Source organism: Cercospora kikuchii (genome assembly GCF_019650295.1).
Source record: "Cercospora kikuchii DNA, contig_00009, whole genome shotgun sequence".
Lineage (NCBI taxonomy): Eukaryota > Fungi > Ascomycota > Dothideomycetes > Mycosphaerellales > Mycosphaerellaceae > Cercospora > Cercospora kikuchii.
In genome coordinates, this window is record NW_025408590.1 from 2,097,918 (window position 1) to 2,166,366 (window position 68,449).

A 68,449-nucleotide genomic window follows, 5' to 3' on the forward strand; every position below is an offset into this window, starting at 1 on the left:
GCGACAGGCTCTTGCTTGATCGTGGGCAGACTGTATCTCTGCACTGCTGGACTGGAGTTTGTGAAAGCCGCTGTCGTCGAAGATCCTCGTTCTACGGTCAGACAGTTGTGCATGCGCAAATGCTCCTGGTATATGGCAAGGTGAAGGAACAACCAATGTCGCACACGAGCGCATGCGAAAAACGATCACTATGTCTAATTGGACCTTCGGCTTCGCGTGGACTATACGCATGAGCTTCCGTCAGACGCAGCAGACAGCACACCAGAACAGGCCACTGACGAAATGTCCTCAACGCCGACTTGATGAAACCTCGCCATGCTCGCGCATCCGTGTTTCCGAGATAACCACGTCTGGAGTCAGTGGTGACGGCGTTCACCATGATGCTCTCGCGACATTTTGGCCTTGCACGACGACGGGAGATTTGACTTGCGACTTCGCTGCGATCGACAGCATGCTGCACAAAGCTGGATGCAGTCTGATGACTTGTGGAGTTGATTGATGGAGACCATGTTGCGCAAGATGATCACGAAGCCACTGCGAGAGGATCTCGCTGCTGCAAACCTGACCTGCCTGCTCGACTGCCACCGACGATGACGAATGGCAGGCAGCCTTCTGCAGCGCACGACGAGCCTCATCTCGATCAGACCGCAATTGTTCTTTTGCCTGTTCAGAACAGGCCATCCATCGTCGGAGCTTCTTCGCGCCAGCTGCGCGGAAACGTATGTGCATGGAGATGAAGGTAGGAAATACTGAAAAATGAAAGTTTGGGACGGCAGCTTTCGACATAGCTGGTATCGGGTGAATCTGATTCCGCTGATATGGATGTACGTACGTGGTATGCGAGCCCTGCAGAACTCTTGCGCGAAGTACTTGCAGATGGGAAGGAAATGGAAGGCGCGGCTGCACTCGGTGACGAAGCACAAAGTCTACCCACCTGCAGTGGCAACTCACCTGGCCTCGACGAGGTGGCCGCTGGAGACATCGCGCGAAGGCGGGCTCGGTGCTCTGAACCTGTCTCGAAACATCGAAGTTAGCATGCGCTCGGTACATCAGGATCCAAAAAAACAATTCAAGACAGAGACTGATCAGATCTTCCCAACCCGCATCATCGAAAACCACGAAACTCGGGTTAACGATCACCTTTGCTCCCATTGCACTACCGCCAACAGCCCTTCGAAGCTCCGTCTTTCACCACTCCTCAAGAGCGAGCGGCTATCCCATGTTACCCTTGGGAGAGGGCTGAAAAGAACTTTTTATCCACCCCAAAGAGCTAGGTGTTGACCCACAACAGGCCAATGTGTAATCTTGATAAGGAGCTTCGATACGAGCAACGTTGGGTGCGCGTCGAGGGTGGTTGCGGGGGTTGTATCATCATTTGAATGGTGGTGTTGGAGGCGGAGAATATGCTTACCGAAGTGATGGTCATCACTGTGGTGATGCGGCCGAGATACTTCTGGAGTGCTGAAGGCTGGTTCCTTGCTTCCGGGTCCGCTGCTCAACCGGAGAACTGGGTAATTTTCCTGCATGATTGTCAGTCTCTGCTCTTCGTCGATTCTTTGGGGTGGAATTCAGATCCAAGCAAACCCGATCTGTGAGAATGCTTGCAATGAGCCGGCTGTGAGCACGCGACCAAAGCTTGCTCTGCAGCCGACATCCGCGATTTGAGTCTGCTTGAGGACTCTGTCGAAGCATAGGACCTCCGGGCCGAGAGAAGCCACGCTTTGGCTCGAAAGACCTGCAACTCAACGTTAACACCCGGTCCGGAAAGAAGTCTCGTGAGAACGCCAGTGTGATAAAGCACCATCTTCAGTCTTGACAGTTGCAGCGAGTACGACTCGTTGGCCGCCAATACTCGCTCCTACTCTTGCGGCCAGCCCTTCGAAGCCTGCGCCTTTGGGTTCATCCTCAAAAATTGAGCCCTCTACCATGCTGCGGTCGACTTGGCATTCCTCTCCTGCTTGACTCCTTCCCTCCACTAGAACATCGCTCGATGCGGCAGACTGCGCAACGGGCGATGGCTTGATATCGCATCAGGCCGTTCAAGAATATGTTCGCCGGATCAAAGCGAACTCTTGTTTGGGGTTTCATCAATGGTGCTGAGAGGGGACAGAAAGCAAAACACTTACCAATGTCTTCATGCTGGAGGAAGCTGCGAGCTTGCTGACCTGTCTAAAGATATCGTCAGCGTGCTTCCAAACATCGCCTCAAGGAGCGTCGTTGTGGTGAGTTTTCGTCATCCGATGGGAAGAGAATCATCCTTCTGCCACCAGCCCTTCGAAGCCCACGAGCCGTGTCACCTAGCAGTCGGATGTACAGTTGCTGTGTACAACAAAGTTTCTGCGGTGCTTCAGTTCTGGATAATGTGCGGGGAAAGGGCCCAACTTACGTGCTGCGGATGCGGGAGGAGCCTCTTTCAGGTCTCGTGGTACAAGATCTGGTGTCGGAGAATCAGCTGCTGCGCTCAGTCATACTTTTCCGATCAAGGCATTGTACATTTGAGCTTCAGAATCGACCCGCCGGCATTCAACTCTCGGTTGGATGCCCAGCCTGCAAGCGATCCGGCGTCCCCATGCCATGCGGTCCTTGCGACCAGGTCTTTTACAGTTGATTCGTTTTCGGGACCTGGTCTTCTGCCACAGCCGCGGTGGACGTTGTTCGTGCTTCGAACGGTGATGGCGGGAGCCTTCTCATCATGTGCTTGCGAGGAGAGAGGAGATCTGCGAAACACTTACCCAAGAGAGGAACAATAGGAGAATGCGAGAGTGTCGTCCTCGGCTCACCAAACGACTCCTGGGAGTCGAAAGTTCGAAGAAGGTGGCTTAAAGGCAGTGGCGGAGAAGTCGCAGAACCTAGCAATGGACCTGGATGCGTGAAGTCAGCATCTGCTCGCGATAAGCCTGCTGCATCTCACGGTCCTCCTCTGCTCCTGACCGTGGATCACAGTGCGACCTTGCAGTCGTGGTAGGCTGAAAAGCTTACCAGTTGGATTTGTGCCAATCCTCGACATGTGTTCAGTATCTGTGTCTCGCACAAGTCAGCAGCTGCTCGGACACAAGTACATCAAAGATGTGGCGAGAAAATTGAACGCTCATAGCTGCGCAACGGCAGACCTCCTCCTTTTGACGAATGTCGACTCCACTGCCATAGATGCCCACACAACCTGCAGAGCCCGCAACCGATCCGAAGGCATCTCCCCTTGCCAACGTGTTTCCCATCGCCCTTCAGATCGTCGCTGCCCACTGCCCAACCTCTGATGAAGACGATGGACTCATGGCTGCTGCTCTGCTACGGCATGTGTGTGCGGTCGAGGTAGGTACGGATGGTGGTTACAATCATAACGTTGTAAGACCACGGGCAGGGCGTGGTCTTACCTTGAAATACTGGGCTTCAGAGCCTCATTTGCGAGTTCGAAGTAGAAGTTCTGGAGTTGGTCATGTCAGCACCCGTCTCCATCTCCAGTATGCAGGACTGCTTCTGCGACATGAAAGGACCTGATAATCGGACCTCACTGGTGCAGTGCAAGGAAAGGTGTGGCTTACCTCTGCTGGCTCATTGCGGATCAAGCGCCGGCTGCGCTGGTCGTTGGCCGGGGGCTCGGTGACTGCCACAGATGCATCACGGTGTGCTTAAGCGACAACGAGTTACTGTACAGCAACAGGTCAGCGCATGCTCAAGACAAAGCTGATGGAGCACTGTTCGTATGAGAAGACACGTCAGGCGGTGGCTCTCCGTGGAGACCGGATGCCACTGAGCTGCCATGGAGACCATCACCCGTCCTCAGCAGTGCAAGCACAGCCCTTCGGACCTCGAGTCCATGGTATGTGCTGTCGTTCTCCCTCTCTTTCTCCAGGTCTCCGCTATACTTGCCGACTCCTGGTCCGCGGCGGGCAATATGCTTGCAAGGTGGGCGTGGCAGCTTGGGATCATCATTGTGCGCGGGTGGGGAGGGAAGGAGTAACGCCTACCTTCATGTCATCTTCGAAGTCGGTTGGAGAGAATATAAGGCGTTGAGGCGCTGAACAACGCAAAAGTTCTTACATCTGAAGGGAGATCGTGACTGTCGGCAGTTCTTCGTTTCGCTCTGGGCCGGTGCCCTAGCATTTTGAGCTCTGCTGTGTAAGAGATGGTCAGCATCCGCTCGGCCTTGATCGACATCGCGTAGATCATTTGCAAAGGTCCCCTCTCTCCAATGGGCAGAGAGGGCAGGGTCCCATCGAAATGAACAGCCTTTTGTCGTGGTCGTTGCTAGTCGCTACACTCGATCTTCTTGCCAGCTGGGAGTGCTCCGCGACGGGCATGCCATGAGCCACATCACCGGCTCAGTGGACTCATCATACTACACCGGCGGAGGCGTGCTCGAGGGGTCTTCTTACCATCAGACCTTCTCGCGCTCAGCGTGCTTGGCGATGAAAGCTTCGTCGACCGAGAAGTATTCGGCGCTTGTGATGTCCTGCGCTCGTTATTCGTCAGCATTGATCGCGTGAACTTTGATCTCTCGAGACTGTTGAGAAGGTGTTGTGCAATCAGATCATTGTCGCCGCCGGTACTCATTGGAGGACGGACGCCGAACGAAGAACTCGTGCGAACAGCCCTTCGCAGCCCTCGCTTCACCGATGCCCGCTCACGCTTGCATGGTCATGTCGTATCGTTCGAGTATCGCTTTCTGCCTCTTGACCAGTTCCCTTTGCCTTTGCGGGACTGCGCAACGGGCATGCCATGAGTCGCATCTCGTGTTCGGGAAAGAATCATCACCAGGCGGTGCAGGATGTGTGAGAGGTGAAACATACCGAGTGCAATGGTCATTCAAAATGACGCGGTGTTGAACGTCGATGGCGGCGCCCGCCGGCTGAGGGTGTGTCTGGGGCATCAAGCACCGGCTCCTTCAGCTGGCGAATGTTGCATCTGGTTCCACGAAGTCAGTGACTGATCGCGGTACGACTTCGGTCACAATATGACTCTGTAGCGCCGCCTTCGCAGCGCTGCCAAAGGGCTTGAACGGCCAGGGGCAGAAAACTGCTGCTGTCCTGCGCCGCCACCGAAAGTATCAACAGAATCTGAGTCTTACCTTGACAATGAGCACAGTCTAAACCGGCACTGGACAAAGACGCCTGTTGTGGTGTTGCTGATGGATGAATGAACTTGTGTCGTGGACGAACAGCCGACGAAATACCAAAACACTCCAGCTCCGTGAACCCCACGTGACCTTACCTGAAGTTTCCCGTCTCGACGTAGAGGTCACCATTGAGGCGGTCAGCGATCGCAGTGGCATCAAGACTGCTCAAACGCACATCGAGGGGGGAGCGCAGCTCATCGCAGCTGATTTGCGGCGGTCCGATCAGTCGTTTGGGCTCGAGATCGGGACTCAGGTGAGGACGGCGGCTTCGTTGACGGCGGGGTTTCAGGTGCACTCATCCACCTCTTCTCTTCCAAGCTATTGCAATGATTGAGACGATTCTCTTCGTCCTCTGCCGTCACCCATTGACGCAGATGTCCCTCTCCAACCTGCAGTTGTGTATGTGCATGCCGGCGGAGCTTTGCTTGCGGCGAGCAGCAGGATGGGGCCGAAGCACGCGTCAAACCTGCCTCTGAGAACCTCCTCCAATCGAGCGAGTATGTTGTGATTGTCCACTGCCCTGTCATGACCCTGATGTCCATTGACGAGGGGTCAACTCCTCCTCTTCTTCTTGCGCTCGACCAGGCGAGCCTTTGATCCATCTCTGCAGCAAAGCTGCTCCAAGCTCTTTTCCGGGGTGGCGATGACGATGGGCGAGCACAGCTCGATGCGGGTAGTGAGGGTCACGGGTGTGGTTCGCTTTGTTCGTTAATCGATGGGTGTGGGTCGAGGAAGGAGGAAACAAAGGACTGCTTTGTTGTCAGGGGTCTGGATCGCTCGAAGGCCGTGTTCTCGGGCTGCATCTCCGCTTACCGCAGACTCCTCTTCTTGTGCTGGACGCATCTGAGATGCTGAGGCCGAAATGTTGATGACAGTGGGCGGAGGACAGGACGGGAAGCAAGCCGAATCACACGGCGTCGGTGACGGGAAGCCATTCACGGTCTTGGCATATCACAACACAACAAGAGCGAGCGCAATGGGAACATGACATCCGCGAAGACGAGCTGTACACAGGTCGCAGTGGAACTGACCATGGGAACTCGCTGCTCGTAAAGCCTGGCTGGCGTTCTCGTCCTCCTGCTCGCATTACCTTGTGGCAGTACGGCAAGTGGACAGGCAGGAGAGGCAGCAGCTTGCAATGAGAGCAGGAGACAGATGGGAAGAACAGGAATAGAAACATGAGCAACAAGCTTCGAGTGGCTATCTGAGCTCCCAGCAATGCGCGCCAGCAACATCCTCCAGTGGCATGTGTCTCGACGTCTGCGACCACCAACATCTTCCACACAGTAATTGACCACTTCTTGCTCCATCATAATCGAACTCCACCACCAGCAAAGGCAGCAACACCATCAGACTCAGCGGCTCTCGACGTTGCGGGACAACGTGACTGTTTGCAGGTCAGCGATCGAAGGACGTTGTAGTGGGCAAGGGAGTACTCACTCTGAAGCTGGATCTTCGGCGGCGGTCAGCGAACGGCGAGTGCTCAGCGTGCTGTCAGATGGCGTCAAGGTGGAGACGTCCTGGCGGGATCCGCAGTCCTGATGTTGTCGAGAGTACGCATGCCACGGCCATGTGACTTCGAGGCGGCGGACGACGACCGGTTGGTGCTGAGTGCGACGGCCAATCCTCGGTGCGGTGGAGATGCAGCGCAGGTAGCGGTGTGTCGTTGGTGAGTCGCAGCAGTTGGAGGTGGAAGACCAGAGCCAGCTGAGCCAGGACGAAGCAGTAAGCAACGACCAGCACACACAAGGCTGCGACAGCAAGGCCCGGATAGGCCACTAGATGCACGGCAACCACTGCGGCAGAGGTCTGGAATGATGTCAGTAGAGAACATAGAGGTGTCGTTGATGGTGAATGAACTGACTGGCGGGTTGCTTGCCCCTGCCCGGCGGAGGGTCAGCCACGGCGGCGCGGTCGTGAGCATCGTGGATGCCGCCGCCGCCTCCGTCCTGCTTCTTGTGGATGTTGCGGACGAACATCTTTGGTGACGGAGGCGGCGCCGGAAGATAGAATCGACGGACGCTTCGCAAGCAGGGGCGCCATGAGCCTGTCAGACGATGTCAGTGAGCGCGAGAGCAGTGAGTGAAGGGGATGTGATGCGTACTTTGGTCCCACAGCGCCCCTGCACCGGAGGGGAGCGCCAGAGACTCCTCGATGCAACGCCGAAGGTATTGTCTTGATGGTGGTGGTGGAGAAGAGGAAGAAGTCGAGAGAGGAGGAAGCGGGGGTTTAAGTAGCAGTTTGGCGAGGCACTGCTGCCTGATGGCTGGGCAGGCAAACATGAGCCAAGTGCGGCAAGCTCCATCAAGCTGAACGTTAGCTGCATACGCCCTGTCCTCCTTTCTCTACGTCTTTCTTGGGCCTGCAGAGATACAGTGCATTGTTGAAGGTGACTCCTGCCCATTGACAATCCTCTGGCCAGAATGACATGCGCAAGGTGAAGAAGGGAGGCCCGATTCTGCCCATGTCCTCTCCTGCAGCCCGACCTTTGGATCAGAGCCTCCTTCAGTACTGATGGCGGCTTGCTTACAACACTTCTCCCCCCATCACTACAGAGGCGGGCATGTTCTTACCACGACGGTGACCATGACTCAATAGACTTCCTCTATCGGTGCAAGGCCCTGTCCAGTTCTGCCAAGGGGAACAACCACGTCCAAGAAGACACTCGTCTCGCCCTCCTCCGCTGTACTCGATCTCGCTGCCATCGAATGATATTCAGACCTTATCCAGCATCATGCAACATGCGTCTCACGAACTCCGTGACAGTCGGACATTCCGCCCTTCCAATCGAGATCCGGCAACCTTATATCCTTCCACCATCCCTGCCAACAACCCAGTCTTCATTTCGGTAAAACCGGTCGGGTCACAACTCTGCTCGCACTTCATGTCCTTCTGCCCAGCAACAATACACTCTTTTGAGCACTTTTGAGATACTTTTCGCCTCTTTCGCAGTCGCTCGTTGGATCATCCTTTTGTACTGGAGTTCCATTTGGGTAATTCGGCTCGGCAGTCATCAGCATGGGATCCCGGCTGCTCGTGTTTGCGGCTCTGCTGGGTTCGCTGATAGGGCAGACGTGTTCTGCACTGGAGCATGGGCATTTGCATGGTGATGGCATACAGTAAGTGTCTCCGTGCTGAATGGGATGGCCCGTCGCATCTAGGTAGCGCGATACGGCGTCGAGGACATCGGCATATATTCATAGCATCACTCTATGTGGGCTAACTTACTCCCAGCCATCGCGCAGACATCTCTGACTCTCTCGACAAACGACAACTTCCAGACTTTGCACAGCGTAACTTGAACACTATCCGCGAGATCTATGGCCTCACAGTCTACCCCAACAACGTGCCAATCCTTAAACAGGGATGTGACAAAGCACTTCGACCTGGACTCTTCAGCCCATATGCTACTGGACGTGTCTCCCCCGTGGGCGATTTCACCGGCTTCAACGACTCATGCGAGTATTTCTTTGCCCTGGCGCCAAACCCTGAAGACCAGGAATTCCAAGGCCTGGGCATCTATCAGGCGGATGTAGTAGAGTTCACATCAGGGTGTCCAAATATTGCGGCGAGTGTAGTGTAAGTCTTTGCAGTTGAGAACTGTTGCCGCACCCTGATGCTCGCGATGTAGTGGTCTCTGGCCACCCATTGGCTTGGCGATAACATCGCAATGTCGTCTCCCAACTCTGACGTGTTGCATAGATACCTCCGCACTGCAAAGTACGACCAAAACACCCGCCAAATCGATCCTAGTCATCCAGTCTCGACACTCGCACAGGTAAGCAGGAAATACCTCTGGGATTGACTTACCTGTATCCCGTCTACTGACCACCTGTGCCTGCAGGTCGCTTTCTGGCAATTCGACGCCTATGGCCAAGTCGAACGCTACCACGCCTGGATCACCAACCTCGAAGCATGGATCAAAGCCGGCACAGGCGTAGACTTCAACGCCCTCCTCTACCAAAAGTTCGTCCCCGTCGTGCTCTGTCCCGGAATCCAACAACGCTGCACAGGTCAATACCAACAATACCTCGACGTCACAACTTGCATCTTGGAACTCGAACTCAAGCCTTTCGGATCCTTCGATGAAGTCTGGGGCGATAATGTCGCTTGTCGATTGATTCATTTAATTTTGACGCAGGTGAGACCGGATATTCATTGTCCGCATGTGGGACCTACGGGAGGTGGGAAGTGTGTGGATATTAATTATAGTATTGATTATTTTTCGGATCTGGAATTGTTTGGGTTGCCGGAGGGGAGTGTCTTTACTTGTGGTGGGCCGTTGACTGATCCGATGAACCCGGCTGCGGTGGGACCTTTTAGTGGGAGTGATGGGAACCCTCTGCCTGGAGAAGCGCAGCCGCCGATTCCGGATATCAAGCCAGCATTGGGGCCGTTGGGAGGTTTGTTGGATGGGATTTTGAAGAGGATGCCAGAGTGGTTGTGATGGTGCGGACCATGTCCTTTGGTTCATGTCGTCTTCGTATCGAGGGCACAGTCAGCTCAAAATAACTTGTCCTTCACGTTCAAGTCTGCAGTGCAAGTGTCAGAGTAAGAGTTCCATCATTGTGCTGGACGTGCAGCGATCTGTCAGAGATGTACTCATAATTGTCTTCGCCTGTGCAAGACCCCCATACGATTCCAGTCTGCGGAACATCATGTGCTGACTCTGCAGTTCTTTAGTCAATAACCTCACCTGCGTTGTCTTACGACAGGGACGATGGTGATCTGCGTCTTAGAGCTTGTCAATGGGTCTGGAGACCTTCGTCTTGTTGTTCGAGGTAAGCTGCTTGTATTGTCAGTGCCTGTGGAAGGGAACCGCGGCGCAGACTACCAGATTCGGACAGTGCTTAGATGCTGGACCAGTGCTATTACTTGGCTTCATGGTTACGATAATGACAATGCATAGACTTAGTCAAGAAATGATTAGGCTGCAGAGCTCTTGGTTTGGCGCCGGGATGCCTGTTGTTCACTCGTATTCGAGTGTTGTCGAACCCTATATTATGCGGACAAGAGTTTCCTGCTCTGTGCCGAGACGTACTTCGTACCGAGGGTCGCAACATGCTTCGTACTTTGCGTCTATCCGGAGATTCCGATGCTGGGACATTGAAGCACGAGAACGGACACACATTCCATCGAGGCTCCAGCGAACATTGAATACCAGAACGCGTGGACATTTTAACTTCGAGTCCTCTTCGGCCCAAAACGACGAAATGGGTTCCATGCGAAGATACTTTTACACGACAGCTCGACGAACAATCAAAGGTGCTTACAGCGTCAGAAACATCTGCAAGAATAGACTGGAGAGCTTTGTGAGTCGTGATCGATCCTTGGCTGGTAGAACGTCCACTCGGTAATCGACAAAAGCAGGTTGTGCACGAATAAAATGGACCGGGTACTAGGGATCTTTCCGTACTTCTGTTCTGCCCGCACTGGCAGATCTATGAAGAGCCAAGGCGTGGATGGAAGCAGACTTCCATTGTGTCACATTGATGAGCTTGGTCAATTCGGATTGATCATACTTGACACCGTGACTCCACGTTCTCCATCAGTTGAGAAGTAACACGTACATCAAGTCGAAAAAGTCTTGCCGATGTCAGTCTCCAGCACACAATCGAGAGATTGTGACCTCAAATCTTCTCTGAGTGGATCTAAGATCTTACTGTTGTTGGTACTTCAGAAACTTTTCTTGGTCCGGCTGACATGCAGTTCTGCAACAAGGCTGTCCCAAGCTGCCGTTCTCTCTAGAAAGACTGCACGGAATGCCAGACATCTGCCTCGTTCCGCTTTGCTTTGTGCATGAAAGTTCGCCGTCTGCATGAGACAGGTTGCCAGCCTGACTGTTGTTGGGTCAATTCACCTTAACACGAGGCCAGCACTTTGATACTGGCCTCTTCTTTCCTGCGACCCCGCCTGATCATCCCCTACGACTTGAGTGGGTACGGCGGACAAGCTCTGTTCCACTCCTGAAAGTATTCCCTTCCACTCACCTACGGCATTGAGACAGGTTTGAATAATGCCCAGCGATGTTCCAACACTCGTCTCTCGTAGCAGTTCTCTGCACAGCCGCCACGAGGCTTGATGCCGAAGGCTCGCTGCTGATCAATGGACCCAGAGTCAGTATAGACCCAGGACCGACGCATGTCAGCAATCATCTTGGTCGGAAGTCTATCATCGTCCACATAACAGGTTTCGCTGCTCTTGAAGGGAAGTAGGCTGTTTGCAACATCACCAACAGCTAGTCCTGCTCCTTGTAGAGTCGAACCAACACAACCTCCTGGAGGAATACGAGTCCTCGCTGGGCGAACAGATGCAATATCCACTTTCGACGCGGCATGCGGAAGTCCGCTGCGATTGTCGACGCTGCGCACATGGTGCATCGTCCTGGGCTTCGGATGATCAGGTATATAAGATTCCACGTCGGTGGTCTTTGAGATTTCAAATCAGCACCAGCAGATCAAAACTTTCTCGTTCCAAACCACATTCAAGGCCGACCCCAAAGCTCAAAGCATCACCAAAATGGCTCGCTTCTCCTGGTTGATCACTCTTTTCGTCGCCGCTCTCGGTGTCTCCGCCTGCAGTCCAGAGGACAACTGCTCGGATTGCCCCAGGAGTTTCGACCTCTGCACGTGCATCGGTGTAAGTAACAAATACCAGTGAATCTTGAGGAGGGTCTAGCGGGCATGGCTGACGCGATGTCTCTTGCGATCGAACAACAGTGGGAGAATTGCCAGACAGCAAAACTCAAGTTCGCCAAAATGGTCAAGAAGGACGTCATGGATGACATTGTTGTTGCTGGTTCAAAGCAGGGGTGATGGAAGTGGTGGAGAACCGAGGCGGCCAACAGCCATTCGCTTGTATCTGGACATGGCGGAGAAAGAAATAAGATGAGCACTCTTTACGGAAGCGGTTGGGATGCGTCAGAATAAGATCACGCTCCTTGATCAAGTAGATGGGAGCCGTGTGCTCACACTACACCAAAAACACGTTCGGCCGCTTTCGTGTCTGTTTCCAATACTCTGCGCTGTGTGTGTCAGAACTTCGAGGCCAAGAGTATCTGCTTGTTGGAGGCCTGAGCGTAGTAGGTTCTTCGATCTTGGCGGAATGTTGGTATGGCACGTGGCGAAAGGAGTCTGGCAACGGTCGATAATTCTCAACGCCAAGACTCAGTCGATGGAGAATTTGACGATCCTGCGATGGCTTCACGCTAGCCATAGTGCGATTGAAGGCTTGACCAGTGTAAGGAGCATAATAGTATGTGCTCGATACATGAGGTCTCTGATCGAGCGGGATGCAGCAACCGTCTCGCTGGTGCCAAGCCGTGCGGTGGAAGAGGTGCCATGGACCATTGCCCGGTGACTGCGTTCATCGAGAACAAGTTGTCGTACCACACCCGTTAGCTCTGCTCTACTTTCTTAGGGGCTTGCAATCCGTTCTTAGGCGGTCGCACTTGTCCAGAACCTGGCTCGAAGGCCCCCTACTGTAGACCAGCACATCCTGCTCCAGCCTCTTCTTCCACCTTCGAGCAAGACCGGCCACTGGCTCACCTTACAAAACCTCTGATGGCGTGGAAACCGAAGTTATTCCTTAACAGCGACAAACATAGCTGACAATTGTGGTCAGGCCACCTCGGAGCGCGTCTTCTCTCCTCCACCTGCGTCTTCGCAATCGTCCACTTCCACCACTCCGCGGCGTACACACATCCTCGTGTTCACCGCCGACGTTGCCTTCATCCACAGCTCTTGCTCCGACTTTCTTCTCTTGCCGGCCGGCTCTTCAATTGGCCGGATACGGGTTGTTCTGGTCCTGGCTCGAAGGAGGAGCGTTGATGCAGCCTTGGACAACGAACCCAAGTCGAAGATCGCGGCGCAAAGCGCGAAGGAGCGGGATGTAAGATGAGCGGTTTTGTAAAGATCGTCGTCCTCCCAAAAGAGGAGCCAGTGAATGGCACGTGTGGCAGGCAGGGGCAGCAAAGTTCTGCACGAAGTTCTCGCGGTACCCACAGAAGACAGCTTCAAATTTGGTTCCTCATCGACGTCCACCCCACAAGCCGACAGAGACTTGAAGTATTTCTCAGCGGGAGCAGGGTGGCAGCCAGCAGAGCCAGGATGGCGAAGATGCGCAGTAACGAGCTGAAACAGATACGATTTTCAGAGCATGACAGCGCAGATGAATTGAAACGATCGTAACATTGAAGTTCTGTGAAGTATGTACAAGTAATTGTCCAACATCGCCCTCTGCACAAGCTCCTTCCTCCGATGGCAGCCATGCTCCTAAAGGCAGCTGTGACAGGACAGCGATCAGACTCGTTTAAAAGCCAGCCACATACGACACACTGGAATCCATGTCCATCTCTTGCTCTCAACACTCTGCATGGCCCAATACAACTGCTGTCCACTGGAACGGAGGGAGTCGTGGTGATGGAGCAGCATCTGTCCCCGCGCGCCGGCGCAGTCTGGGAATGGTTGAGATTGACTTGAGTCAGCGGGTTGGCGGCTCGCGAGGCTCTCATTGCTCGTGGGTGCGTGACCGATGAAACCGCCAAGAATTCTGGCACCTGGATGTGGATTATCCGCGGCAACGCAACTGTCGTCCAGGGCACGTGGAGCCTGCCGCAAATTGCTCGCTCAGAGTCAGCGTCCAGGGCTTGATGCGGTGAGCGGGTTGCCTGCATAGGCAGTACCGAAGGCCTGTGGTGGTGGCGGGTGTGGCCAGCCTTGAGGCGCCGGCGGCAGCATGTACTGGCCGCCAAACTGCCTCTGCTGTGGATGATGATACGGCTGTGGGTTGTAGACGCATGGGCCTGGACCATTGGTTGGCATGTATTACATGAATGCTGGGTACTGTGCCGCTGGCATTGGTGGCTGGATGTACTGCTGGCTCGGAGCGGCAGTGTAATTGTCGTAGCCGTATGCTGGAGCCGAGCAGCACGACTTCTCCTTCTTCATCTGGCGTCGAGGATTGCGGTCGAAGCTCAAGGGCGGAGGACGATGGGGTATACCACAGCTTTGGGCGCTAGTCGGGGAACTCCGACATGATTGAACTGTTGCGGAACTTGTCGATGATGCAGTCGATACCCTGCACGGCGCTGCGTGGTCGTGCCAACGCTGGTTCTTGGTAACGTTGATAGCTGGGAAAGATCCTGCGCGCAAGTGTCAGTCAGGCTGCCGCCTCCATCACAGAGGACAAAGAAGGGAGACACTCACCATCCAGCGGCCCACCCGCACCGCACTGAACACCGTCTCCCGCTGTCGCGAGCGCGACGACGCCTGGCCAGTGAGCAGCAGCCTGTGAAATACGAGTTAGTCCATTCTGCGTTGAGGGCGTGAGAGAGAGCGGAGGAGAATATGTGCTTGAAGTGAAGATTGGGACCTGCTCTGTCGCCGTGGATGGGTCTGCTGCTCCTTCACATGCACTTGTTGATGTAGATATGCATTTTGAAATTGCCTTCACTTCGAAGCGGCGTTCATGGTGAAATGGTATGATCTGTAAGTGCTTGGGATGTCTTTGACTTACCCGGGCCCAGACGCCGCCGCGCTCCACTTCTCTTCCCAAGTCACAAGACTCGGAAGAAAAGAAAGGAACCCCGCACCCAGGAACTGTTTGCGTCGCTTTTGCCTTTTTGCATCGTTTTGTTAGTGGAATCTCTCTGAAATTTGATCGTCAGGAGTGGTGCTGGGGGTCTAGATGGCTCCGTGTTTGAGATGATGGACTGATGGAGTGACGGGGATGTGAAGTCTGCTGCTGACGGCATCTCAGGAAGGACGAGGCAGACAGAGCCAGCGAGGGTAAAGAAGAGCCAGAGTCGAGTGCACGATGCGGTGAGAAGCGAAGATGGGAGGAGCTCGCTGTCTCACCGCCAGAGAATCCAAGGGAGCCGCTGAAGGTGGAGATGGGTGACGGTGATGATGAGTGATGGCGGTTGAGAACAAGGGAGAATGATGCTTACCGCGACGCCCTCTAGGAGCAGGTTCTGTGGTTTGATATCTCGGTGGCAGATGCTTTGCCATGGTGGTGCGGAAGCAGATGGGCCGCGGTGATGCTGTTGATGGAAGCGGAGGAAGAGAAAGAGAAGTTCGAAGTTTGGGGGAAGAACTTTGGCATTTGAGCACGGCCTTCACGCTAGTGGACGTGCCGCGGCGTGCCTGCTTCCGTTTTGCTGCCTGAATGGCCTGCCAACGAGCTTGATGAAGAGAATCTTTGCTCAAGGGAGGGCGAAGAGGGGAACGATGGAGGAATAGGTTGCGGACGCACTTGTCTGCTTCGTCTGCTTCATTCCATGGCAGCTTGTCGAGTTAAGCGCGGTCCAGTGATCAACTAGTCTCATCGAAGAGCTTCAGAGTCAACCACGCCTCCACCATACAAGATCAAACGGCACCAGCGCGGCTGTCATCTCTCGAGCGCTTCCGAGGCACGAATATGACAGCTTGAAGTGATACAATACGGCGGCCCCTTCTCTCCGTTTTCCATTGGCAATATGAACCTTGCCTCCGGTCTGAGTCAGTCCTGTCGAGGCTTCTTGCCCATATTCATGACACCGCGATGACCGTCAGCCACCCTTTCCGCCCCTCCATCTTGTCGTCCGCCTCGCGAAAAACAGCTGAATGCAGGACGGCAATCTCTACTGAAGGCGCAGAATATCCATTGCTCCTCTCCTGACCCATGGGTCTTCAACCTATTGCTCGTCGATGTCAAGATCCCGCTGCACCCGCCGCCGGTTCTCCTTTTCTTCAGTTACGCCTGGCCGCACAAGCGCGAGGGACTGCGAGACGACGAGCACTCCGTGGTTCGAAGAGCGCGCTCGCTTCAGTACTACGCGCTTCGCAATTGAGAGACCAGTCCACGACTTGGGTACCACACTTCGTTCCATCCGCACTGCGTACGGCTATTGAGAACTCGAAAGCGCCCGCCAGCTCCGCGCATTGGGGTGGCTTCGCCCGGAACGAAAAGAGGAGGAGCCATACGTTGGATGTAAATACAATCTAGGCCAACTAGAGAAGCCTTACACAGCGTTCGAGGCGAGCTCCACGCAGCAGGTACCTGGGTCTCATCATCCTCATGGACATACTTCCGTTTTGCTGGTTACGATGGCTGGCGCCCTTCTCGATGACGACAAGATACAGCTCTTCTGAAGGAACAGCTTGAGCAGCCGCGAAGGTGAAACGTAATAGGAAACGGGGCTGTGAGAAGGTATGGTTGCCAGCTGCGAGCGGGTATGACCCAGGACGGATCGAGGTCGGCATGGCTGGCACATGATGAGGCACTTGTACTGAGAGTGCAACGAGACAGTCATATCTGCACGGCTTCGTATTCGTCAATTCATACCTTAGATGCTGTTGTATTTATCCATAAGTGTAGTCATTCTACGCTGAGCCCGGGAGACCCATCGTTTCTTCTCGTATAGACTATGGCCGCCTACAATTGCAGCATCACACATTGACTCGCACTCTCGTCGTTCGCGATTCTCATTGCTCAAGTTCATGTCTCCAATGCATTTGTTCTTGCTCACATGAACTTTGCGCGTGGTCGAGAAGCCCGTGCAGTCATGCCCAATCCAGAAGAGGGCAAGTCATACTGTTGTGTAGAATACCATGCTCTCTGTCGACCTAGAGTCACTCCGAGGAGTTCGCAACGCACTGCAATAAAGATTCTTCATGTAGTCATAGAGGTGTATGGACACAACGCAAGGTATCATGCCGTAAGCTCGTGGCCAAATCCAGACAGCCGAACCACGGTATCGCCCTTGGCGATCCTGGGCTCAGACGAGCTAAATCTTACCTCGTTGCCTGCTTCCCTCGTTGATTGTCTCAGCAACGCCGCATGCGGCTTTTCAATAGATGTTGAGTCCTTTGTCTTGACATTCAGTTGTCGAGGAACGGAGGGTGTTCTTTGTGCTCTGCAGCATGGCGGACCCGAGATGCGCCAGTGGGCTCATACGCCACGGGGGAATTGTCCGACAAGTTCTTCGACATTGACGAGCGCTGTCAGCTGCAGGTATATGACCGCGTATCATGGAGGAGTGCCTGCCGTACCGATAGCATTTTCGTCATGCAGCGCTCGTCAGTGTCGATCCGCGATGGGGCTCCGCTGCTCTGATCGGATCAGGAGGTTTCACAGCAACGCTGCCAACCCAAGAGCAGACCCTGTACGATGCAGAACACGAAGCAAAAAGAGGTGTGTATCGCATGGAGTCGAGGGAAGGGTTTCGTACGCGCACTATTTGAATCTGGAGGTCCTGTCTTGCATCTCGGCTCCGTTCTACCTCATCACCATACCGACCGATGGTGCGCCCGCCGTTTACTTGTTGTTCTGGGCTTCCAGAGCTGGTCCATCAGCCCAGCATCATAAGTCCTCCTCTTGTTGCTCCTGTAGTCGATCGAAGGTGCGCGTTTGACCGCTGGGCGGGATCGGGAGGAAATCGCGTAGTGTGTCTTCGGCGGGGATCTCTGCGAGGAGTGGGCGCATACCGGCGGACACGAGGAGGTTGCGATATGGAAATAGAGTCTTCGAGCCCGACGTGGTGAGTTGTTGTTAATTGGGGGCGCTGCGGTGGACAGCGGCTTTCGAAGGCAGTCATCGCAAGCTGCGGTTTTGTTGTCCAGCGCTCGGCGAATGTGTTTTAATGGATGAAAGGCTGTTGCGGGCGGTTGAAATGCTTTCTCAGCAGGCGACTGTTGCTTGCGAGTGGTAGATGGTCGATCTGCTGGACAGTCGGTGCCGTCAACGTGGTGGCTGTCACGCGCGGGTGCGGTACAATGAGGCGGAGGCCTTCTGATGCTGCAGGCGCCTGTGATATCAGTGCGAGGTACTTTTGCTGGATGAGATGGTTCTGTTGAGCTGCTGTAGCGTGAAGCAGTGACTGAGGGGCGACCGTCACTGACACAGCGGCTCGAAACGACTAAGTCCATCCAGCTGGCAAAACACTTTACGGCGCCAACAACACCGCGCACGACACAATGGCGCGGTCAAAAGGAGTGGAGCATCAAAAGCGATGGATCAAGCAATTTTTCGTGTCACTATGGATACTATTGAGGTGGTCGTTGGCCTGTACTGCTGAAAAAGCAAAAAAGAAGTCGATATCGCGGCGCACACCCCCAGCTTAGACGCAACACCAACACAGAATCGAACGGCGACACCAAACAAAACAGCAAAAAACCAGCTCCTTGCGGAGCTGGGGAAACTCATCTGCTGCATGTTTGCCAGACACAACAGTCATTGATTGGTTTCATTGCCAATTGCCCAATCCTCCGAACAAGCCTGAAATGAGGACTTACCTGATACGAGTGTTCCATAACACCAATGAGATCTCCGAGATGATCTCGAAAGTACTGGCTGAACCCGGGGTATATGAATGTCAAATTTGTGGCGGGGGTCTTGGTGGCTGCGTGGCTGAGCAGAGTGAACGGGAGGACTCGAGGAGGGGCTGCGCTTGGGCGATGAGGACGTTTTGGACAGTGTTTCTACACAACAACACATGAGAGGCTACTGAATGCATCCTCCCTGGGCCATAGAACACTTTGGTGCACACGATTTTGCACCTGCTTGGGTCAAAGAGTTCATGCCGTGGCCGGAGAAACGTGGCTGAGGAGGAGGGCAATAAGCCATTGACTTCCTCCAGCCAGTCGAGTGCCCAGAGAACAACATGACGGTCACGCTCAACAACTTCTTCACTGTGGACTGCAGCAGATCTCAAGGCTTAACGATGCCTAGGTGCACCATGCACGAAGACGTCGCTTTGGGTGGAGAGTCGCGACGATGAGAAGACCAGCGAGCCGTCAACCTGTCACTCCACCAACGCAAATGGCTTTGCAGAAGCGCAGTAAGAGAACAGGCAGCGGCGACGACAATGACTGCCTTTTTTCTGGATCGTAGCACACTTCGGGGTGCACGACTACTGATCTGTTTCATGCACGAATTTGCTGCGCTGGTTGGAGAAGCCGAGAGAACAGCTTGACAACGAGGCCGGGCAACTCTTCGTCCTTCAGGTCGGTCGACCGAGCTATCAAAGCCACTTTTGCTCCAATGCCCACGCTCAACTTCCCCAGGACAGGTCCTTGCTGAACCGCGAGCCATCTGCTTTGCCCCTGCTCCCTGATCACATCTCGTCTTCGCAGCAAAGCTTAACTTCCGACCTGCACCTTTTCACGAGGAGCGGTCTAATTTCAAGCGATCGGTAAGGGTGTACTCCGCGTCTGGACTGAGCGCCGCACCGCCTGCTCTTCCTAACTACACAACCCAACATGATCATTGAGTCGACTGCTCCCACAAAATCCTCCAGCAGCGGCCACGGACAACCCCATGCACGTCTCAGACGCGAAGCGGCACGTCGATCATGTCACGACGCGGATCTTGTCCGAGCATGACATCGAGCGAAGCAATACCTACGACGAGCCTCAAAGCCTCAGCATTCCGCTCCACCGAGAAAGCGAGGAAGTCTTGCGGCAACACCTGGAACAACATCTGTACCACGCCTCAACGCATCGTCAATAGCCATACCTCGATGCGCAGAAACAGAGGCAGCGGTCCAGAACTTCCGAGCGTTTTGCACTGATTTTTGAGAGAAGGCTTGATTCGCAATCCTCTAGTGACAACATCGAAGGCTTTCCTTCGGCGCGCTTGACGCAGACATGCGAACACCTTTACATCTTGCACGACTGAGTCAATACTGTCAGTGATGGACGCCTGGCCGAGACACACAATAAGACCTTCGAAAGCTTCATGATGGGGATCCGCGCACGCAGACTGACACGTCAGGAAGAAGCCCATGTCTCTGATCACCATGGGTCACACGCATATGTGATTCAGCATTCATTGTTACATAGCTGCACTCGAGCTCAAACAATCCTTTCAGCTTAGGAGGTAGTCGCATCTTATACCCAAATCCGCGGAGGCTCGATCGGTCGCGGTCTCTAATACAAATTGCGGGTGCATTCCAACTACCGCCTTCCATAGTTGCTTCATCTGAAGAACGAACAAGGATTCAGGTCAGCGAAGCGCGGCGGCACGAGCAGCGATTGCACGAGATACTCGTACTTGCACGATACTGGTCATCCTCATGGCACAGGGAACGCAGTAAGCGGAGAAGCTTTTACTTGTGCTCTGTCGAATGCTATGTATGTCCCGCATTTGATGTATGTAAGTGGACCCAAGACTGCAGAAATAAAAACAGTCGATCTTTTGCTTTTGCTTTTATCTGCGAGCAATACAAGCTGTATCAATTCGCATCTCCAAGATCACGGTGGTAGCGAGATCGCAATTCCAAAACCAGCCCACCCCGTGCATAGTTCTCCCCGAGTAGCTGTCCTTCTTTGCCTAGATCTGTTCATCATCCTCCTCGTCATCCACCTCAACGTCATCGCCATATCCCTCACCATCAATCTCATCATGCCAATCAACCTCCTCGAGGCCCGCCTCCTCAAACTCATAAATTTCGTCATCCTCGTCACCCGCATCTCCCAGCTCGGCGTTACGCTCCTTCAGATCCTCCAGCAGTTCAAACTCCTCTTCTTCATCCTCCTCCTCACCTGTTCCCTCTTCGTCAATCACATCGCGCTCCCCAAGGTCTCTCAACTCCTGCTCCTCCTCCTCCTCCTCTTGTCCATTAGCCTTCCACCCAACCCTCCTCTCTCCCCACGCCGCCCTAACTCTACACTCAAACCAATCCCTCCCCTCCTTCGCCCTCTCAGTCATATCCCGCTCACACTTCTCCACAACATACAAATCCGATTCGCCCGTAGCGCCACCAAGTCCAGGAGTCCCATGGTAGAAAGTTGAATCACCGCAAACGTAACCTGGCATCGCGCGTGCTCGAGGGTTGGCTTGAAGATCGGCGTGAAGTTGGTTGACGCAGGAGAGGAGAGCTGTGGAGTTGGATGTTGTGGTTGGGGAGGTGTAAGTGCGGATTTGGACGCGAGCTGTTGTCGGGTGGAGGGAGGAGAGGAAGAGGAGGATGGTGGTGAGAGTGGAGGTTGAGGGCTGCATTTTGTTGGTTGTGTTGTGTTGAGTTGTTGGTAGATGGTTGTTGACAGACAATTGTCGGTAGTCGGTTCTGGTTGTGTGTTGCGAATCGAGCGTGAGCAGTTGTGAGATGTTCGATGGCAGGCAGAGCAAGGGACTGTAGTAGTATTTATGGCTGCACGACTCTAAGGACGGTTCTGGATTTGTTGGTACAGCGAGAAGTCAGAACCTTGAGGACGTCCCCAAGGGGGTGGCATTTTTCTTTGACTTAAAACTTGGTGAGCTCAAGTGGCCTCAAAGGCAATACGCGGTGGACCAGCTCAGAACAAGATCTGTTGACCTGTCGCGGAGTGTCCGCGTGCGGGTCGCCGGGTAAGGGACATCATGAGCAAGAGCATCGGCCTATCAGAGGCACATGCAGCGTTTCTCAAGAGCGCGCCATAAGCCTGTACGCTTGAGTTCGAGCCCAAAAACACTTCGGTGACTTCGCCCCATGGCGATAAGGAATTCGTACGGCCTACGCCGTAGGCATAAGCGCGCGGCAAGAGCCTCGATCGGTCCTTGAGCGTTGTCTCAGAGGAGCTCGTATGTGCGCAGCGCAGGACCGAGAGGGTGATCCGACCTCGATCGCCGAGTAGTGTTCAAATGCTGTCTGCCATGTCCTGTGCTTGAGCACCTTACGCGGCACATACCTCTCCATCAAGTCCCGTAGACGTTGGCGATCCATTCGTAGTGGGCGACGCAGTGATACGCTCGTCTTCATCCTGCCCTTCAAGTGCCCACAAAAGCCTTCTCCTTCACCATCGTCCCACCAATAAACTCCCTCAAAGCCTTCCATCTCTGCTGAATATGCTCTTGTCCTCCACTTCCAGCATCACGCTCTCCCGATCCCGTAGCCACAACCTGCTGGCTCTCCGCCTTCGCCAGCTCCGCCAAATTTCGCTTGAACCGCTCCATCTCCCTCTCCTCGAGCACTTTCTTCCGCTTCATACTGCCCGGTCTGTGTTTCAGACTCTTCATGACCATCTTCCCTCCGTCTGCTGCAGGAACTTTCCGCCTTCGTCTTCGAAGCTTGCTGCCATTTGCTGTGCCGCTGAGTGCCATGCTGTCGTCTTCTTGTCCTTCCCCATTGTTCTGCGATGTGTCGGATACGCCTTCCCATTCCCATTCATCCTCAGCATATGGACCACTCTTCTCCGCTCCATTGTCGCCGCTGCTGTTCTCGACTTCCATCTCGACGTCTTCGAGGGCGGATTTCATCTCGTCGAGATCGGTTTTGAGTTTCTTGTTCGGTCTTCGGGTTTTGCTGACTCCATTACCGCTTGATCTGTCGCCTTTGCTGATTCCTGAGCCTTCTCGTACACGGGTAAGAAGCGCATCATGCTTGATGTCTCGTTTCGACTTTTTGGTCAAGCGCGAATTTCCTTGCTGGGAGAGAAGATATTCGGATTTGAGGTTGGCAAGGGCGGGAGTTGTAGAGGTCGCGGAGGTCGCACGAGAGGCACGCGCCCGAGCGGTGGGACGCTTGGCCATGGCGGAGCAGGGTCGACGGTGAGGTGGTGGGGTGAAGTGTGTCTATACTTTGAAGATCTGAGATTCGAGATTCGGGAAAGATGAGATTGGTGCCTGAGGCAAGAAAGTCATGGGTGAAGGTTTGAACTCCCCACTTCTCTTTCAACGACATCTCACATCTATACATCATCTGGGACGGGAGTCTCCTACGCCTCGCAAGACCGTCTCGAACTTTTCTACTCTGGTACACAGAAAGAATGAGTTTGCACAACGTACACTGCATGCCATGCAAGAAGATATGTGTCGCTGGAATTCATGACCATGCGAACAGGATACTTCCACTGAGCTGAAGAAACGCATTGGCAAATGCGCTTGTGCCCGGACTGGACTGCCGAATCCTTCCGCTGCAGCTACCTCCTCGACAACACAGTCCCTCCGAGATATCCGACGCCAGCAAAGCGATCAATCACAATTGGCATACTTCAAGAATTGTCTGTACGACGACTGACCTCGCTCCCATAACGACCATCTGCAGATTTTGACTGGAGTTCCGAGTACGCCGCAGATGTTCGCTTTGGAATTACGGCCTTGTGCACCTCGCGCATGTGCTCCACCATCTTGTCTTTTCTCCCGAATCCATAACTGCCCTTCCGATGGCATTCTTGCCACTGGCAGTCATACCAGACGGGCGATCCTGGAGCCGGATGCATAGCACGATAGTGACGCTCGAGATCCGCCTTTCGTCCTGCAGCATAGGTACAGTTGGGCATTAGGCAGCAGTGATCGATGCTGGGAGTCTGCTGTCAGCCATATTTTCGTGCTGGTGGCGAACACGCTGAGGCATGCTTACGGAGCTGGAAACGGCAGTTGTGACGATGTACTCTGTTTTGGTGGGGCATCGTCATGAATGTACGACGCATATGATGTAGGCTGGCCCGTGGCCGATGTGTATGGGTAATACGCTCGTGGGATCGGTGAGTAGCTCCCGGACCAACAATTCGTTGTCCGTTGGCGTCAGGCTCCGTGGCATATTGCGGATTTGAAGGACCGGTGTGGGGTTTCCAGGACATGTCGCCAACTGCTGTGCCCAAAGCACCTCTGCACGGTAGCGAATGGGTTGCAGATGAAATGAGGGAGGAAGCGCAGGTCATATCCAGCTCGGGGGGGGGCTGATGGACAGCTGTGCTGGTGGCGCACATGAGCTTGAGAAAAATCTTTGCAACGAAGGATCGGTGCGAACAAACTCGCAAGCGCGCAAGCGGTGCTGCCCAGCGCAGATGGAGAGCTTGCAAGTTTGGACCAGCAGGAACCCGCCGTCGGACACCATCGCCTATGCACGCGCCTGAAGATGGAGTGCTGACTTCGAACGAATGGACCACGCGTGCTGCATGTCGCAGACACACCGGAGTTTTCGCCTTTGACGTGGTCGGGGTGTGCTGAGCAACACGACATGGGCCATGATTCGCTCCATCGACGCACCGCTCGCGAAAGCGAAACGCGGAGATGAAGACGTCGCTCGGGTTGGAGATGTGCAGCGGCGCCGATTCTCCTACTTGGGCAGATCACCTGGTCGCTTGCAACTGCTCGCGGGAGCGTTTCCGTACTGGCCTGACATGACCGCCTTGCTGCTTGAAAGTGCAATTCAAACTTCGAACCTGGCAGCAAAGGCCACTCAGTCGGCGTCTCACTGGGTACACTTTCCTCCGCGACGTGCACAAGCTTATCCAACACCGTCTCCAAAGATACCAACACCTCCGCCGATCCGTGCACGCCCAAGATCGCCAGAGACAAATACCACCAAGACAGCTGCATACGCTGCTGTTGCTGCAAAGATATTCTCCCTTGTTGCACTCGTGCTTATACGGATGCCGATCGCGAACAGCAGAATGAAGAGAATCAACAGCCCAAGCCGAGCGTCAGGATTGTGCACAAAATAAAGTGTTACTATTGAGCCCGCAAGAAGCAGAGCTGCGATGCTGACACTAATGCTCGACACCACCAGCTGGACGCGGCGCTCTTGAAAATGCTCGGCCTTGTCGTCTTTCGACCCAGCTAGTCTCTGTCTGGAGTCAGCGCATCAGTCTTCGCAGCTGATCAGGTATCTGGTTTGCCTACAGTGGTCTGGAATGGCCAATGCTCTCGAACGAGGGACGACAGTGGATCGGCCTCTGGGGGCGTTTTGAGTGCGATCAGATCGGCTTCGTCATCCAGCATACTTGCAGCCGGCCCTCGAATGTTTATCTGGTCAAATGCATGCCGGTATGCTTCGATCACTCTAGCAGATGGCGCCTTCAGTCGTGCCATTTCGCTCGCTCGAAGAACGGCTTGCTCTGTATGCCTGTTCAGTGTGCAACAACAGTTGTTCGACGCTTCTGCATTGCTCACGATATCTATCCAGCGATTCTTCGATTTTCTTCAGCAGCTCCACAAGCTTTCTCTCGTCTCCATCGCGCTCGGCGGCAAGCTTGTTCAACAGCCGCGGGTTCTGCATGCATACTATCAGCTCGCCACTTGCGTTCGTGCTGCTTGCATAGCGGTCGAAGTCTGATAGCTGTTGACGAAGATCGAGCAAATCACTTTGCAAATGAGCAAGCGTTCGAGCGGTCAAGTCGTTAAATCTGCGAAAAATGTGCGTTTCCTGGTCTGGGTCTCTCGCTATGAAGGACGCCAAGCCCGGAAGTCCTTCAAAAGCCGTCTCCAAACCTTTCTCGGGACTGGTGTCCATGACAGTGTGTTTTTCGCAATCTTCAGAACTATCAAGCTGTCATGATGCTGCACAATCTCTAGAGACGGTGACCCAGATCCTGCGTCAGCGGCGCGGGGCTGTGGTGGGCGGGCTGAGCTCGCTGTGGCTTGCACAGCCTCATCGAAACAGCGGTCAGGCGAATGCAAAGCCGCCACGATGTTATACTCGACAACTCCAACTCTGCTTCAAACACTAATCCAACGAGTCGAGGCGGTGGGCATGGCATCAGTGAGAGTGAGTTGTACGAGATATCACGACGTGGTTCTGAGTAGCTAACGACAAATTCCAGCGTCTACCCAAATGAGTTTGCTCGGACTTGACTGACGACGATTTCCCACCCGCGATGGCTGAAGACTATCTGCCTCGTACACGCGCGGACTTATATATATATTCAGCGATGCCTCCGTCACCGGCGCGGTCGCCCTCTCAGAATTTCGGGAAGAATCGGCAAATCGCCGCGCACCACGATGGCCGCAAGCAAATATTGCCTGCTTACTCCTCCTACGCTACCTATAGTCCTATTCCTCAAGTGTATGCAACTAGCTACACCGCTGAGGCTCTTGGGCGGCTGTCTTTTGAACACCGCCGGAGCGCGTCTCGCGAGTATCTTGCTAGCCAGCGTGGGCGTCCACTATACGCGGAGTGTCGACCCCTAGTGTCAAAACGATCCGCCAGTCGAGAGCTAGCCAAGCCTGGAGGACGTCAGTCACCACGATTAGAGGCAAGCCCGAAGCAGCTTCAGTATGCCACAGCATGGACGGCTGCCAGATGCAGGGCGCAGGCGCAACGGCGAGCACTGCCAAAGCGCGTCAGTTCATACGAATTGGATCATCCCAGCACCTTCACCCGCTACAAACCGCACTCTCTCAACACCTGCAGCGCAGTTGCGGATGAATGGGATGCTGACGAGCTGCCCGAGATGATGAGCGAGAATGACATCGAGCACGCTTGTTTCGCGCAGCGTTCCTCGCCTACTATTGACGAGGTGAGCGGGATCGGCGACGGCTTCGTTGCGCAATGCTCGTTACCCACTCTGGGCGAGCTGCTCCAGGATGTCGTTGAGACAGGTAAAGACGTTCAAACAACCAGCGAGATGGCCGAAAATCTTGCAGTCGCAACGGCCAGCCACAACATGCGGGAATGGTCAGCGACGCCGGAACCCGACCATGTTCCACTGCCAATGGCGCGGAGCGCCAAAGTGCTGCGGGATTGCATCGCCACCGGCTCGCTGAAAGGCACACGTGTGGAGGCGCTGGCCGACAGCTGTGCTGACAATTTCATAAGCGACGCCTACCTTCAGATGCAGGGCCTACCCTACAAGACAGGCAAAAGACGAGACATTCGCGTCGGCAATGGACGAACGGCGTTCAGCACCCTTGGCACGATCCGCTTGCCCTGGAAATTTCAAAACGAAGCGCACGTGGAGTACCATATCGACTTTGATGTCATTCCAGCACGCTTCTGTAGCTACGCCATTACCTTGGGTGGCACGTTTTCGTTAGCTACGAGGACGCTGGCCGAACGCTTCGAGGACCGCATCTTTCGGAAGCCAAGGCGGTCGGTCCTTCCACGCCTGTTCTATTCTGGGGCGTCTCACGTCCGCGTTAAGGGATACTGTGAGGGCATCAGAGTGGCCGCTTTGGCGGACACTTGCTCTGATCTGGACCTTCTGTCCCCGGAGATGCTCGCGGAACTGGGCTACGAGCAACACGATATCTTGACGGACGACGAGCATTGTGTCTTTGTCGAGCTACCAGGAGGACTGATTGTAAGGACCTCGGGCATGGTCCGGGATGTTGAATTCCGCCTTGGAAATGGTTGTGCCGATGATAGCTACATCCGCGACTTCTACATTCTGCCAGGGCTGCCTGCCGGTGTTCTCATCGGCGAAGACTTCTTGTGGGAGAGTGATGCGTTTTCCAAATACTGCGACGACTTCATTGAGCTCGACGACGAAGACTTTGCAGAAGACATACAAGAAGGCATGTTTCTGAATATCAAACTGGTCCAGCAGGCGAGATCTATTTTCGCTAGATTCAACAAGCGAGGTACCTTTGTGACAAGACAATCTTCTTGATAACGGCTAATGTATCACGCAGCTTTCGACAAACCTGACTCTGAAGCACACATCAAGTGGCAAGCACAGTGCAAAGACATACTCGACAAAATTGACGCCGTGCACAATCAGCATATGGAAGAAGAGCAAAAGAGAGACGCAATACTACGCTTGGAACAGACCTTCCGACAAGTGAGACAGAAGAAACCGACTGCACCGACTCGTGTGAACCGCAGTCATCGGCCACCATAGACTCGCCCAACATGAAGATCGGCCGCGCCAACCTCATCAAGTCCTGAGCTGCATCCCTTACTCAAACAAGCGAGATCAGGCGCCGCAGAGTATGATCTTCAGCCGTCAACGCATGCCTCTATTCCCTCACAAATGATGGCTTCCACGTCGTTTTCTTTCGACTGGACAGTAGGTTAGTACTTGTGGATCTGGCATAGAATCCATGGAAATTGACTAGAATTCAGGTAACGAAATCAACAAACCGGAACTTTCAGACGAACTCGATCTTGCTCATACATCTGCTTGCGCCTTTGGGTTTCACTGAACAGTCCGGAAATCATGCTTGCTAACGCGTTACGATATTTTCTCGCTCGCTGGTAAATCCATTTTACTATTTTTGCCTGTTTGCGAATGCTGCGTTTGAGTTGGGAACATGGACGGAAAATCAATCTTTTTGGTACACGATCGAGCACATTTATTTTACTTCTTGACATCAGCTACCGACTTCTTCAAACATTGGCTTAGTGGAACAGCTGGTAGAACTCTTCGGCTACGCCTGACCGATGCCACTCAGTCTCCCTCAGCTGCTGACGACGATCCGCGCGGTGTCTCCGCTCCCGCATCGCTTCACGACGGACTCTGTCAGATCGCAAGACCTCAGCTGCACGGTGCCGCCGGGTATCTGCAGCCTCCCGAGAATCCCTGATTATTGGGCCCGATTTTCGCTTCTTCAGTTTGTTTGCTGCTTTTGTGTTACCTCGCTTACCTCTGACAGTATCATCGGGCTCGGGAACCTGCGTGGAGCCTTTTGATGATTGCACTATCACACCGCCGATGATCTCAGGCACGATCTGAGCTTCGAGAGAGGTGCCCCAAACCCAGCCGCTGGTCACGAAGGCGAAGCATTCTTGCTGCTCATCGACGGGCATGGAAGCCCAGTTCTGCGAGATGTTAGCTTGATACTCCGACTCAATTTCATGAACTACGTCAAATGGTCCTTCGTTTGCACGTGGTCCGTAGTGGCTTTCGTTCATGATACGCAGGGAGCTCATTTTCGATATTGTTTCGATGCGGCCAGCCGCGTGCGAGCTCTTGATTTGGAAATGAGCTTGCTCGAACAGGTTCAATCTGGCTTACGAAGAGTCGGTCTGCCAGGATCCCAGCAATGTTTTATTTGCTTCTGATCGCACAATCCGTCGGCAGCGGACGTCTTGTTCTCAAGGCGGCTTTATGCTCCGCTTTGTCGTTTGAACGACGATCCGGACAACGGCATTGTGCAGACATGGCAAGGGTCTGATCAAGAAATCTTGCAGTTCTTCTTTGTCCTCAGTGGGTCTGATCGCTGACGTTGTTTACAGATCGTCACATCCACAAACATGATGCTGCCACGCCGAGCAAAGTGGTGATGAGGCCCGCGGCTAGATGCTTCACCCAATACATCAAGGTGGGGATGAGGAAGACAGTCTGTCGTTCTCGTTTTGCATCGCTCGATGACACGGGTTGAGCAGGATTCAAAAGTGCAACACTGCCTCCAGTCAAGCCCGAACACAAACCCACATTCTCTTTCATCCTCATCTTGCCTCTTTTCCTTTTCAACATATCCACTGAGCTCCATCTATATACGCAATTCGCAAGATCACTATACACACTCGTCTCAACAGACCACCCATGCAATACGCCTCTTGCGTCTTGGACACCCACTGACTGCCTCGCGTCCGCTGGACATCCGGATACCCTCGAGCGATGGCTTTTCTAGAGTACGACCGCCGTCATTGCCTGGCTCTGGCTTGCTTTGGACATGTTCGCGCTGTCCACGAAAAGTCGAAGCCCTTCAAGTGCGCCTTCGACGGCTGGAGCAGACATTTCGCGTATGCTTGTTGAGATACCTTTCAACAGATGGCCCATTCCACTCGTCCGCTAGTTACGATCCAAAGACAACTGCCCGCCTCAAACACCTCCTGTCCCGACAGCCAGTCTTTCTCAGCGCGGCAGAAGCGAACGCAAAGCCAAGATCAAAGGCACATCGGTCGCACTCCATTCACAGTTTGATTCTCTCGCCTTGGCACGCCTTGGCTTGCCCCGCTGGAACGCTCCGCTTCATTACTTCAATGCTTTCACATTTCCTACTGTATACGCCTATACTCAACAACACAACACTTTATAACAACCTCCCGAACCAGTTCCTGGAGCTTCGCCACCTCGTCCAGCCATACTGCTGGCGTCTTTGTTCGCCGACCGCGCTGGACATCATTGCACAGCGGGTGAATGTTCTGCAGGTGTTCGGCGTCGGCCAGGCATGGGGACTACAGCATAGTCTTCGCTCGTGCCTGGCCCCCATGTCTATCCCAACTACCGTCCCTAGTAACGACACATCTCTTGTCGTCTCCAACGACATTCGGAACCAGCACGACGCCTGCACGCCTGTACCGCCAGCCGACGACTGCCACGCCTCCAACGTCATGTCCCACCGGCTCCTCGCGCCAAAGCATCGACTCCTCCATCAACTTCTGTTTGTCCGGACCCACCAACTCCTCGCTCCCAAGCACCGAATCCTCCGCCAAGTAGCCGAAGCGCAGAAGTTCTGGAGATCCTCCGCAGAGAATTGAGCGAGATTCGTGGTGACGTTCATACTTCCAACGGCGGCACCTACCAAGCCTAGTAACGAATTTCGGTCACGCTGATTGCCGCACGGCGACTGTCGCCACTCGAGGAAGAGAGCAATTCTTCATTCGCTTCACTCGCGGGACTATACATCTTATTCAGACCACCTATACGCAACTTCGATCTTAACAATACGCAACTTCGATCTCAACAATACGCAACTTCGATTCCGACTATACGCATTTGTCACATCATCACTGCGCGATACGCCAATTACGCAGCACATCCATACTACGACTGTACACACTTGGACGCTCTCACGCGGAAGTGCCAGCACGTCTCGGTTGCAGATTGTACTCGCTGGACTACTTTTTCGCTCCGTGCGGATCCAACACCCAAGCTACCATTGCTGTTGGGTGCCCACTGTACAGCAGCAGGAGGAAACAATCACGGAAGAGTTCAGCACAATCGACTTACACGCACAGGACATCGACCCTTTCGAAGACGAGGAAGAGCCGATGCCACACGTGAACAAATCCGCCGCACCGGCTCCAGCCAACTGTCCACCCCCATTTAAACCACCGGCTACGCGTCGCAACGCAGCTACACCGTCCCCTGTGGCACCACCGAGGCACGACGAGTGCAGTCTCTGAGGCGAACAAGCTAGCCCTCGACCGTTTGAAGGCAGAACGAGAACGCGAGCAGAATCTGAAAGATGCGTGCTTGACCATCGATGGATAGAAAATCATGCGCGAAATTCCCGGAGCGGGCAATATGTCTTCTAGCGATACATTGCTGGGCAACTTGACCGCGCTCGATGCCGCCACGACGACTTCAGCGGCCTCGTCTCTGCTGGATGCTATTCCTGTGCAGCTTCCTACATCCGCTGCTCGTCCGTTTCCATCGAAGCAGAGTCAATGCCATCCGCATTCGCAACAACTGGCGCATCGCGAGCCTTTGCCGGGGAGAAGCGCAAGCGCAGCAATTCTTTTGATGTGCCATTCTCTGATCGGCACACTGCTCGTGAATGCCCTGCTGCAGACGAAGGATTCCGGACGACCAGAGGCGCTTCGTGGTGTCCTGTCGTCTCCGGAACGCATTCCACCCCGCCTGTTCATTTGGAGGTGCCTTTACTGTTGAAGCTCAACCTGTTCCAGATCCGATGAAGTTGGAACTCCGGAAAGAACGAGGGTCGTCTGAGCGAGTTCACCAGCTTTGCCTTCCAAGATTTCCTTGAAGGAGACAAACGTTCCCACTCGCTTGAGAAAGTTGTGATTCGAGTGATCAACGCTGCCCCCGTTGGACTGTGAGGCGAGTAGGAAACGGCCGTGCAGAAAGAGCGAGACACTCATGCGGTGCGGTACAACGCTCAGTGATGGATGCGGTTCTTTCGCCTACTGGACGAGCACGATGACTCTCTCAGGTCGTGCAGGAACAGCAAGAAGCCGCCACCAAAGTTGGCCAATCCTCGTCGGCGAAGACAAACGTTCCCACTCGAGCTAGGGGCGCCAGCTTGCCCGCCCGACTGTGTGAAGTCACGCCCAGCATTGTGCTCAGACGCACAAAGTCCGTGGCTTCCACGACGCGCATGTCTGCAGAGACGCCCTTCGACAAATCTCCGATCGTCATCTACATCAAGCAGGATCCTGAAGGCGACCACACGCCTGAGGCGGTCCTCTTCGCCGGCCATGGCACCGAACTTGATCCGCGCTCTACAGCTTTCGTTGCAGCTCATCTCGTAGACTGGGATCGAAATTGCATCGCAACCGTCTTCAGCCTTCGTCCTACAGTTCTGCAACTGTTGTGAGCCCAACCCTGACCCCAAATCGCTCGGCTGAGGCCACGCCGGATGCAACAATCCAGATGATCGGCCGCTGCTCTCGGCTGGAGAAGAAAGAAGAGGACGGTCAGGAAGATGGGTGCGAGACAGAAGAAAAGTCGAAGGAAGGAGGCGATCCCTTCCAGTAAAGAAGGTCGCAAAGAAGACGAACCATACGGAGAAGCAGAAGCAGGCAGACATGGATCAGTCTAGATTTGAGATATAATATACCTTGTCGTGCTCTCCTTTCGTCTTGATTATTGCCGATTTCGTGCTCCTGGATCTCATTTGATATCGCCGCAGATATAATTCGCAATCTGATCAGATGAACTTCAACTGTGTTGACTTGGAACGAGGGCCATCCAGCCAAAGAACGCGCTTGCAATGGCTCCTGTTGGAGTATCAGCTTCGATGTAGTGCGAAGACTTGCAGCTTAGCATCCAGTCGCATCGCATAGCGGACTGCAGACAGAGGATATGGTGACCATTAATCATTCTTGTTGTGCGCGACTGAATCGTTCACTTGTCTTTGATTTTTGCAGACCATCCGCCTGGAGCTTGGCCTACTTGGCGGAGCGATCTGCAGGATGATGGTGTGGCTTGAGGTCACGGCACATGAGACGAGGCTGAGGCGGGGTTGTGCCAGCAACAGATTGTGTTGGCTGGTGATACTGTCGCAGAAGCACGCAGATCACCCCCCCAGGACATAGTGAACTACGCAACATCATCTATGCATCACGGCCTCCTCTTCGCAACGACTGAAAGCCTACGAGCCCTGGTTCAAAATGTGGCTAATCGACGTGGAGACAAGAGAGCTCGAATACTTCGCGAGCTGCGAGAAGGTCAGATATGCTATCCTCAGCCACACGTGGGAGGAGGAGGAAGTCACTTTTCAGGAGTTCCGCGACGGCACAGCAAAAGATCGTATGGGCTATGCCAAGATCATGAAGACCTGCAATCAAGCACAGAAAGATGGTCTAAGATACGCCTGGGTGGATACTTGCTGTATCAACAAGGAGTCTAGTGCCGAGCTTTCAGAAGCCATCAATTCCATGTGGCGATACTATTGGAACGCGAGGATTTGTTACGCTCTCTTGTCGGATGTTCGGTCATTTGGCATGGAAATGACAGACGATATGCTGATACCCAACCGCGAGTCGTTCCCCGTCAATGAGAAAGCTCAAGCGTTGTGGAATGGGCATGTTGTAAAAAGCCGCTGGTTCACTCGAGGGTGGACGCTCCAAGAGCTGATTGCTCCACAAAATCTGCTCCTGTTTAACTCTGCTTGGACTCTACTTGGCGAGAGGTACAACTTGTGCATATCTCTTTCTGAGCTCACTGGTATCGATGCCGAGCTATTGGCCTACCCTGGTACAACATCGCTGACCGACTATACGATTGCGAAGAAAATGTCATGGGCCGCTAGACGTGAGACGAGTCGCATTGAAGACCGAGCATATTCTTTACTGGGACTTTTCGATATCAACATGCCCTTGCTCTACGGAGAAGGCAGGAAGGCTTTCATTCGTCTCCAAGAAGAGATTATCAAGAGCTCGTCAGATATGTCTTTCCTCGCTTTTGGACCACAAGTGGGTAACAGAAATATAGACGGCATATTTGCGGACTCGCCCGATCGGTTTGCCCCCTACGCGAATGTCGTGCCGTGGAAGGGACGTCTGGAGAGTGCGGAATTTCGCCTCACCAACCGAGGGCTTCAGTTTCACGGGCTTTGCACTGTTCGAGGTTTTGGGGAGGTGTTAGGCCTGCTGAATTGTCGCTTAAAAGATGACTTTCGTGGCCCTCTAGCGCTACGATTGTGTCCTCGCGACGAACTCGACCAGCGGCATGTCCCCTCGGCTCAAAACTCAACTCAGGACTATGTGCCGGAACCTTGTCGACCTGCCAGATTGTTGAGACTCATCACGCGATTAGAGACGACTCATGTCAATGATCGAATCGCGGTCGTTCCGAATATTGAGAATGTAGAGATCCACGAGGGGCCCGCAACGATATTGCGAAGTCCACGACTCGCTACCAATGGCTACGACAGGCCTTATTCTGCAAAGGGACTCTGGGTTCGTTCTACCAAGAATTCCAAGTTGACAATCAAAATCGTCAACGCAGTCCCTCAAGGAGCCTGGAATCACGAAACAGGCTTCATGTTGATGAAATACCGTCTGTTGAGGAGTACCACGGAGGGTTCCAAGCAATACGTAGCTGGAGTCACAGTGAAACTGGCAGGTGAGACTTCGCATCTGATAGATATTGGCTTCCGGTTTGGGGACAGTTCCATCCTCAGAGAGCATGAGTTCAAGGTCGCCCGCCATGTGCCGAATCGAGACATGTGCGACTGGGCGGAGCAAGACAGCGATTATCTGAGAGACTGGAAAAAGAACACAGACAGTGATACTGAGGATCACCAGGAGTGTCTGTCGCATTGCCAGCGCCTCTGCGAAGGATTGGAGCTCGTCGTGAAATTGAGGTACAAGCGTGTCCATGGAGAGATGATATGGGTGCTAGCGGTAGGTGCGTATGACCAGAACAACAAAACAGATGCCTCAGACTCTCGGAAGGACCTATATCCTTCTCAGACTGTTAGCTGCGGCTGCCCGATTTGCGACAGGGTTCGAGATTAGTAGCACTAGCAGATGTGAGGCGTGCTCAGGCCTTCAAGTGCCTCTACGCCCCGCCAATGGATTCCAGAGAAGGCTGTCGTCACGCAGTTCGCAGTTTCGATGTAAATTGAATTGGAAGGAAGCGCCTGGGAAGGAGGTAGGGACACAAGGGGGGTCTTGAATTTGCGTTCCCCAATCCGGAACATATATACAGTGAACCCGATAGGAAAAGGACCGGGCAAGGTTCTCGCGAAATCTCATGCTGCTGTGCCATTGGCCAAATGAAGGATGCGTAGTGTGGCTTACCAATGGCGCTTGGCCTTTCGTGCATTTGATGATCGCGGAGGGTGGATTGCGAGATCGGTCGTGCGCATGTGTCCGCGTGTGCGAAGACAATCGTGTAACCTGCGAAGTGGATTTATAAGAAGTGTTGAGTCAGATGTGCATGTGCAAAACTTGCAGCATTTGTCAGATAATGGAATGTTGATCGTCTCTTGCTATCGCATACGCACACGCTTTGAGTTCTACTGCTCACTCGCCGTAATCTCCGTCTCCTTAACATTATCCCCCATCTTGAAAACAATCTTATGCACCTTTCTCTGTTCAAAATCCTGCAGAAACACTCGTCAGCTACTTCGCATCCTCCCCAACTCCCAAACAACTGCGAAAAAGATTCACTCACCTTATAAGCCTGCGGCGCATCCTCCAAACTCATCGTCTTCCCACACAAGAAAGCCACCTTCTTCTGCTCCTGCACCAATAACTCCAACGCCTCCTCAAAAATACTCCTCACCGGACACCTTCCAAACGCCATCTGCACATTCTTCCCATACAACATCAACCCATTAACCTCCCACTTCTCCGTATGAACTCCAATACTACTGATCGCGCCCCAAGGCCTGATCATATCAAATGCCATATTCCATGCATCGGCATGTCCCACCACTTCCATCACGACGTCTGCTCCACGACCTTGCGTGGCGTCTTTGATCTTTTGAACGGGATTATCGCCGAGGTTGATGGGGATTGCGCCGAGGGCGGCGGCTTGTTCGAGGCGTTCGGGGACGGAGTCGATGGCGTAGACGGTGTTGACCATGGTGAGGGCGCAGGTTATGGCGCAGATTCCGACGGGGCCGCAGCCGACGCAGACGACAGTGTATTCTTTGCGGTCGCGCTCGGGGAGGTTCTTGAGGTAGCGGGAGGCGGCGTAGTAGCCGGTTGGGAAGATGTCGGCTGTTCCTCTTGTTAGAAATGCATTGATTGCATGCTAGGGTGAGAGGCATGGTACCCATCAGAACGAGCATTTCTTCGGGAATGCCCTTTGGTGTGAGGACGAAGGTCGTGTCTGCCAATGGGCAGCGAACGTATTCAGCTTGTCCGCCTGAAAGAAGTCGTCAGCCTTGCCATCTTCTCGGCTCCCAAGATCAAGCCAGTGAAGGATACCATCAATCGTATTCGCCGGCGCCGAATTGCCAAACAATTCTCCCTTCGCGCATCTCGAAGCCTGGCCTCTCACACAATAGTAGCATTCTCCACAAGCTGTGTAGAAAGGTACCACAACCTACATCCCACCCCAAGTATCAGCTCATCGCTTACTCTTCCCTTCCCGTCCTCATTCGATCCTGCTCACCTTGTCCCCAATATTAAACTTCTTCACCGCATCTCCCTTCTCCACAATCTCTCCCACAAATTCATGTCCGCAGATGAAGTTCGGCGGACACTTCAAATGTCCTCGATAGAAGTGTAGATCGCTGCCGCAGAGGGCCGTCGAGGAGACTTTGAGGATCGCGTCGGTAGGGTTTTTGATTTTCGGGTATGGGCGGTCTTCGACTTCGACCTGTATTCCTCATGGAATCAGTTCGATGAGCGCTGCTTCAAAGCAGCTTCTCAAGCGGAGGAGAGCAATGCATACATGATAATCACCCTTGAGCACAACAGCTCGCATACTCTTCGGTGGTTGGAAAGACGACATCGTGAGCTGATTGGGCTTGGTGGGAAGTCAATATGATCACCTTGATGGCAGTATAATAGCAGCAGAAAGTGAAAAGTACGAGATAGGTCTTCCTGTCGTAATCCTACCTCTCTCTGCAGTGCTCCTCTCCCATGCTACACGGTTTGACCCCTCACTTACGGAGATGATGCTGCTGGTTCTGGTTGCTCCGTCATGCAAGCTGCCCCGCTCGTAACGGAGGACTTGACCCTCTTCCGCTGGAAGCTTCGCATGGCCGAGGCTGTTGGTGTGGGACGAGAGATTATTTCCGGCTCTGAAGACATCTATTGTTGGGTCTGGGCTGCAGCTGCGGATGTGATGAATAGCCTTGTGGGTATCGTGGTGTTGATGGAAGCTGGATGGCAGCTGTCATTGTGCAGATCGGATCCGGAGGACGCCAAGTGTGAAGATCGTTCGGGAGGACGAATTGGGGAAGCCGACCACAGCAGGAATAACATGGACTGCACGTGTCTTCCTTCTTCACAACATTGCTATGCTTTGCTACGATATCCCACTTTGCGGACATGATCCGATTTGTGCATCTTTACGGCATGAAAGTTCATGACCAGCACCCTTAGGTCATACATGATGAAGATTCATTCAACCGGGCGTAGGCGCGAGTCGCGATGCGCCGACCGAGGACCTCGTCCTGGCACCTTAATAGCAAGCAGAAAACCAAGCACAACTCATGTCGGTATCTTTAGTTCAAGGCCTCAAAGCCTATGACCAGCGGACACGATTCAGCACCCGGCATCAGACTCTGAGCTCCAGTCACAAGACCGCTGGAGACCACGAATCCAAAGTCAAGCCTTCATACCAATCGCAACAGCATTGGCTGCATACAACAGACTTTGGACTACCAATCGTAAGCTACCTTCATCTGACTTCATCCGTCGTGAAACATCGCCAAAACATTTTTCTTTCCAAGGCCACACTTCCACGCTGAAACAAGTGTTCATCTCAACCCCACCAGCATACACTTCTTCCCATCACCTTAATTCTGTCCGTATTCAATCTTTTACTCCTCAGCAACCTCCTCCTCATCCATCATCTCATTGTCCATCATTCTTCCCCTGCCGATTGTTGTTCCAGCATTGCCATTCGCACCAACGTTCGCGCTGGCGGACGCTGGAGCAGCTCCACTGAGGCCTCCAGTGAGAGCGCCCAAGTTTGGCAGAGCTGGAGCGGATGGAGCAGCTGGAGCACCTGGGGCGGCCGGAGCAGCAGGCGCAGCTGGCGAGGCAGGAGCAGATGGGAGGGCGGAAACAAGGTCTCCAAGACCACCGGCGTTAATCTGCTGCAGGAGGAGGAAAGCAGCAGCTGGGCTAGGCTGTTGAACCTGTGTGCTCAATTTCTGGATCGTGGAGAGCAGCTCAGTTGGGTTGGAGAGAAGAGCGCCTGGAGAGGCCAAGTTGGTCGGGAGGAAAGATGGGGTCTTGAGGAGGGAGAGAGTCGTGAGGAGATCTTGGGTGTTGATTTGTGAGGCGGCGGATTGGATTGCTGGGACGTTGGTCAGGTCGCGGAGAGGGCCGAGGGAGCCGATGTTGAGGGAAGAGAAGAGGTTGAGGAGGGATAGGGCGGATTGGAGTTGGCCGAGTTGGCCGACTGGAAGGTTGGTGAGGAGGTTGGCGGGAGAGGTGGTGACTGTGGAGACGAGCGATGTGACGATGTCTTGGAGGCTCTGTGGGACTGGGAGGAGCGAGACCTGAGGCTGTTAGCTCGATCCTTTCAGAAGAATATGCTGGGGTACGTTGAAGACTTACCACGTTCAAGACGATAGATCCGAGACCAAGGTTACCGAGCACACCAGTAACGCTGGACAGCGGGCCACCGCTCAAAGACAGACCTGAGACAAGACCACCGAGAGGGTTACCACCTGCTGCGCCTCCAGTGAGGCCAGAAACGGCACCTTGAACAGTATTCTGCACGCCAGCGAGAGGGTTGCCAGCGTTGCCTGCAAGACCGAGACCGTTCGAAACAGCGCTTCCAAGAGAGCTCTGGACACCAGAAAGAATGTTTCCGCCGCTGTTGCCAGTGAGACCTCCGACGATGCTTCCAACTGGGATCAGAGAGCCATCCGTAAGAGGCTTCAAAGCGCCTCCAGTCAAGAACGAAAGTGGGTTGCTGTTGGCGAGGACACCTCCAGTCAAGGCAGATGTGACACCAGTCAAAGCACCAAGCTGGGCCAGAGGAGACCCTCCTGCGGCACCTCCGCTTAGACCGCCAGTCACACCGCCGAGAAGGTTGGTAACAGTGTTGACAGCGCCTCCGACAGCCTCGCTACCTGGCACGTTCGGCAATTGACGCTTCTCTTCGGATTTCTCAGTCTCCTCGGTGTTCATCGAGTGGCGGCTGAGGCCGGCGAGCACAGCAGTTGGGTTGCCTGAGACAGGAACATTGGCAACAGCTCCAGTAATCGTGGCGATGATCGTGGCCAGCTGATCAGTGAGCTTACTGATCAAGCTCTCACCCAATGTAGCCAAAATGGCCTGAACGGGTGAGATGGCCTCCAGCGGAACAATAGGAAGACCAGTTGGCAGAGCTGGGTTGGAGATTGGCAATGCCGAAAGTGGGAGGTCACCTGGGAGACCAGTAGGCAGAGTCTCCAAGATGCTCGATGGCAAGACCGAGATGGGAGCACTCAATGGCAAGGACAGCGGCACGCCAGACGGGATCAGAGACTGGACGTTCGTTGGGAGTGACGACAGTGGAAGATCTGGCGACAATGCGGTCGTCGGCAGTGGCAGGCCAGAAAGAGCGCCGGCTAAGGATGGCAGACCCGGGATGCCGGAGTTGATTGGCAGACCAGCCAGAGACTGAACGAGGGCAGTCGAAGCGAGTGGGACTACGGTCTGGCCGGTGACGGACAAGATGGTTCCGGTCGGGATAGCGACATTTGGAAGGCCGTTTGCTGATGGGACAGCGACGTTTGTTGGCAGCGCTGCAGCCACGGGAACAGCTCCTGCGGCATTGGAGATAGCTGCTGGAGCGGCAAGACTGGGAGCTGCTCCGACGATAGAAGCAGCTGGTGCTGGAGCAGCAGCATCGCCAAGGACGCCTCCGAGGCTGGGAAGCTGTGGGTTGGGTGCCATCTTGAATGAGTGAAGTGGCAGTCAATCAGTGAGAGACCGTGTTGAATGAAGGATTCTAGGTCGTCGAGTTTGAATCGTCGACCTGCTGGTGAGAGAATCTTTCATGGTGCCCATGCAAGTTCATATATGGCACAACGCTGGTCGATGGCTGTGAGACGAATACGCTCAAGCATTCCACTCTGTCTTGCTGGGAGGTCGTCGTCCCAGCATAGCTCCCGAGAATCATGCCGCTGGTTCTCGTGATGGACAGTGCTGCCATCACGTTCTTGCAAGTGCTGGCCCGTATTGGTCAATGCTAATGGCAACACGAAGTCTGAATTCCTGAGCCCGCCATAAGGAACTTGCCGGGATCCGACATTTTGGCTCAGTATGGGGTCGTTGCCGCTGAGCTTTGCCCTTGCGTCGGGCTGTTCGAGGTATGTGGAGTTGCTGGCATCGGCATGCCGATCGACATGCTGGATCAGCTTGGTTTATGTGAGAGCGTGAGAATTCGTGCTTTCTTCAACGTATTGCGCACCTTCCGCATTGACGGTATGGGCTGCGGCTTGTGTCGACATGGCGGGAGGTGGTCCATCGCGTCCTCCGCCATCACACCACCGCCTACCAAAGCAGCGGAAATTGGGCGGGTTGAAGAAATGCTACCGTGACGGCCGGTGTGGGGATTTGGACGAAACCGTCCGTACACCGCGACTGCTTTGTTATCCAAGCATCCTTCCTCCATGATGTCTTTCCTTCAACCTTGGACGGATTGTAGCACGAAGTTCCCGCGACAACGACGACCTCCATCCTTCGATTTCCTGATGGCAGCATTGGACGATCAGATCCAGCAAGAACGTTCGGCTCTTCTGCTTCACACATAGACCGTGTCCATTCATACCCAAGCCCAATCATTCACCTGTGTGAGCCCGCTGCGAGCTCAAGCCAACGACCGGCGAAGTTGTAGAGATCCTCCTCCTGCTTGTTCGCCGCAATCAGCTCGCTCTTCTCAAAGCTCAATTGGCTGCACGTGTATCGGCTCGCCCCTTCACGGTCCGTCTTGTCCAGCACTCAGCATGTACAACTTTCGAGGGGTCGAGATAGGCTCGCCGACGTTCGATGGCGAGAGGAGGAGGGTTGGCCTCGAAGCGCAAGAAGGCAGGGATATCCACTGAGTCTTTCAAGGACCTAGGTGGTGGGTCGCGTCGCTCTGACGACTTGTTCGCTTTCGGTGATCGTTCTCGTTGTCTCAGATTGATGAGCACGGCTGCGTGCAGACCGTGACTGAGGAGGGTGCTGTCCGCCTGTCGTGGCTTTTGTTGCTCTCGCGTGTGATTCGGCTGCAGTGGTGATGCAGTGGCTGTTGACTTGCGATTGCGCATTGAAGAAGGGTTTATCGATGGCGGCGAAAGTCCCCTGACTGGTCGGGCGACTGATGTGGACGCGTTCGCTGCCCATCACTGCCCGCTGGGTCGTCTGTAGGCGGAGGAGCGGAGGTCAAGGAACAATTCTGGACACGCAGTGATCAGAAGGGTGTTGCTGGATGTAGTGTGGCGTGCAGTCGCTCGCCAAAAGAAACAGATGGTGACAAAAGACGTATTGCGTGGCTTCGTAATTGCAGGAGGACTCCAGCTCTTGGTCCGATCTCTCCAGCAGTGTAACACTAGAGACTGAAGGATGATCGGCGGGACTGCGAGCAGGGAGTGATCAAGATCGTGTTGTTCGAGCCTGTCGCTGCCGAGTTGCTTCATCAACAAAGTCCGCTATCAAGGCAAAAGTGACTTCGCATGTCTTCACGATGTTTGGAGATCTACTGGTGGCGCTGCCCTTCTCTGAGTAAAGTGTTTTGCCCAAAAGCAAAGCCTTTGCGCGAAATAGTGGCCAAGACGCGATTGCTACGGCGTTTGTGGTGCTGGCAAGAAGCTATAAAATCGCCTAAGTCCCCGCTAAGTGCAAAAAGAAAGGCAGAGAACTCGATATGTCCGTGTAACCAAGCCCGCCAGCCCCTGGATTCGAACCTTTTTGCGCAATAACAGCAAAAAAAGATGATCAGACCTTGCCAGGGTCGATTTTCCACCGCCATTTGCCATTGCCATTGCCATGCCGCTCACGATAGAAGAGAAAGAAAGTGTTATAGTTACCTGATAGACCAATTGGTCGAGATTGAAGCGCTTGAAGCTGCTGATTTGATGGAAGAAGGTGATTGTCTGTCCATTATAATGCCTAGAAAATAGTGGGGCAGGTCCCGCGGGTGAAGGAGGGATTCGAGTAGACGGCAAGGGGCACGTAGAGGAGCAAGGAGTACGCCTTCACTTCGAGGGAGTCCTTCTACAAGGCGTGTTTCTCAGCGACGGCAAGGCGGCGAAGATATCGCTTGAGTTACTACGTTCGCTGCGATGCACGCAAAGCATTTGATTCGCAACGCAAGAGGCCTTGCTGAAGCCCGCAATTGTTCACGAGGCATGAGAACATCGCAGTGCAGCCCAGGTAGCCAGCAGCGACATCGCCAGCTCCAGCGACCCAGAGCAAAGAGTGCGCCTTCACTTCGAGGAAGACGTCTACGGGGCGCGTTTTCTACCTACAGCAAGACGGCGCAGATACCGCTTGACGGGCTGCAGCAGCTGCGAGGAAGATCAAGCCTTTGACCGACGAGCGAAGGGAGCATACTGACGCTCAAGATTGACTATGAGCAGGGTGGTCAATGGACGGGTCATTTTTCGTGGCCATGCCGTCCGGACGGTGTCCGGCCGGATGGACAGCTAATGGGGTATCTGCCGGCCGGCATTATTAATGCTAGCGTCCGTCCGGACATGTAAGTGAATCACCGGTGTCCATGGCATGTGAATTGACCTTGTTGATGAGAATGTCGTTCCTAGGGGTGTTGTTAGGGTCTGGGTCAATTGATGAATAAGAGCGTGTTTGATTGGTCAGATGCCAGCCTGCAGAGACGCCGGCCCGTGCGCCGACCTCCCACGCGCGACTTCTCAGAACGCGACTGGGGACGCGTTTCCTTCACATGCCAAAGTCCCTCGATCGCCCACCTGATCATTGGCATTTACGCACACACCACGATGGCAGGCGGTACCTCCAGCATAAGCGCCACCCACAGCATCGACCTGACACAAATCCACGCCGAATCGCAGCTCGGAACCGTCCTCCGGACGCGTTATACGCGGACCGGCTTCCTCGTCGATGGAAAAGCTCTTCGCGACTTTTACCCGACACCGCCAGGCAAGGCAGAGCACAGAGCGTGGGTCTGGCAGCATGGTGAGGCTGTTACGCATCTTCAGAGCTTCACCAACTACTGGCTGTGTCGTCTGTGCTTCGACAGCAGCCATAAGGATCACAGGAAGGTGAAGGTCATTCGGACTGGTGGAGGAACGAACTCGATACGCAGACACCTAGGCAAGCATGGCTACGAGCTCGATGGCACGTACAAGCAGTGTAAGAGGCGTCCGGTAGACGACGGCAACATCGCTAGTATGATCAAGCGTCAAAGGACGACCGAGAAGACTCCTGTTGATCGTACCGAGTGGAGGTCGCTATTCCTCGAGTATGCCGTAACAGATGAGCACTCACTTCGCGCTCTAGCATCTGAACGACTGAAGCGGCTAGCTACGTATCGTCAACCTGTTCTCGAGATGCTATTCCCTACTTCTCACAACACCCCGCGAGCTTGGATCGTCGACTTGTGTAAGAAGACACTGCCTCGAGTAAAGAGCGATATGGCTACGGCGATAAGCGGCATCGCTTTGTCGTTTGACGCGTGGCTAGCAGACATCGATGGCGGCACCGACTTCTTAGGTGTTCATGCTCACTACTTCGATAAGGACTATCAGCTGAAGACAGTACTTATTGGACTCGTACCAACCTATGGCAATCACACTGGTGAAGAGCAGGCAAACATCCTTCTCAAGCTGATCAGACAGTATGATATCGCGTCCAAACTGACCTACTTTATGGCCGACAACGCGTCTAACAACGACACGACGATCGAAGCTATTAGGCGCGAAATACCAAGTCTCCGACACCCTCACAAGTGCCGCCTTCGCTGCGCTGGCCACTTCATCAACTTAGTCGTTAAGGCTATGCTCTACGGCGTCGACATCGAGTGTATTGACCAGGCTTGCAACGACATGAATAAGGAAGACGAGGAGCTCGAAGACAGCGAGATCGTATACGAGTTTCAACGCGCTCTATCTCTACGTAATGCCGTCGATCGTCAGACAGCATGGCGAAAGAAGGGCTGTGTTGGCAAGCTCCATAATATCGTGATCCATGCTCACTATAGCGAGGCACGACGACACGTCTTTCGATCAAAACAACGCGAGGCAGACACACGACTTGTCGAGCTAGTGTTGAACGGCGGGATTAAGTGGCAATCTGACCACGACATGATCGAGCGTGGCCTCGAGCTCAAAGATCCAATAGAGCTGTATTGCTTACAGTTCATTGACGACCTTCGTGAAGACATACTCACCGCGGATGACTGGGCCGAGTTGAAGGAGATATTGAAGCTTCTCAAGCCGCTGAAGATGGCGTCGCTGAAGGTCCAAGCAGATGGCCAACACTTCGGTGGATTGTGGCAGTCGTTGACAGCTTTGGAGTCACTGCTAACTACACTTGAGAAGGCGAAGTCAGACCATGAACACGCGGCCAACTCACACCTTAAGGCGATAGTCAATCTTGGTTGGAAGAAGCTCGACAAGTACTATCGACTCAGCGATCGCACGCCTGCCTACCGTGCCGCCGTGGCGTTACATCCATCGCTCAAGATGAGCTGGTTCGAGCAGCACTGGGGTGGTATGAAAGACGACAATACGCAGCGCAAGAATAAGGCGAAAGCGAAGTGCAAGCAACGGCAGTCGCAGCAGCAGAATCAAGACGATATCGAGGCGTCCACGCTATGGACAGTGAAGGCACGACACGCGATTGAAGAGCTCTATAATGAGTATAAGATGCGGTGTCCAGCACCAACAACTAGGCCGGCGACACGTGAACGCGAGGTCGACGATTACACGGCATCGTTAATGCTCACGGACACTGTGTTGCAAGACGATCTGCAGCGTTATCTTGCCGAGCCTCTGACACCTTATATGGTTGGCAACAAGCCTATTAATGTCGTCCAATGGTGGCGTGACAATCGCCAGCGATATCCATTGTTGTCCAAGCTAGCATTCGACCTACTGGCCACGCCGGCGAGCTCGAGCGCGTGTGAGCGTGAGTTTAGCTTAGCTGGCCACGTTCTCGACAATGAGAGGTGGCAGACGAAGACAGACTACGCACAATCACACCAACTACTGCGAAATTGGTTCAAGAACGACTTTGTGTTGAAGAGACACACAAAGGAGGTGGTAAGAGCGCAAGACGATCACTTTAGCGGCGACGTGGACAGTGAGATGTCAAGCTCATATGAAGGCAACAGCCAGCAGACAGACGTGCGAATAGAGGGCTAACAACACCTTCCTCTGGCTTCATTTTTCAACATCCTTCCTAATTAGGCAAGGCGAACAGCGGACAGGGCTCCGGTGGACGGCATGGCCAATGAGAGGCTCTCGTCCGGACGGACGGACACGGCCGCTGAATCGGCCGGCAGGGCCGGCAGCAGTGCTGTGGCCGGCCGACCTGTCCATTGACCACCCTGACTATGAGGCACGAAGACGATGCGGTCGAGCTCAGGCGGTCAGTAGAACGCCTTCGTCTCCAGCGGTCCGCGCAGCGCCAGCGACCATAGCCCCCTCTTCGATGAGTTCCATACACGGACCAGGTCAAACTTCACAGATACAGCGCAGAGGAGCATCGGCAGCATTTGTTGGATCGCCATCGTCGAGCGCACATCATTTCGACTTCCGCCAGTCCCCGCCTACCGCGACACTTGTGACGACGAACATTGGCAGCTCGTTCACTATCAGGTACAGCTCGCCGCAGCTGCTGGCCAACGATCGATCCACCCCATCGACCGGCCCCCTTGATTCCAGGCTGCCGAGCTTCATGAAGCGGAACACCAGCGCGTCACTTGACAGAGCTGATCGGAGGAGCGACAACACCACTACACCAGTCGAGGAACAGCGGTCTTCGAGCGAACGAGCAGCCGGCCGCCAATCGTCAGCTTTAGAAGCTGGCCTCGTCGTCTCGAAGCGAGACTCCTGACGACCACGCCGAGCAGCACCTATGGATTCGCGGCGCTTTCGATATCCCAGATCAACCAGCAACAGCATCGTCACCATAATTGACACCGTGTCAGCCCTTCTGGAGAGTCGTCCATCCGCCGGGGACTGAGCAGCGCCAGAGAACGACGGACAAGTCCATCGAGCAACCTCGCTCCACGAGCAGGATCAACGCCACGATACCTGAGCCTCGAAATGAATTTCATCCCGGCCAACGCGTCCCCTCCGTCCGCCTCTTCCGATACCAGTGCCTCTCAGCATCCCACTGCGACCAGGCCTCCGTTGAGAGTCGGTGACCAACAACGAGACGACATGATTTATCCTCGCGATGGAGACGCCCCCAAATGCGGCCATGGGCCCGAACAATGAAAGAGCGATGCAATACGTTGGCTTTGGAGGTATGAGGAGGACCGAGCGCACGAGAGGAGCAGGGGAAGCGGGCTGCATGCAGCAAGGATAACACAAGTTCATGATGCACGTCGACAACCATGGCTGGGCGCTATGAGTCCCGCACACGGATCATGGATGTCAATGAACAGGAATGTCATACTGCTGGAGCAAGCAGACGAGATTTGAGCAGCATACCCGGCGTTGCGAAGCCTGGTGACAAGATTTAGCAGCGCGGGAAGATATCGTTGCTGTTCATCGTCTGCAGCACCATGACTGTCAATGAGCGGAGGTGCCATACCGCTTGCGCAAGCAGATGATAGTTGGGCATGACCCTCGGCCTTGCGAAGCCGGCTGAGGAGAGGTCCGTCAATCAATGCGGGAAGACATCGTTGGGGCTCATCGTCTGTAGCAGACCTGGCTCAAAGACGAAAGAGGCCGAGGAGAGGACTGACATCTCATGTCCCCGACCCACCATCGACCTTGGATTGCCCTTCGGCGAGATGGACTCAGCGTTGACACACTGAACACATGGATCAGCTGAGGCCGAATCATAGGGGGAAACTGGACTGGATCACTCATCGCTACGAGCAGGAGGTTCTGAGCCAGCCACTGTTGTTGCTCTAGCGGAGATGCATTCATCGGTCTCCGTTTCGAGCAGTCACTCAAAACACAGTTTGCGGAGACTTCTTTGGTGTCGTTGGTGTATTCTTCGACTCGAAGCATATTCTAAGATCGCGAGAATGTTCCGGCGATTCCAGCATCGAGACTCCACGAGGCATGCATGAGGAGCAAGCCATCTCGTTAGCACTTGCGCAGTCGGGGCATTATGACTAGCGTCCTGCGCATGCTGTCGCAGCATGGCTGGACCTGCCGTACTCACGACACCGGTCGTGCTTGTGGCGCAGCTAGGACGCTGTCTAACGATTGTCGCTTCCAGCATCCTGCCTTCCTTCACGTGGCGTCGTGCTTCATGCAAGAAAACGCCGAAACTCTCACTGGAGCCTCCTGAGTGTCGGTAATACTTGACAGCATGACTTGGAGCACGCTGTTTGCCGTCATTGATGACATTATGCCATGGGAGCAACAATAATCCTGGCAGTGGCAATGGAGAGACCCTTCGACCTCTGCATGGCTTCCTCCCTCGTCGACTGCTCACACTGCCAGCTGCCGACATGCCGTACTCGTATTCCTCTGGTCTGAGGCCGCTATACAGTGCGAACGCTCCTACATGAAGCCACTAATGAAGCACACATGGCAACCACGCAGTCGCGAGTATAATTGCTTCCGCCTCAACCTTCTAGCGTTCCTGTCCATCTCCCGAGGCATCTTTCCATCAGCTGGAGTGTGCTTGCGATGCATTAGCAATTGGACGAATTGTATTGGTCAAGGACGCTATACAGCCTGGGAGAAACATCAGGTGATGTTCGCCTATAGAGGGCAGAGGGGCAGCGCAACGCATTCCACATCGGGACATCGCATCGACGAGCAAGTTACAAAGTTGGAAGCTAACAGGTCTACTCCCACATCACCCTCCCAGGTTCCGAGGCTCTCTGACAGGCGCCAAACTGCTGCAGTACCTGCATGACAGACGTGGTTATTGTAAGCAGCACCCAAGCAGAATCTATACGACAGGACCAACGAGCAGAGATCAAGACTTAGAAAGAAACGTCACTGGCGTTGCTTGGCCAGGTGAGGCGACAACCAAGAAAACAATGTGAGAGCCTGGAAAAGGGACCACACACGTCTGCCACGAAACGCCTCCAGACCCCCTTCAACATAGGGTACGCCTGAGATGGGTGGCTTGCACACCTTAACCTCAACTCAAAAGGCTAAATTTCTGCTTGCACCGAGGGATGTTGCAAGAGGCGTCGAGGCCGCGGTCGTGTCATCGAACTCTGATCGTTGTGATTTGTCCGACCAAAACGCCTCCTCCGCACTCTGGCTTGGGGCTCTCCCCACCCGCTACGGCATAATCAGGCAGGTGGAGCGCCACTCCTCGCCAATAGAGCAAGATCTGCAGCTTGGCGTCTTAGCTCATTCGACGACTCTGGGGAACGATGGAGTTTTGCATTGCTCGTCCTTGTCGATTGCAGAATTGCAGATCTCTTCAGTGATGGACTATCATCTTTATATTGACTACACGTGGCCATGAAGATATGTCCGTCCTCTTCCCAGCATTCAAACCATACCAGAAAAATGATGCATCCCAGAGCTTGCGGTCGATCTGGAGCCAAGTCTTCTTTCCAGCCAAGGACTGCATCCAAGACTGATCAGCGCGCACGACAAGACCTGCCGTCGAACGCCCAGCTGCACCAGTTTTGCCTACCAAGTCCGCCTCTCGTCGAATTGCTGCAGCCTCCGGGCCAGTGGCTCGTACTATTGTATCATTGCGCTCCAATCACGTCGCTGGCATTGGTGAGAAACGCCATCCAAGCCACAGACTACACCGTCGCCCCTCTGCACCCTGAGCCCCAAGCCAGTGCCGAAATGACCGCTTCGTGCTGGCGGCTGCAGACGCTCGCAGTCGGCCTCGTGGCAGCTTCAATAGCGTGAGTTTGAGTACGACTGCGCTGACGATCGACAAGACAAGTTTTGCCTCGGAGGTAAGCAGACGCGAGTGTTTTGTTCTTCTAGAAAGACGTGGCGCATGTTGCGGATATATCATGTTGGATGTGATCGTCCTCAATTCTGGCCGGATCAGCAACACCAGCACCTTTCTACCTCTTCACCTTCCATCAAGTTGATCTTCTCTGCAGTAGAGATCTTCTTCCTCCTTCATCACCATGAAGTCCTTTGTTGCCATCTCCCTCATCTCGGGAGCCAGCGCCTTCCCATGGGTCGCCAACGTACCAGGCGTTGACTCTTCGGCTCTTTCTGCCGTCCAGAAGCGTCAGCAAAACCCACAGCCAGGTGGTCCAGGATCTCCAGAGACTTGCCCATTCAACGCACAGCACGTCAACGCTGTTCCTGTCCGTGAGGGCTGGTACAACAACGCACGCAATGGCCGCAAGGGTAACGAGCGTGGAGGCTACCAAGTTCCACGACCAGACGACCCAGACCACCAGTTTATCGCACCACGAGCTGGTCGCGATATCCGTGGTCCATGCCCTGGCTTGAACACTGCCGCCAATCACGGTTTCTGTAAGATAATATCTCAGGCTTGAAAATCGAGCATGAGCTGACAATTCGCCAGTGGCACGTGATGGTATCACTACCTTCAACGAGCTCGTCGACGCACAACAAAACGTCTACAATGTTGGCTACGATCTTTCCCTTCTTCTCGCTTTCCTCGGTCTCCAGGCCGATGGTGATCTCATCACTACTAAGCTCTCCATTGGTTGCGATGTACGTCTTCTCGAGTTTCCACTATCGCGAAGTTCATGCTGACATCGCCACTAGGCCACAACCCGCACATCCGTCGCTCCCCTCTTGACCGGCAGCCAGCCAGGTCTTGCAGGTCACAACAAGTTTGAGGCTGATACTTCGCTCACCCGTAACGATTTCTTCACCGGAGGTGGTGACAACTTCAGCTTCAACCGCACGTTGTACGACATGATGTCTGCCACCACCGGCGGTCTCCACAACGTGGAGAACCTCGCCGTCTACCGTGGAGAGCGTTGGGATCAGTCCGTCGAGGAGGTAAGTGTCCCACCATGTTTCAGCTTCATTAGAACATTCATTGACCACCCCATTTAGAACCCCAATTTCTTCTTCGGCCCACTCTCCCTTCTTCTCTTCGGTGCCGCCTCTTTCCTCTACGAGCTTTTCCCATCCGGACCAAATTACATCCCGGACCAAGCCACCATGGACGCCTTCTTCGTCCGCGAACAACTTCCAGCCAACTGGATCAACCGCGTCGAGCCATACACCAACCGCCTCGTCACCCAAGAGATCCTCAAGATGTACCTTCTCAACCCACGTCCTTTCGGTGGCAACACTGCCGATGGATCATTCAACGCTATCAACTGGCGTTCCATCCGAAACGGTCAATTGCAGCTTGGCATCGAAGCTCCAGAGGTCCTCTGCTTGCTATACCAAATCGGTACCCAGTCGATTCCATCCACGCTGAACGGCATCGTTACTCCGACTGTTGAGGCTCTTGCATTCTTCCTTACCCGTGTCCAGCCTGCGTTTGATAACCTTGGTTGCCCAAGGCCGCTTACCAAGTAAGCGAGGGTCTTTTCTTAAAGAAGGATGCTATCTAATGGCAAAGCATTGTATGGACGCTGCGGCAATTGTGTCAGACCTTGCTTGTTGAAGAGATGGAATGAGTTGCATTCGAGTTGAGAGTTTCTTCAGCGACCTTGTTTCTCTTGCGAGAATGAAAATCGAACTTTTCCAGACCATTTGTCGTCTTCATCCGAATCTCTTCCCTTCCCTTCAACTCTCTCGACCTCTAATCCTCACTCCCGACTAACGATGACCTACTTGGTACTCGAGTTGCATAATCTTCATGATCCAACTCCAACGGCTTGGCCACTCTGCTCACACCTTGTGATTTTGTGGCGTACGCCACGAACGCCTGGACCCGGTGATTGCGGTAGATCCGGCACTTCACGCCGACTTCTCCTCTTCCGCCTTCTCTGCCCATTCTACGGTGCGCCTGATGCAACCTAACAAAAGTGTCAATTCTGCTCCACTTATGGTCGAAGTCTACACGTGGACCGCACGTGGCGTTCCTCTACGCAGGAGCGAGGTGGCCAATCGACGAAAGGATTATTTTGATAGCTGTCGTTTCCGATCTGTGGTCTACAATGACTAAATCCCATCCGTGCGAGATTCGATATGATCCTTGCTACACTGTTCAAGCTACAATATCCGATGTCCTCGCGTAGGTCTTGGGTCCCGTTCAACTTTACTGATGCATGTAGGTGTCCATGAAACAAATTATAAGCAATCTGTCTTTCGGCCATCTCGGACGAACGAGCACGATCGATCAATCTCATAGCGTTTCTCTTCGAGCCGGCATCCCATTATGAATTGTTGCCAGTTCTAAAAGAGCGAGTACCTTTCCGCAGCTCCGTTGACGGCGAGAAATTCATCATCAGTGTTAGATGTAGGATCGAAGGGAAAGGAAAGGCGTTGTCCGATCTTTTCAATCACTCAGCGTACGTCCAAGCCATCATCGCCCGAAATGAAGAAATGGATGACGTTCTCTGATCCGACTTCTCATCATTTTCGTATTGTATTATGCTCGTGATACGAGACTCCATACTCCTAGTGACGGTCGCTTGAAACCAGCATTCCATTACATAACCATGCTGTTAATCACGGACGCATGATTGTGTATCTCGCCGTTCCCGTTGACATCCGCGCCTCCGCCACAATCTGCAACAGAACAACATGTTCTTCTCACGCTCGATATTTCAACGCCTGTTCCTATCATCGTCTTCCTCACTACTTACATGCCTGTAATAGGCACTACACGTTTCTCGCCGCCTGGGCAAGCGACTATACTATGAAGGTCCTGGTTTTTCTCCTAATGCTTGCAACAAGCGTCGTTGCAGACCCAGATGCACAATATCCTTCTCATCCAGACACCGGTTGCTGATGGGGTATACGCAAGTACGACAATTTCCCTCAGTCTATGGCTAACGTACGCCTTTGGGCGGTAGAAATCTGCCTGTGTCGACTATTGCACGGGCAAGCCGTGTCATCAAACGGAGTCTGGATGGTGCTGTGCGCTCTAGCTTCGCATTCTCCCCGGTGTTTGGCCAATCTCGCAAGGAATGCGAAGTAGTGGGCAGAGTGTTCGCATGCATGGCAGTCGGATTATCAGAGTGATACAGCATGGCGAGAGCAGTGCGTTGAGAGTAACAGCAAACGGAAATGGAACGTCAAACTCCGTGTCCTCGCTTCGAAATGCACTCGTGTTGCTCACGCAATGTGTGAAATCTCAGCCATGTACCCACGAGAGGCGTCCTATTTCCCCGCTCAATGTTGCGTCTCGTGTCCTTGATGTTTCAATGCTATTAGTCACCCGTACGTGACCGAATGTCCAGCCCTAACTCGGGTGGTGACAGCAACAATGGCAGATGGCCGCAGGATAAAACGGCACAGAACGTGGCCTCCCTGCTGCTCGTTTGTTTCGCGTCAGCTTCTTATAAACTCCTGAACTGATTCAAAAATATACTCTTGGGCAACCAAAGTCAACATACCAACATTCACGATGAAGATCATCGCCCTGCTCCTAGCTGCAGCATCACTCACTTTGGCACTTCCTGCACTTGAAGAGCGCCAACAACTACGTTGTTATGATAATGTGAGCATATATCCCACCCAATTCATCTTTGCGCATCTGAAGTACTGATACATTCTTCGCTACTATAGAATTGGATGTACGGATCTGAAGGGTGTAGGAAATGCAAATATTTTTCTGAATTTGTATGCTGCGAGAGGACATGAATGGCTGGCTATCGATTTCATTTATCGATGGCCCCCGTTGTGGATGATTCGGGCCACGTAGATTGTGATGGGCAAGGAGCAGTGCAGAACGAGAACAACGCGACGTGGCAGCGGCACTTTGAAGTGTATGCAGGACTTTTTTGCTTTCTTTCTTGTCTCCTTTCGATTTCTCAGTTGGAAGTCCAAGCGATTCTCCACCGAGCGGTCTTCCCTACCCTGTTCAATGTTGGTCGTAAATTTCCTGATCTACCCTGGCTTTTAGTCATCAACGAGTGACTGACTCCTATTCCATGCTGCTCCCGCATGTACAATCATGCCCCTTGGGAGCATGATAAATTATCCCTTCTTGCCCTTTCATTCGTCTTGTCTTAGTTCCGCCAGTCTCTCCCATCGATCGCACCTCACCCTTTTCCAACACCCGAAGTCACTCCAATTTATCAAGATGAAGTTCCTCGCCCTTCTTCTAGCTGCCACGACACTCGCTTTCGCGCTTCCTAGACTAGACGAGCGTCAAGCTTTCTGCGAGGACCCGGAGGATGTGAGCAAACATACTATTCCTTCTTCCTAGCCCGGCCGTCCTGACGACCCCCGCTGCTATAGCCTCCATGCGGAACGCCGTCGTGCCCGACTTGCACTTATTATGGGTCTTGTATAGTCTGCAACTAGGCTCACCGTACGCCCATCGGACCCTTTCATGGTGATAGCTATTGGACATTGGTCGGATCACGCTGGGTATCACTGAAACGAATAGCAAGGCGCAGGAAAGGACATGGCACGCGAAAGTCTACACTCTTTGCCGTTGGCTCACTATATCATGATCTGATAGGCGTATTATACGTATCTTATTGATGTTCATTCACAACATCTATCAACATGGCAGAGCACGTTCCTTGATCACGAGTAATGAAGGCATTCAACGCGATATCGAATTCATCCCATGGATCTTAGGAATTCCCCCTCAGCTAATCTGAACGTTTCCTGAGACTAGCGCAGCCATTTCAGTGCCAATTACCCGATATTCTTCCAAAACAACCCATATAAGCATCGCCTCCCAAATTCCCTGTCTCCGCTTCCCGCATCAGCGTCTACTGTCCATATCCCAACAGCATCTCTCGTCCTCCACATACGCGTCCAAGAGCCTCCCCTCCGAGATCTTCACCACATTCCTCCAACAATGCGCCTCTTCACTCTGCTCCTCCTGACTGCCACCACCATCCTCGCCCAAGACCTCCCAGCGACACCTTGCAACAATATCGTAAGTACTCCCAGGTATGCTCATTCTCCAAGATAGCCAGACTGACATCTCTCGTTCCAATACAGCAAGCAAAATGCGATGCGATCTGCAAAGTCCCGTGTAAATCGACCGGACCGTTGCAGTGGTGCTGTTTAGAATGAAGACGAGAAGTTCATGATCGCAAGAAGTCCGATGGGAGCGAAGGATCCAGAGCCTGTGGGAGCGGTTCAGCGGATAGGAAGGACTTTAGATTTGCAAAAGTAAAAAAAATGTCATCTTGAGACATTTTGAGACACCTGTCATCACCTCTGACATTTCGTTGCCAGGCATCTGATTCCGAACTTGATGCTGTTTACGACTTGCACTCATTCCCTCTCATAGAGTGCTCTATGTAAGCGTCAAGACTGCCAGGCTCCAAAAATCTTTTCTTTGTATTCCCAGTATGTAAAATGAAGATTCTCTTTCGTCCCAAGAAATATTGCAACGAATTCCCGGGGATCTTTCCTAGCACCTATTGCCCTTCCGCCTCCTTAAAGATTGTCGCCGTCGTCGATCCAGCGCATTTTGCATGGCGAATGGTCGCTGCGATTCTTCTTATAACACGCACGGTAGCCGTAAGGTGAGTATGCTACGATCCTTCGCCCGTAGCCACCTTTCACCATGCATTTAAACCAGTCCTTGGAATGCAAAGCAGCATCGTAGATTTCGTCCTTGCACTTGTTGAACACCCACAGATTCGTCTTCTCAGGGACAAATGATAGACCGTCTCCCCATTGAATCCAGGCATCGCCACAGGCGTAGCCATAGTAGCGCCTAGCTGTTTCGATATGTTAGTAGAGATCTGCCGTAAATCGGTGCCAACATTACCATTAGGCTGCTCTTTCAAAGTTTCCTCCATATCGGCAACGCATTGCATAAGCCCGGTCGCATTCGCGGTGTGGGTATCCGAGGACCAGACCTTTACTTTCAAGGCGGACGATAGTGTCAAAGTAGCGAGCATAAGAGCGCAGAGCTTGATGAGCTTCATTTTTGGCGTTCGGTGTCTTAAGTGCTGATTTTGAGTAATCAAATGTGAAGTTCGAGTAGCAAGACCTTTGCGAAGGATGAGAAGATGCGAGCGGCATCGTAATACTTATACGCGCCTCAAAAAAAAAAAGCTCTTGACACTTGGCACACGTCTCGGCAGGCTCGACTTCGTGGCGGAGTTTGAGGCCGCATATAACTCGACTCGCATTTAGTCCTCTCAATATTAGCCTTTTTTGCTAACCAAATTGTACTGCCTGAGTTGCAAGTCTCGTGCAGCAAATTACTACAGGGGCTGATCTGATCCATCACTGACTCTGCCAGTCACTTTTAGTCGAGCGATACAGCAATACAGCGCGAAAGACTGCTCGGTACAGCGACGGTGACAAGCTCGAAGAGTCGCCAACGTAGCAGAAGAGGAGGGGAGAGCTCGGTCGTGTCAATCGAACGAACAAATTCGCGATCTACGATGTCAACACTATCATACAAAATCGTCAAAACTTCATCTCATCGCACCTCATCTCGTCACACATTACCTCTCCCGCCATCACCACTCCTCTAGCATCAAACCCCTTCCTCACCTCAAACACCTTCAATCAACTTCGGCTTCCCCGGACTGCTTCCAATCGCAGTCATAGTCGTGCCATCAACAATACAATCAAAGGTTCTCCTCATCTCCCCAACCTTCTTCGTCACAAGCGTGCCACCCATAGTGCCACGTCTACAAAAGCGTCGATAAGGCACCGAGATGCCCCAAGCTCCGGTCGAGAGGCCTTCTTGTCCAAAGCCCCACGTAGGATGGATGACGGCGGCGCCGGAGACAACGGTGCTCTGAAGTGGACAATCGAAGCTGCTATCGCCGTTCTTGGCGGTGCGTGTCGTCGCTGGAGCGAGCAGGCTTCCGTCGCATTGACAATAAGTGCTGCTCTGACCCAGGCCTAGGACTTCGCAGGAGACTGGTTTCGGGGGTGCGGTAGTCTTGGGAGCGGCGGTTGATGAGGGTTGCTTCGAAGTTGTGCTTGGAGCGAAGCTGAACTTGGAACTGGTGGTCACGGTCCCCCTCGAAGTGATCGTGCTGGACGACGTCGACGAAGTGGAGTTTCCTGAAGAGGAGCCTGTGGTCCGAGCCGATGTGGTCGAGGTTTCATTCGAGGAAGTCGGCTCATTAGTGTAGGTCCACGCAGTTGCTGCACTGTCGTATGGTACCGTGGTGAAGGGGGAAAGCGGTGGAGCAGCAGCAGTTGCAGCAGTGTTCCATGTCGATACCGGAGGAACAGAACAAGCGCCGTCTCGACGAGACTTTGTGTCCCCAGGTGCGAGGCCGTCCTTGTCCCAGGATTCTATGAGATGTGGATAGGGCGCGTCTGCCCAGACTCTGTATCCAGCAAAATCGCGATCACACTGTTCATTGGCCTTGATCATCTTTGGATCCCACTGAATCAGGATCATTCCATATTCGCGCGTTGCAAAAAGGGCCGTTCGACGCGCCTTGGTCATAGGCGACACAACACTGGCTTGCTGCACGGTACTCCAGAGTTTCGAAGCTCGAAGCGCAACGTAGCCTTCCAGAAGGATGTTGGCGTTGGGCCAGGTCGCTCTGAGACTACTGATCATCCGCTGCCACTTGCTCGTGTGCCTGGGATCGAGTTCTGCCGGCCAAACTCCTGATTGAAGCTGTTCCAGAGTGCTTGGGAAATCTCGAGGCCCGAGAATCAAGATCTGAACTCCATTGTCAGGATCCAGTATCCCACCAGGGTTCTTGTAGTCGTTGAGGCCGACGTAAGTCGCGTCACGGCCGGTCCACATCTACTCTGCTGTCAGTCATGCACATAGAGATACGTGCGCTTGCGCATCAAGCAAGGAGAGCGTTGACACCGCCATACCTGTTCCAAGATTTCCTTCTGAAAGAGTTCCTCGCTCTGGAAGTTCTTGTCTTCCCAGAAATGCGAGATCCAAAATCCCTTTCGAGATATGACAATCAGCGAGGTGCAGCCAAACATGTTTTCCAAGACGAAGTTGAAAGCAGGCTTATCCTCAAACGACACGATCCTGGAGCTCGAAAGCCCTCGCAAGCCGTGACCGTCGCCCAGATCACCACCATCGAGCTGGAGCGACATTGTCGCAAGGCGACACTCCGCGGTCATGAAGTTCGCGTATGATAAGTAGTCTTGCGGCATCTTGGCTCGGCTGATCCAGAGCTGACGGAGATGGAGCGAGTGGAGCCAGGAGCTCACAGAGGAGAAGGCTCGCGCTATGATTGAGCTCCGAGCCGGACCGGATATGAGTACGCAAGACTTGGCACAACTCTCCCAGCGACAGAGGTCTGGCTCTGGCTTCTTGGTGCAGGCAGAGGTCTTGTTTCCTGCCTTACTGAAGTATCTGGAAGTCTTATTGCTGACTTTGTTCGAGTACAAGGCCATCATGTCCGAGTTGTCAGAGTCGTCGCTACCCATGTCACTGTCGGACTCATAGACTTGAAAGTCCAGTGGAGTCCAAACCTTCTCCACGTATGGCTTGCCATGGTAGGTAGGGTTCTTGTAGCTGTCGACCTGGTCATGTTGTCAGTACCAATCATGTAGCAAGGCCAAGCATTCTCGCAGCATGAAGAGACTTACGTAAAGCCGATAGCCAGCCTTGTACTTCTTGCACTCATTGCCGTCCTCATCTGTCATCGGTGTGTCTTCGTCCTGGTCGCTGTTGTCTTCTTCGGCTATAGGATTGTACTCGAGATAGTAATGGCCACTCGAAGTCGTCTCCCATAGGTTTTTCAGATCGTCCTTTGAGGCTATCCCGGTGGCCCAATTTGTTTGTTCATCCGACATCGCGGGTCGTAGGCGGTAATATGCATGCACATCGGGCTCCACGCCAAAGCGACGATTCATCAAGCTCTTCAGCTCCTCGACCTGGAAAAATGTTAGTTCTCCGTGGAAACATAATGATTAGTAAACCCTGTCAGCATATAGACGTACCCGGTCAGGATATTGATAAACCCCATCGCCCCACCATTCTTCCGGAGCGCCACGGCGGCGAGGCGAATCGTCGGGCGTGAAGATGAAAATTCTGAAGTCATCATCGGCTCTGGTAGCAGGATCGAAAATCGAACCAGGTTTAGAAAGGTCGTTGAGTCCCTGAAGATATCTGCCATCGCCGTAAAAGATGGCCGGATCAAGATCGGTCCAAAAGTCTTCAAGCGTCATCGTGGGCAGCTCAAATATGTGAGACATCCAGGCACCTCGCTTTGACACGATTATGATGCTGGTACATCCATACAAGCCTTGCACGGCGATGTCAACGTACTCGTCGTTGAATGGAACCCAGTCAGCAGAAGAAACTCCATACGGTGCCACCCGCTCGCCATTCTCTGCAGCAGCGTGCCTCGCACGAAGCCAAAAGCGGACGTCCTCGCGGTTTGGCTTGTTCGGGTCGAGAGGAGGCCAGTTCCAGCGCTTGTGGACGGACCTCGCAGGCATAGGCTTGCCATCAATGCCATTCAGAGTCATCCCATTGCTGACGCGATGACGCACCCTGACCGCAGCTCTATTCCAACTGTTCCCCATGGCTTTATCAAAGTCGGTGAACTCACCCCAGGCGCGCTTCTGGTTTTTGGGCGCCTCGGACAATGGACGCTTCTGGTTCTTGGGCGCCTCGGACGCCGGACATTCGCCAGAGCATGCGCCATCAGCGTCACAAAAGGATGACTCCCAAGAAGGCGTGGGGGTTGCCGTCTTGGTTGTAGTCGTCGCAGTTCCAGTCACTGTACAGCCGCTGAAAGCAGACATGGAAGTCGAACAGCTGAATGATGTGCGAGTGCCAGAGGTCGTTGGTACGCATGTCACAGCGGTATTCGTGACCATACTGGCTGTGCAGGACGACTCGCTCCGTGATTCAGAGCTGGACTGAGCCTCGCTTGTTGGCTTCGCCGTACTCTTTGGATCGTTCGTTGGTTTGGGATTGGGTGGGGGATTCTTGTCATCGTCAGGGTCGTCGGGGTCCTCATGAACAGTCTTGGGATTGCCGCAATCTCCCCATATGCGAATGCCAAAGATCTTGAAGCAATCGACCCTAAAAACCGGCAGCTTGGGAAATTGTATGTGGAAGTCGATGTTGATGTTCGGCGGAATGGGCCACAGGTTCCAGATGATGACTCCTCCACCGCATTTCTTGCACCAAATTACCGGCACCACAGTGTGCTTTCCTTCCTTTATGGTCGTGTACCATTGATTCGATGACAGAGATGGCACAATTTCTGTGGTAACGCTAGCTGGAGGCTCTGTGATGGTGCCAGTGGCAGAAGCAACAGGAGGAAAGGTGGTCGTGCCGGTGTAGGTGAACATGGTGCCATTCCACCAGAAGAATCTGTCATCTGATGTGCTGGACGTTGTCGAAGTACCTAAACCTGGTGGAAGCGTAATGGGAGACGGACCAGTAGGCGGCGGCAAGGTGATGCCGAGAGGGAGAATCGTCAACGAGGTGGTGGACGCGGGGACGGGTGAAGGCAGAGTGAAGCCGGGCGGAGGAAGACTGAGTCCAGGAGGGGACAGGCTGAATCCGGGTGGGAGTGGAGTGGAATCGGGTAGAGACAGACTAATGCCAGAGGATGTCTCTGCCAGTGGTGGGACAGCGGAGGAGCTGGTAACGCCGGTCAGAGAGCCACCGATGGTCCTGCTGCCTCCAGAGCGACTCGGCGGAGAGGGGTTGATTGTGTTCACAGACGACGTAGTACCTGAGGACGCAACGAGGGAAGTCGATGTTGACCGGATCGGACGCGTAGAGCCACCGCTGGTCGCGGGAAGAGCAGAGGATGGCGTGCCGGGAATGCTGCTCGCCGATTGTGTAGAATGTATTGAGTCGGTGCTGGATGCCTGAGAGCTCAGTGTAGATGACCCGACCGGAGGCAACGTAGGTCGCACGGAAGTTGTCGTCTGGCCGGGAGCTCCTGCAGAAGCAGTTGAAGACGACTCCGACCGAGTGGACCTGGATGGGACGCTGGTCAGAGATCCGCGGTTGGTCCTGCTCCCTCCAGAGAGATTCGATGTGGAAGAGCTGACAGTATTGGCAGACCCTGGAGCACCGGAGGAGGCAACAAGAGAAGTAGACGTTGACGGGATCGAGCCCGTAGAGCCATCGCTGGTCAAAGGAGTCGCTAGAGGAGCAGAGGAGGACGTGCCGAGAATGCTGCTCGCCGATTGTGTAGACTGTAGCGAAGCGGGGCCAGATGTCAAAGAGCTCAGTGTAGGATTGCTCGAGGGGACCGGCGCGATGCCTGTGCTTCCGGATGAAGTGAAGGAACCAGTATCGGTCGCAGGCACACCTGGTGGCGGAGCAGTGGCGAGAGATTGAGAAGAGGAGGCCGTGACTCCGCCAGAAGCACTCGGCAATTGACTGGTGCTGTCGCTTGCTGGCAGCTCAGATGTAGAGGAGCTGCGAGAGCTACCCTTCGACGGCGCGAGCGCCGGGGTACTCGAAGACGGCAAGGTCGATGTAAACGAGGACTGACCGGATGTATGAGCTGTGCTCGCTGTGTCGGTATCGCCCGGCTGAACGCGCGGAGAAGACGTCCATCTCGAAGTCGTGGAAGATTGGCCGTGCGCAGGAGTGCCACTGCCGCCAATCGAGCTGCTGGCTGAGGCGGACGGAGAAGAGCCGCGAGAGGTGCTCTTTGACGATGTGAGAGGAGTGCCACTGACGGTCGAGTGAAGTGAAGTAGTCGAGGACTCGCTGTATGTAGCGGTCTTGACCGTGGAACCTGGGCTGTAGGAAGCGACGGAGGAAGAAGTGCCAAGAACACTAGATTGCGGTGATTCGATCGGCGAAGTGGTGGAAGTGATGGAAGTCGAAGTCGTCCAAGAGGCGCTGGAAGTGAAGGAAGCGCGGGTGCTGCTGGCTGAGCCAGGCGAAACGAGAGAAGAACTGGTGCACGAAGTGGTGGTTGGGATCCATGAGTGGAAAGGAGTTGAAGATGTAGGCGACGTGAGAGTCGAAGTGAGTGTAGTGCTGCACGAGGTGGAGCTGGTCGTGGAGTGCCACAATAGGCCCGTCATGCTGGCCCAGAGGAAGGTCATGATGGCGGTGTGGTGGTTGAGTGTGGTATGTTGGGAAGAGAAAGCAAGTTGAGCAGGAAGAAGGGCAGGAAAGGCATAGTGGCCTTCCCCATATGCAAGCATATGAGACGCTAATGCAGAGTTGAATGGCTCTTTCAGATGTTCTCCATGTGAACAGGCGGAAAGTGGTATGCTTCATGTGAGGAGGGTGGGCTTAGGTTCACATGCATGCGCCTCTGCGCAACATCGTCCGGAACATCATAGCTAACACTGATGTGAGGATGCTGATTATGGGCATGGAGCAGCATAGCAGTAGCTACTTTCGTCGAGAGCTATGCTGCTGGTTGGAGGAGGAGTGCTCCAAGAAGGAAGCTGGACCCTGGGCAAGCCATGAGGTAGTTTACAAGAATTCCCAATCGACTCAATGACGAACACTTCCACTTCACCTTGGTGCCACCCGACTTCTTTCATTTTCTTCTTCTCTTGTTCCCTCCCGCGGTGGGCTCACCGCCATCGACACAAGCGGCATTGCTGCAGATCACGGCAGCAAACCGACATCAGCGGCCGACCAGCTGTTGCGAAAAGCCTGCTTACTGGTCCTCACCATCTGCAGGCCCGATACCCCTCGTACCCTTCGGAGACTCCAATGCAATCGGTCTTCCAATCGCCCCGATTTCACCCACAACATCCCACGTCCATACACGAAATTCTGATCTGAGGAGCTGCCCGATCGAACGGAAGGCTACAATTCTTTTCTACTTGAGACGATCCTGAACAAAGCTATTGTGAGCGGGCCACTTCCGCCCAAGCCAAAATTCGCATTCGACTGCTACAGGAGAAAAGGTGGAGTTAGCGACGCGAATGGGAGGGGATACCGTGCTCGACAATACTCATGGCGGGTGGGAACATGGAAGAAGTACGAGCTTCAGCGCGAGATATGCAAGACGCAGGGATAGATTGGCGGAGGGGACATGAAGGAAAGCAGCAAGGGGCTCAGAAAGCAGGCATGGGAGCGAGTGGATACACAAAGAGGATCGATATGTCGTCCGCTTTGTAGCACCAGTTGATAGTTGGCCTCGCCATCGATGAATCGAAGACGTGGACTTCGATCGCTGTACCAACAGTTGGAGCGTCTTTGTGCTTTGATCAAGATTGCCCATGCTTGTTGCAAGAACCCGGCTCGAGCGAAGGTGGTTGCTGGGATTGTTCTCTGATCCAGTTTGATACGATCTGAGAACAGAACAAAGACAAACCCAGCGATAGAGTACACATCTTGTTCAGTAGAAATGCTGCCCATCGAAGAGCCACATCACGCCCGATGAGCTTTGTTGACCAGCTTGCGATGTCGAGTCGCACTCGTCAATACTGCGATCTCTATTTCTATGCAATAGGTCCTTCCATTTAACTACATTGGGCGCCATGCCGCCATTGAACGATCAAGCCAAACCTAGAGATAGGCATAAGATATCAAAATGGCAACTTCCCTACCGTCCCTACTTCTAGACAGCTTCCAAACGAGAGCCATGCTTCATCTGCGCTTCAACAAGCACGATTCGGCATTAGATCGAGTCCACGTTTGTTGCCGGCCATCGAGGATTTCAGATGGATATTGATCTGCTCTTGACGAGAGACGCTCTCCGCTCAGGCCGCCGTCGCTCGTCGCCTGACCTCCCTCCGCTGCCTTCAACGCCAAGCCTTTCATCTACGCGCGGCAGTTCGACGACAAACGTCAACGCATGCACTTTTTCTTTCCCACACACACAGCGGCATTCAATTTTTGGACCCCACGGCTAACACATTCAAAACTCCTTATATCACTCTTCTCAATCGCCATCGAAATGGACAAGCACACGCATATCAAAATGTCCGCCAACACCTCGAACAACTCCTCCTCGAGCAACAACACTGCCCCTCAATCCCAACCAACGCCAAAACACCAAGTCTACGATCCATTAGCCCCACCTCCCACGAATCACTCCCAGTTCTCGCCTGAAAGCAACGGCACCTCATCAACAGATGACTTCGCTGCTGAACCCTTCGCCGGCTTGGAAGACCCTTTTGGCAGCGATGAAGGTGGCGCTGGAACATTACTCTCGACTGGGTCTAGTTATCAACGACCGCCAAACCCAGCAGTGCCAGCTCCGCAGCAAGACGAGAATGCTGAGGCAATGCGGACATTTGTTCAGGAGATGATTGAGACAAGGACGGAACCGAAGGAGTGGGATGAGAGGGTGGAAGTTGCACGGGGGCAAGGGCAGGGAGGTCGCGCGAGGCCGGGGAGTGGGGCGAGGGAGAGGCTCAGGATGAGGGCGGAGCGGCGAAGGGAGAGGATGGGGGTCTTGGAAGAGGTTGCGGTGGAACGCGTTGCGGAGAGGGTGGATGAGGCAATGGAGGTGGAGGGACAGGAGGAAGAAGTGGTGAGAGAGCCCAAGAGGAAGAAGATTAGGCTCAGCGAGCAAGGGGTGGATGATGGCAAGAAGAGGGACGGTTGAGCAAACGCTGCTCAAGCCAACAGACAGAGAAAGGAAGATAATTTATCCTTCGCAATGAATTTGCCAGACAATACAACAGCTGACTTTCCGACTCGAAGGGGATGAGATTTCCGGCGAAGCACATGCTAGACAGCAAGCGCTGTCAGCATTAACGCTGCAAATCGACAAGGTCTACCACAGCAATACGACAACTTACCGAACCAGAGTGCATCACATTGGTGCTGCTTGGTCCGGAGTACGTTCACGAGAGGATCTCTGTCTTTGAGAATGGCAACGGCGGTGGAAGCTCCGCAGCTGAGGTCGTTACCGCGCTGAGCAGTCGTGCCCACCTGCAACTTGGCTCTGCGCTCGACGATCAGGGACGATCGAGGACGACATGTACGCAAGATGTGGAGTGCGCTGCCTCCGACGCTGACCTGATCGCTGAAATGATCTATTGGTCGATAACATAAGAAGCTGAAAACTTGCGCGATAGGGCAGCTCGCCCATATCAAATCGCTGTCTCTTGTTTCCGTACCGTCGGTCGAGGCACTGGATGGTTACACGGCATGAGGCTGGGTCGTGCCCTCGCGTGCGAGGTATGCGATTGAATAGTCCTCAGAAAGAAGTTGAGCGCAAAATCAGCCTGGATCTCGCCGGAAAGCATCCCCATGGCGACGCTCAACACACCACTTCTGTGCATACCGAAGATCAACCCGCCCCAGACTTTGTGCTCGAAGCACTTCAATGAGCTCAGTGTCAAGATTAGTATAGCCCAAGGCGGATGGAGCGATCGGCAGAAGAAACTGGGGGAACGAAGCTTATAGCTTATCATCAATGGCATTTCCATCGTCTCTTCATACAACGCTTCATACAACGCCCCCAAGTCTAGCCATGACCAACCGCTCACGATGACTATTGCGCTTGAGCTACTAATCGTCCACATCATTTCTCTTCCCATTCATCTCTCTGTCCAATTCTTCCTCCATCCATCTACGATGCAGTACCGGTAACAATCGGGCAGCCAAAAGCAGCTGCAGGCGAGAACGTGGCGTTGGTGAACACAGGGTTCAAAGTATCCCTCATCCAGTTCAATCTCGCAGGTGGCAGATCCGCTTCACCTCCACCGCCGAGCGCAGATGGGATGTTCTCGGTGGCGAGCTGGTACAACAGACATGACACACCCTCTGGTGAGCCTGGAAGAGTACCGTTGCTGAAGAATGGGCCGTTGGAACCGATGCCGACGAAGGTGTTCTGTGAGGCGCGAATCAGTAAGCGAATTGAAGTGGGGGTAGTGGGTATGGAGGGAAACGTACAGGCTTGCCAGTGTTACCACCGAAGGCGACTGGGTTCAAGAAGTACTGAGCTCCAATTTCGCGAGCGACATCTGGGATGGTGTAGGGTGTGACACGGGAGAACCACTTCTCGGGAAGCTTTTCCTGGAGGAAGAAAGAGTCCATGGTGGCTTGATCTGGAGTTCCGAGGTTGCCGCGGTTGGGGAAGAGTTCGTAGAGGAAGGACGAGGCGCCGAAGAGGAGGAGGGACTTGGGGCCGACTGTGATGAGAGAGCATGTTAATTCCATGTAGATCAGTGTCGAAAGATTCTGATCGGCTTACAATAAAAGTTTCCGTTCTCGTTCAGCGACTGCTGATATCGCTGGAATCGGTATCGAGCAATGTTCTCGCGGTTGTGCAGACCGCCAGTTGTTTGGGACATCATGTTGTAAAGAGTTCGGTTGAAGCGGAAGTTGTCTCCGTTGGCGGTGTAGAAGTCGTTCCTGGTCAAGGAAGTATCACCCTCGAACTTGTTGTGGGTGTTGAGACCTGGCTCAGGACCAAAGCCTGGCGTAGCCGTGCGAGAAGTGGCGTCGCAGCCGAGCGACAGCTTGCGAGTGATCGGGTCGCCGTCGAGGCCGACACCCAGCACAGCAAGTAGGACTGCCAAGTCGTAGCCGACACCGTAGACGTTTTGTTGAGCGTCGGTGAGTTCGGCGAAGGTGGTGATGCCGTCGCGGGAGACTGTGTGCGGAGTCAGCAGAGGCCCTACAAGGCAGAGTGTTGATCGTATGACATACGGAAGCCGTGGTTGGCAGCGGTGTTCACTGTTGCATGTCGTTAGCACAAGGTTGAATGATTGGTGCGACGCAAGATTATAGCTTACAGCCAGGGCATGGTCCACGGATATCAAGAGGTCCAGGAGCTTGGTATGCGTGTGCAGTGTCGCCCTGGAAAAATTGTCAGCATTGATTCAACCTGGACCATCATGTTGTATCATCATACCGGTGCTGGAACTTGGTTGAAGACACAAGCCTGGAAACCTGGGGCACCATTCTGAGCACCACAGTATGGGAACTTGATGTTGAATGGGACTGCTCCTCGGTGGTCTGGGTTGTTGGGGCAGACTGTAGAGCCAGGTGCTTGACGGGCAGAGAGGATAGCATCACGAGCAGCCATCTCTTCGGCATCGATGCCAACAGATCTTGCGACCCATGGGAAAGCAGCGGCCTGGCCGACCAACGCGACGACTGCACCAAGGCGGAGTGACATGTTGGGTGCTGAATGGGTTTGGAGAGGTTGATGAACGAGAGTTAGCACAAGTGGTGTCGTTCACGTTCCTCAAATATGTCGACCAGTATGCCTACCCCAGTTCCTGCTTACACCGCGGCGTTTTGCATCTGCGGCAGGATGGAATGGGGAGCGGCAATCTCCAGGCCTTCGCATGAAGCTTATTGTGCCTTTTCTGCTGCTTAACACACTTTAGGTAGGTCGATCGTACCCTTCGAGAACATGATTCGCCAACGAGTAGAGCTCCTAACATGACTTGTCGTGGGTGCGGGACAACCAGGATCGAGAACGTGGTAACTCATGGAGGATGCCGCGTGGCTGCGTTCAGCTCGGCGGTGTTCATTGGTCCTGCCTTGCTCAATGCAGGAATTTGAGAATTTTATGTGGCGTTCGGGGACTCTGGTGACGATGTTGGCGGACTCAGGGTGTGCCACTGACATATCCCAGCAGAGCAGAGTCGCACTGCGGCATCGAGGTGTGGTCTCGTGTAAGTTGGAATCATGCTGCCTTCCGTCTCTGTATCTCCTCGGAATGACGCCCGTAGCGCCGTCCCAGGAAGCAGGATCTGCTAAATACAAGATTTCGATGGCCTGATCTGAAGACAACAAGCCGAGGAATGCAACGAAAGGTCTGGGGAAAAACGCCCATAGTGCTACTGGATCTACACCGCTAGCATGGAAGCTTGCTCTTGGTGCGCATTTTTGGTTCCAGCCACGTGAAGTCTGCAAGCCCCATCCCGCTCGTGGCGCTCTCTGGTCCAAAGCATGGCAAACGATGGGCACCAATCGGCGAGTATCAACAACGTCCTTGGCCGACCAAAAGTCAAAGAGCAAGTCCACGATGCATGAACAGAACAAATTCGCCGTGCAGACACAAGGCGTGCCGAATGCGACGATAGAGCTGCAGAAGTCCTAGCTAAAGTTTCGAGCGCAGCGGCTGCCTACTGCGCAGAGGTTTCCGAATGTGGTAAGCCATATCCATCCTGACCAATTGCGAGACAGCCATTAGCAATGAGGCCTCGGTTGCTCTACACCATAGACCTAAACTTTGTTCTTACTTCATGGAAATCGTTCCTGCAAGACAGTTGCATCCCTTTTGAAGAAGTTTTGCCAACAAGAGCTGCCAAGACAAATTGAAAGAGGCATTAGGAGGAGCGCGCCGCCAGACTTCGTTCGGAGCATCTGGAAAGATATAGACAATGAAGCCTTGGGGTAAGATGTCGACTGTCCACGTTGCTGAACACCGAACTCTTATTCTCTATGCCAGAGCATTTGCATCCAGGAAATCCCGCTAGAAAGGCAGCGGCGGACGGTGCATACGATCGTCCTTCTTGCGGGCTGCAACTTCTTTCTGCGCGGATTCTTTTGCGGCTGCACTTGTCTCCATAGGTCCTGCAGTAGTCTATGCCTTACAGCTGATAGTCGTGCAAGCTCGGTACCGCGGCAGGCCTTCGAGACTCAGCTTTTCGACTAGCCGTTGCAATCATTTATGGACAAGATCGGCAAGTTAGCTGACTTGAGATGGGCCTGGAACAGCTTGCCTCATCTCCTGTTGAGATCGGTGTCAAAGAGGAGTCGCTCCAGTGCCTGTAGTTGCTCGATCTTGCTTCCGAGACTTCGTTTGTCTTGGAAGCCTCGATCTTGAGAGCCTCGATCTTGATCTCCCGATAATCATTGCTTGGGCTCAACATTTCAAGACTTGGTGCAGGAAGCGTTACATCCTCCTGGAGCGCACCAGTCGTCCTGCTATACCGATTCATGCCAGCCATGAGTTGCAGCGTTTTCGATCAGTCGCTGTGCGAGAATGAGCCAGCTTGAACAGCCAACAAAGGCGTCGATGCGACCTGTCTCATTGTCCCCTTCGCTGCTTCTTTGTGTCGGCTGGTTGGCAGCAAACACTCTCGTAGGTATTTGGCGCCCTTCGTCGCTGCCGGAGGAACGACACTCAGACCATAGACAATATATCATCTCCTGCTGAACACAGATATATTCCTGAGGACTCCTATTATTCTCCGAGATCACGACCGATGTGTCAGAAGAGTCCTCAGCACCACAGCAGTTGTGCGGCATATCCTTTCTCTAAGTGGCCAAGAAACGTTTGACAGCCTGCCAGCCAAAGCGTGTCCGCGTCCGCTCTCTTAACATGTATAGCCTTCTTTTTTCTCCGGGCTGAAGCTGCAACCGCCGCGCACTGCACACTAACGGCCGCACTTCGCCTAGATTGAACTGGCTGCGCGTAAGTCATTGATCAGTGCGTCCAGCAATGAATCAAATACCGGGCTCGATCTGCATTGGAGTTGTCCGATGGGTAAAAGCGAGACGGCAAATTGGCACTCGAGGCCTCTTCCAGCACAGCGGACAAGGTTGTTGAACGGGCGGAAGCCGATATGTTCGGTTGCTGCGGTCAGAGGCATTCAGTATGCAGAGGAGCGCTGAGCGTCGAGCGC

General features: G+C 53.8%; 14 protein-coding genes across 14 annotated transcripts; 5 read left to right on the forward strand and 9 right to left on the reverse strand.

The window, feature by feature from the left end:
* Nucleotides 1-8,131: 8,131 nt before the first annotated feature.
* Nucleotides 8,132-9,560, forward strand: CKM354_001292000 (uncharacterized protein; the record flags this gene model as incomplete). The annotated part of the gene is made up of 4 exons (XM_044808455.1): nt 8,132-8,232; nt 8,348-8,692; nt 8,816-8,891; nt 8,958-9,560. The coding sequence occupies 4 exons, from the start codon at nt 8,132-8,134 to the stop codon at nt 9,558-9,560; spliced, it is 1,125 nt and encodes a 374-aa protein (XP_044664390.1).
* A 10,865-nt stretch (nt 9,561-20,425) lies between these two features.
* On the reverse strand, nt 20,426-21,094 carry CKM354_001292100 (uncharacterized protein; the record flags this gene model as incomplete). Its single annotated transcript, XM_044808456.1, has 1 exon — nt 20,426-21,094. The coding sequence occupies one exon, from the start codon at nt 21,092-21,094 to the stop codon at nt 20,426-20,428; it is 669 nt and encodes a 222-aa protein (XP_044664391.1).
* Nucleotides 21,095-21,841: 747 nt separating this feature from the next.
* Nucleotides 21,842-22,603, reverse strand: CKM354_001292200 (uncharacterized protein; the record flags this gene model as incomplete). The annotated part of the gene is made up of 1 exon (XM_044808457.1): nt 21,842-22,603. The coding sequence occupies one exon, from the start codon at nt 22,601-22,603 to the stop codon at nt 21,842-21,844; it is 762 nt and encodes a 253-aa protein (XP_044664392.1).
* Nucleotides 22,604-24,302: 1,699 nt separating this feature from the next.
* On the reverse strand, nt 24,303-25,307 carry CKM354_001292300 (uncharacterized protein; the record flags this gene model as incomplete). Its single annotated transcript, XM_044808458.1, has 3 exons — nt 24,303-24,641; nt 24,698-24,912; nt 24,968-25,307. 3 exons carry the CDS (start codon nt 25,305-25,307, stop codon nt 24,303-24,305), a joined length of 894 nt encoding a protein of 297 aa, XP_044664393.1.
* A 418-nt stretch (nt 25,308-25,725) lies between these two features.
* CKM354_001292400 (uncharacterized protein) lies at nt 25,726-27,636 on the forward strand (the record flags this gene model as incomplete). Its single annotated transcript, XM_044808459.1, has 2 exons — nt 25,726-27,376; nt 27,428-27,636. 2 exons carry the CDS (start codon nt 25,726-25,728, stop codon nt 27,634-27,636), a joined length of 1,860 nt encoding a protein of 619 aa, XP_044664394.1.
* Nucleotides 27,637-28,136: 500 nt separating this feature from the next.
* CKM354_001292500 (uncharacterized protein) lies at nt 28,137-28,667 on the reverse strand (the record flags this gene model as incomplete). The annotated part of the gene is made up of 1 exon (XM_044808460.1): nt 28,137-28,667. The coding sequence occupies one exon, from the start codon at nt 28,665-28,667 to the stop codon at nt 28,137-28,139; it is 531 nt and encodes a 176-aa protein (XP_044664395.1).
* Nucleotides 28,668-32,819: 4,152 nt separating this feature from the next.
* On the forward strand, nt 32,820-34,670 carry CKM354_001292600 (uncharacterized protein; the record flags this gene model as incomplete). Its single annotated transcript, XM_044808461.1, has 1 exon — nt 32,820-34,670. One exon carries the CDS (start codon nt 32,820-32,822, stop codon nt 34,668-34,670), a length of 1,851 nt encoding a protein of 616 aa, XP_044664396.1.
* A 503-nt stretch (nt 34,671-35,173) lies between these two features.
* CKM354_001292700 (uncharacterized protein) lies at nt 35,174-36,621 on the reverse strand (the record flags this gene model as incomplete). The annotated part of the gene is made up of 6 exons (XM_044808462.1): nt 35,174-35,260; nt 35,332-35,882; nt 35,938-36,030; nt 36,093-36,210; nt 36,280-36,486; nt 36,562-36,621. 6 exons carry the CDS (start codon nt 36,619-36,621, stop codon nt 35,174-35,176), a joined length of 1,116 nt encoding a protein of 371 aa, XP_044664397.1.
* Nucleotides 36,622-37,657: 1,036 nt separating this feature from the next.
* CKM354_001292800 (uncharacterized protein) lies at nt 37,658-39,731 on the reverse strand (the record flags this gene model as incomplete). Its single annotated transcript, XM_044808463.1, has 2 exons — nt 37,658-38,344; nt 38,403-39,731. 2 exons carry the CDS (start codon nt 39,729-39,731, stop codon nt 37,658-37,660), a joined length of 2,016 nt encoding a protein of 671 aa, XP_044664398.1.
* A 9,316-nt stretch (nt 39,732-49,047) lies between these two features.
* Nucleotides 49,048-50,434, forward strand: CKM354_001292900 (uncharacterized protein; the record flags this gene model as incomplete). The annotated part of the gene is made up of 4 exons (XM_044808464.1): nt 49,048-49,405; nt 49,458-49,609; nt 49,664-49,903; nt 49,961-50,434. 4 exons carry the CDS (start codon nt 49,048-49,050, stop codon nt 50,432-50,434), a joined length of 1,224 nt encoding a protein of 407 aa, XP_044664399.1.
* A 3,999-nt stretch (nt 50,435-54,433) lies between these two features.
* On the reverse strand, nt 54,434-54,930 carry CKM354_001293000 (uncharacterized protein; the record flags this gene model as incomplete). The annotated part of the gene is made up of 2 exons (XM_044808465.1): nt 54,434-54,720; nt 54,771-54,930. The coding sequence occupies 2 exons, from the start codon at nt 54,928-54,930 to the stop codon at nt 54,434-54,436; spliced, it is 447 nt and encodes a 148-aa protein (XP_044664400.1).
* A 578-nt stretch (nt 54,931-55,508) lies between these two features.
* Nucleotides 55,509-60,988, reverse strand: CKM354_001293100 (uncharacterized protein; the record flags this gene model as incomplete). Its single annotated transcript, XM_044808466.1, has 4 exons — nt 55,509-56,732; nt 56,810-57,475; nt 57,542-57,829; nt 57,896-60,988. 4 exons carry the CDS (start codon nt 60,986-60,988, stop codon nt 55,509-55,511), a joined length of 5,271 nt encoding a protein of 1,756 aa, XP_044664401.1.
* Nucleotides 60,989-62,829: 1,841 nt separating this feature from the next.
* On the forward strand, nt 62,830-63,459 carry CKM354_001293200 (uncharacterized protein; the record flags this gene model as incomplete). The annotated part of the gene is made up of 1 exon (XM_044808467.1): nt 62,830-63,459. The coding sequence occupies one exon, from the start codon at nt 62,830-62,832 to the stop codon at nt 63,457-63,459; it is 630 nt and encodes a 209-aa protein (XP_044664402.1).
* Nucleotides 63,460-64,431: 972 nt separating this feature from the next.
* CKM354_001293300 (uncharacterized protein) lies at nt 64,432-65,985 on the reverse strand (the record flags this gene model as incomplete). The annotated part of the gene is made up of 6 exons (XM_044808468.1): nt 64,432-64,692; nt 64,755-64,993; nt 65,056-65,457; nt 65,514-65,540; nt 65,600-65,663; nt 65,719-65,985. The coding sequence occupies 6 exons, from the start codon at nt 65,983-65,985 to the stop codon at nt 64,432-64,434; spliced, it is 1,260 nt and encodes a 419-aa protein (XP_044664403.1).
* Between the last annotated feature and the right edge of the window lie 2,464 nt (nt 65,986-68,449).